At 45.5% G+C, this 51,894-nt stretch overlaps 1 protein-coding gene across 1 annotated transcript; it reads right to left on the bottom strand.

Moving 5' to 3' along the window:
- Window positions 1-35,696: 35,696 nt before the first annotated feature.
- On the bottom strand, window positions 35,697-51,560 carry ZFP64 (ZFP64 zinc finger protein). Its single transcript, XM_032127157.1, has 6 exons — window positions 51,449-51,560; window positions 50,486-50,725; window positions 48,441-48,602; window positions 47,726-47,788; window positions 46,944-47,195; window positions 35,697-44,194 (listed from the first exon to the last, which is right to left on the bottom strand). The coding sequence occupies exons 1-6, from the start codon at window positions 51,498-51,500 to the stop codon at window positions 42,897-42,899; spliced, it is 2,067 nt and encodes a 688-aa protein (XP_031983048.1). The 5' UTR covers window positions 51,501-51,560; the 3' UTR covers window positions 35,697-42,896.
- Between the last annotated feature and the right edge of the window lie 334 nt (window positions 51,561-51,894).

Raw genomic sequence — 51,894 nt, 5'->3', positions numbered from 1 at the left:
GGAGCTAAGATAACACACACAAAGGACACCAAAATCTGCTGCTGTCCAGGGAAAAGAGCAAAACCAGAGGCCTTTGAGGTGGCCGAGCAGGAAAACAAAGTCAGGTGAAGAGCTGAACAAAACTCGCATCCGTCATTGTAACCCTGACATCCTGGGTTTAGAAATTCCTTTCCCAAAACCATTTCATTCCCTTCAGCTGCCAAAAAAAAAAAAAAAAAAAAAAAGAAATTCTGACAGGGTAACTGTGCTTCCTTAGTCCCCAGTAGCTGGTGAATGAAGGAGATGCTGCTTTGCTGGCCAGGTGGAATTGCTGCCACAATTTGTGGGAAACTTTGCTGTACATGAGTCACTTTAAAGCACATGAGGAATTTAAGGAGCCTTAGGTCAGCTGAACCATCTCAGAGGATGGCACACTTCCTTCAATCCCTGATGAACAGTAATTCACATCACTTCATAAAATCTGAGGGCAACCAAACCCTTTAATGAGCTGATTTCAACACTCAGGTTTTTCCCTGCTCTCATATTAATAGGGACCTTGAAGTCTGCAATGCCTGTGATAAGATATTTGGTTACATTGATGTAATGTACTTTTTCTTATCAATATGCAAACAGGACCCTAATCTATTTATCTCCTTCACATTTTATTTGGAGGATGGGGGCAAAAAGGGTTGTTTGAAGGTTGCTTTCAAACTTTGGTATCTAATGAAACCAAGCTGACTTCTAAACCAAATAATAATAATATTTATGTGCAGACATGATTGTTTTATCTCTCAGTAGCATTTTCCAGGTTTTATCAAACAGCTTTTGGAACAGCTGCAGAGGGTGTTTGTGCAGGTCACCCACTGCCAGCACCCTTGGCAAAATAAGGGATAATAACATAAGGATGTCCCTTGGGACACCTAATGTATGAGGGTAAGTACAGGAGAGTCTTCAGTTTTCCGTGGGGAGAAGTCACTGTGGAAGATGCTGGGAGCCAGTGACATCTGGACAGCTGCAATCAATTCATTTCAAGCCAACAACAGTGGTTTGGATTGCAGGGAACATTGATCTGGGTGATAACAGCTCCTCAGTGCCATCCACCCCTCCCTTTCTGTGGGGTTCTCAGTTGTCCTGTGTGTGACTGGAAATCCTTGGCACAGGAAGAGCTTCACAAACACCAAGCCTTGAGGATGAGAAGGGAGTTAGGAGCAGAAAAAGATAAACTGATTTTTCTTTTCCCACCCATTTTCTTTCAATTTTTTTTTTTTTTTTGCTATTCCTTATCCTCACTTAGCAGCCCAGACATTTTTGATCTGAAGATCATTGCCAAGTCCCACATCTCGTGCAAGTAGAAGCACAACACAAAATCTTGCACTTGCAGTAGGGAGATCAACCCCCCGCCCTCCTATTTTCCTGATTTCTTTCAAGGCAGGTCCTATTCTAGTTTTATTTGCATGATCAAATCTTTCTCTTGCTCAGGGAAAAAACAAACAAGACAAACCAACCAAAAGCCACAAGAGGTAAAGGGACTGAGACATCTTTCAAGGCGGTGTCCAGCAGGGAAGCCCCAGAGGCTGCCATGGTTCTAAGGACCATCTGCAATACCCCTGAACTCCTTGCTCCCAGGCACTCACAGTTATCCCTTTCCTCTTTAGGATCTTCTTTTCCAAATAATAGCAAATTGAGGGTGTGTATTTTCTCTCTGCTTATCAGAGGATCATTTGAAGTTGAGCCATCTAATCCGAAAGATTTTTTAGCTAAATAAAACTCCTGCACTTTATTGACTTGGACTGTGGCACGTCACCGTCACCACAGGCTGAGCTGGGACCCGCGGGCAGCCGCCCTGCCCTTGGGGGTGCAGCATTTACTTCCTGGGGTGCAACCCTCCTGGGAGGTACCAAATCCGATGGATTCTGTATTTGCACTGCAGAATTTTTGCTGCCTCTCTCTGTTGGGAGATTCCCTGCATGACTCTCAGCACAGCAGAGTGCAGGCCATGCTTGTGTTTCATCATTCCAACAGCCCAAATACTTACTTGAAAATCATCTGCAAGGACCCACGCAGTGTTTGGCCTGGGCAAAGAACTGCCACCAATCATAACTTTGTACCTTATCCCTCTATTTCACAGAATCATGGAATCTTTGGGGTTGGAAAACCCTCCAAGATCAGGGAGTCCAATCTGTGCCTGATGCCCACCTTGTCCTCAGCCCAGAGCACTGAGTGTCACCTCCAGCCCTTCCTGGGACACCTCCAGGGATGGGCACTCCAAACCTCCCTGGGCAGCCCCTGCCAAAGCCTGAGCATGCTTTCCATGAAAGGAGAAATTCCTCCTGATGTCCAGCCTATTTCCTTTTGTATAATAGTGACAAAACTCTCCCTTCACTTGCAGTCTGTTCTCATAATAAACCACAACAAATAATTGCAATATGATATTCAGGGATCACAGAATGGCCTCTTTGAGAGTTAAACCTTTGGCTGCTTTGTTACTAGAAAGCAAATATTTGCATTGCTCCATCATAGAGAATATGAAATATGTAATTCACTGCACAACTTTTGACCAAAAAATCCTGATTCTGTGCCTTGTTTCACACCGTGCAGTCCCCAGGCCACTAGAAGCCCAAGCCTCCTTGGATAGACAGACTTGTGGTCTTGCACAAATACAGATGTGAACGTTTCTGCCTTGCCATCAAGAAATTATTTTGGAGCATAATGCTGCAGAGTGTTTACAGTAGAAACACTAACACAACATGGACACATTTCCATACAGTGTATGGGAAACACCTGGCCCCGAAACTGCCGGGCAAAAACTGCTGTCAACTTTCTGTTTGTCAAAAGGGTATATTTATCCTCTGACTTTTTGTCATGACCTCTGCATTCTGAAATGAATTAAAGGTTTATGTGCAGGAATGCAGAGAGCAGGAAATCAGGAAATAGCCTGGGAAATGGCTTTCCTGCCCCGTTTCACTGCTTTACGTACTGTAACGTCATCGAGAGCAAGGTTCTGTCACTTCGTGCTAGCTCCTTGCTCTGCGGTGTCACAGCACCTCGTCCCCTCTCCTGGAGTATCACATGCACCAGTTAAAGGCCGTGGTGCTGATTTAATTCCAGTACAAGGCAGTAAGAGAATGCTCAGATTTTAAGGGTGGCTTCTGTCTGTGGCTGGCTGGAAAACTGGCCATGTTTGAGCCACTGAGACACAGTGAGCACTCACTGTGAACCAGCTGCCCAGCATCTGAGAAAGTTAAAGCAGAAGGATCAAGTCAAGCCAGGAAGCAGAGAAGTCATCCAGCTCCGTCATTGTCATGAACTGATTTCTCTGAGGAACGTTCAGTGTGAAAGTAAAGTTTGTAAACTGAAAGTGCAAGAAAAAAATTGTATTTTGTAACCAATTTTTTATCAGACTTCTCTGCTTTTAAGCACTACACAGCAAAGAACCAGGTGGGCAAAGTGCATGACCTATGTGGTGCTTAACAGACTTATTGAAATGCATTGAAATACCCTGGTGTGGGGAATTGCTCATTCTGTCTCTCAATGGTAGCAACAATAAATTGCCTGAATTATTTTCAAGTTGCAGCACTGAACTAAAGGACATACAATTTTAAAAAGGCAGAAAAAATAAAAAAGAAATCAAAGAGGTTTTACAGTAGCTGGATACTTTCCATGCAAACTTACTAATAATATTTTCTGAAAGTGTTTGGTGGCTGCTGCTTAGTAGAAAATGGAACCTCCAAATATCTTAAACTTTAAATCTCTTTCACTCAAGTGCTTAAATATGAGTGTCCTAATACCTTAGATTAGCTTCACTTTGGCTTGGCAGCCTTTGGAATTAAGCAACATCTGTGGACCTCAGTGGGAACAGGGAGAGCTCTCAAAGCAGCAGAACTCACTCTGAGACTTAATTCTTATTGTCTTTCCTGCTGAATTTGACAGGAATTGTCATATGCAGGACAGAAAAAAAGGTCTTTTTCTCAGCTTTCTTAACAATACTCCTCCAAAGACAAAAGGGCCAAATACTACAGAAAAGATGATCACAAAATGCCCATTAAAATTGTGCTCAGCTGAACTTTTCCTTTGATAACACTGCTGCAAACAAATTCCAAATCTACCCACATCATTCAACTCCCTCCTCCCCAAAATAAGTCTTGCTATTTGTTCCCATATCTGGATGGAAAAAAAAAAAAGTCAATTTTTAATATCTTGGTTTCTATTTGTTTGTTTCAAACAAATCAGCCAACATGACAAAACCACAGAGGTTTTCATTTGGCTGTTTAAAGAGAGCATTTTGAAGTAGCTAGGTGTTTACAGGAAGCTCCAAAACAGGGATGTATATTTTTATGCAGTAATTAGCGATTGTTTAATATACCAACTGGGAAGGCAAAGAACAGCATAAACACATAATTGTTACCAGGCAGGGAGAAGTAGAGCATTAGGAGATAGCATAAATAGTCAAACGTGACCTCAAAAGGTCAAAAGAGAACTAAACAATTTTGTCACAGCACTTGCTTATTTAAGTCAATGCAACTCCAATTTCCTCTCTGCTGCCCTGCCTGGTATTTTATACTGTCCAGTATTATTCTTATTTGCCAGGGACACACAGGATCAGTTGTCCTGAGTACATTTGCAAGTTGTGTGTGACTGTTTAGAAGAAAAATCCCGAGCATTTTGCGAGTCAAAGATGAATATTTTAAACACAGTGCCACGCAAAGCGCTGAGCTGAAAATGTCCATGTTATATTAATTTCTAGCAATGATTTACTGAGGTCAATGACAATAAAAATGCAAGTCAGCTACGGAGGCATTTTGTAACCTCGTTGATTTTTTTTAACCCACTTCATCCCACCAAGTACAAGATTACCCTGGCACTGACTAGCAATAAAATTTAACATTTAATCTCTGAAACAAACGATTTTCACTGAATTCATTCATGTTTTGCCCGCCCCCCCCCCCCCCGCCCCACTCCCTCCTGAGAAAGAATCCCCTTTCTATTGCAATGCAAGGGTAGGATTTCACTGTGGGGGAGTAGCCCCTATGTATGAACCACATGGAAGACAGGATTATTTGGTTACACTTCAAAACATGCTCATTTTTAGACCCTGTTCTTCATAACAAATAAGGCATTTTATCCTCATATTCTTTCTCCTTTTTTTTTTCTTTTTCTTTTTTTTTTTTTTTAAGTTTCCTTGGTGTGATTATAAAAATCACTTAAATCCTGAAGGGGAACTATGCCTCAGTGACAAAACAAATTTGCCACAAATCATTTTACAAAAGAACAGCAGGACTTTAGACCAAACTCGGGAACTGTTCCTATTCATCATTCATTTGTTTTGGAAACTCCACCCTCCTCCTGCCATGTTCAATATCTAATTGGCATTCTGACACTTCAGATAACTAAACATCTGCTGCATGGATGCTTCTTAGAAGTCTTTTGTTCTGTAAGTTGGAGTTCAAGGGATACAACTCACCGATACACTACATTCGTGCCATTGTTAGGGCAACTACTCTTCCTGAATGGAGAGAAAACAGTGAAATAAAAGCATTTTGCACAAATACTTCCCCCCCTCCTCCTCCTGATCAGCTTCCTAAGAGGTTGGTGTATTAAAATTCAGATGTCAGAGTTCTGCTGCTTCTTGGCTATTTCCGCACTTTAGGAAGTCGGGGTCTTTGCAACCCTCCTGTTAAGAGCTGTTGACAAAAGGTTAATTTCTGTTGCAGTGACAAGGAGGTTTCATCACCAAACAGAGCTGGACACAGACTTCATTTGCTTTTTTTTTTTAATATAGTAGTTAAACGAATGTAAATGAACAAGGTGGGTATCCACCACCCAGTGGTGCTGAGAGACCTTGGGAGCTCCTATTTTGAAAGCAGTTTGGAACACTTAGATCAAAAGATGTTGTAGAACCGTGAAGCAATATTTGGTGGATCAAGAAATAAATCAGAGGTGAAATTTTGTGAGCAGGATTTGCATGTTTCTGCTTCTAGATGCTCCTTAGCCTAAAGGCTTAATTAGCTGATGCACCCAGCCAATATTGTCAATGTCTTATCTGTATTGTAATAGCTTCCAGAATTCGCAGAGCAGCCTCTGTGTGCTGGACCCTGAGGAAAAAGCCACCACACTCATGTCCTCATGGAAGGACAAGACAGGCAGAGCTGAGACAGGAGGAAGGCACAAGCTGGTGCCTAAGCTGTGATGCGTCTTGGTAAAACCAAGAAAAACCCCACAGCAACGGGCTCCTCCTCCTGCTTCACCATTAAATGTTTCACAAAGTGGTTCCTACTTAATTGTAGCTGGTTCTGACTCATCCATCAGACATTCCCCTATTCATAACCACAGAAAGGACATTCCCTTCCCAAGCACGGCCTTTATTGCTAGAAACAGGTTTTTAAATGCCTAAAGGAACTGGGCAAAATAATCCCCCAAGGCCCAGAGAGGTGCAGCCATCAGGCAGCGGATGGGCTGCAAAGGCTCTTCTGCCAGGCTGAGCAGCTGCCCAGCTGTGCAGCACTCCCCTCCCTGCCCAGATTTGCAAGACTTGCTCGATGTGTTTTTTTTTCTTTTTTTTTCTTCTGGAAATCTAACACTCTCTGAAATCAAGTTGCTGTAAACTCTGTGAGGCAGGTTACAGAGGAGGGCACTGATGAATGCCCCTAAAAAGCCATTGTGCCCACGCTGCTGCATGAAAAAGACTGCTGAATACACTGCATAGGAAACATCTCACGTCATTGTCCTTCTGCACACACAATCACTCAAATGATGCATGTAAATAAGAGATTTTATAGGCACATTCACTTTGCAAATCCTTCCCATCTATTCCAAAAGAGCCACGTTGTAAACATTAACAGGCTGACGGTAAGCCTGAATTTAGCAGAAAGGCTTCCAGTAACACATGAGTGGGACTGAATCAGACAGACTTCTGTATTCCAGATACCTCACTGCCTGCCAGCCTCAGACCTTGGCCCTGGCAAGCATTCAGTGTGTTCAAAATCTCTTCTGTAACATCTAAATACACTGGCCAAGTAGCAGAGGAAGGGGACAAAATTGTGCTATTCGTCCAGACAGAGAAAGGGATTGAAGAAAAAAAATACCATAGCTATTTATTCAAATGAATGTCTCTGCAGGAGCTGACACAGAATGGTTAGTTCACAAAAATCTATTTGATATTTCCCTGTGCTATTTTTGAGGAAGGACTGGGTAATTATAAAGAGCCAGATGAGACAAGTGAAAGTGGAATAGCTACTTCTACCCTGCAGATAACTATGGCCAAAAGTGATCTTGCCCCTTGTCAAAGGCTGATTTAATTCACTGTGGGTGAGCCCAGACTGGCAGGATGGAATTTGCATACGGCTTTGGGAAACCTGGATTTAATTCCTTGTTTCCCTAAGCAAAATCTCTCTTGATCTTGGCCAAGCATCTTAGCAACTGGATTTTCAATACATATCATTTGGTGCTGCTGAATGCAAAAAATACTTGTAACAGAGCATGAAACGGCAAATACATCCCATTTCCCTTCATTTTCTCAGGGGATCTCCTAGTACACGACCAGGATAATTAAATTCCCCAAGTAATTGTACTGGAACCATCTAGCTGGAAGAGCTCTACCCTGGGTCTGCCTGGAGCTCTGTGTGTGCCATGACTGCAGTGCTCTGCTCTCAGGCTGGTGAGACCAGGCCTGTCCCAGGAAGACCACGATGCAGTGCTTCCAAATCAGTGTGATGGCTCCCACAAGTGTATTTTCTGAATTGCTGGCCCAAAGCATCACTTGAACCACTTTTCCTTTTGCTCCATTTCCCCTCTCACGCCTGCCCTCACATCCCCTCACCGGATCACTTTCTGGACGTGGCTGTTGGGGCCTTCTGTCAGTCTGTCCAACCCACTTTCCCTTTTCTCCCCCCTGCCTTTTTCTCCTTGTAAAGAAGAGAGATGAACATCTATGTCAATGAATCCCTGACCTACATAGGCTGACCCTGAGGAGTCAGAGATAATACATGAGAGTAAATGAGGTCAAAAATGGAGAAAAGCCCCCACACGGTGAACTTCCCGCCGAGGTTTTGCTGCACCAGGACTTCCCGAGAACCCCTCGGTGCCTGGTGAAGCTCTGGCCTCTCCGTGGCCTTTCAGCTTCTTTGGGCAAATTTTTTGGCAAGTTTTATAGCCAGAAAGGGTCACCCCAGGGAAGATAATGGGAGATTTCCCCGTGCTCTCCCTCCTGCACCCTTGGCAGGGCCAACACGCTTGAGCGGATGTGACAAACTCGGTTCTGCTGAGGACAATGCTCGGGATGGCCCCGGAGCCTTGTCCCAGGAGCTTGGGGAGGAGTCCCCACTGTCCTGCCTGGGAAACTCAGCTGCACCCCTGGGACCACCTCACCAACCTCGAGGTGCTCGTGCCCAGCCAGGAAAAGCCTGATCCTGGGTAAATATGGATCTGGAGATAACCACACAGTGCCAATCCGTGTGCTTACACTGCTCGTACCTGGCAACGAGGTCAGTATGGAAACGTCCTAGAGCATGTCATCTGGATCACACAGCCTGCTGCTTTTCCATGGACAAAACGAAGGAAAAAAAGGGAAAAAATCCTTTCACAAAAGAGGTCTGAGCAGTCTTACCTGTGGCTGGCAAAGCAAGTGTCAGAATCATATATATTCATCCCCAGCATGAAACAGGCTCCTCTGCTGCTGCTAACACAACATCCAGGTGTTAGGCCTCAACCCCACTTCAACTATTGTTTATTGCCATTGCATGGATTAATCCCTGCTGTCAGTCCAGCCTGCGAGATGCTCTCAGAAAGAAAGGTCTGCATAGCATCACGAGTGTCAGATCCTGCTTTGATACACTTTATCTTCCCTTATCCCTTCAAACTCACCATGACTACTCTGCCTGACATGCTAAAAATGCTTTAGAATTGGTGCATATAGGCTAAACTCTGGTTTCAGGGGAAGAAAACCTGCCCACCCCCACTTTTCTTTTTTTCCCCCCTTTTTTTGTCAGAAATCATTGTTGATCTGATAAGAAGTTTGTGGAGTATCCAGTTACAAACTGAGAATCCCCAGAGTCGGTGATTCATTAGTAGTTATCCTTGTGTTACAGGAAGTAAACAGCTTTTAGATGTGCATTTTGCATCTAATTATGTCACAGTCCACTGGCCTTCTCAAAGGTGTGTTGTTTTTCAGAGTAATACATTAAAGATAACAGATTTTACAACAACAGCTGGGAAAAAAAAAATAGATAAGTCATGGAAACTTTGTGAAAGAAGTGGGAGATCTTTGCTGCACCGAGGAAACAACTGGGTGTCGTTTGGAAGGATGTGAAACTTTATCCAGCAAAAAGGGGCCTGTCACAGCAACTCTATTTTTGTGCTCATATTTGCCTTCCAGAAAGATCCTGAATCCATTTGCTTTTGTACTTCATCATTAAATGTTTAATTGTAGTGGCTTTGCTCTGTTCTCAGATTTACCAAAGCAAACTATTCTGGATTTACATCACAGCACGAGAGGACAGAGCTGAGCTGAGGAAGTTTTATTTTGCTCTGGGGGTCAGACCTGAATTGCTGTGTATCCAACACTTGACTTTTTAATGTGAATTATCTCCTGTTTTACCTGAGTTTTTAGGGGCTCAGACAGCAACAGGTTGGATGCCAATGCACTGCTCTCACCACTCCCAGGCTTTTCCCATTGGCCATTCCCCAGCCCAGCTGGCCATGACTGTCCCTCACCCCCTCTAACACCAGTGTGGCACTGAGATCAGCACAGAGTGGGGCTGATGCCATAGATTGTCACCAGCAACAGGCAGGGAAGAGTCTGGGCACATTGAACGTGGATCATGAAATCCCAGACCCAGAAGGAGCCAGAGGGGGAAGTCAAGGAGAACAGGCCACGGGATGGGAGAGATGCTGCTGCAGGCACAGCCTGCCCTGACCTGGCACCACTGGCAGTTCCAGGATCTTCACTTATTTTCAGAGATGCTAAAAAGAGGAGGACAGCCCAGTTTGGACGCAAACAACGACATTCCTTTGAATGCTGCCCAGGATGTATTTAAGTAGGGGATGACTGATCCCATTAGTCTGCTAAATCCCAGACTCAGGGGTGCAGGGAGCAGCATTCTTAAAAAGCAAGCAGTTTTATTTAGTTTTGCTTTTAACAAGAAATTAATTGAATACTCTAAATTTCATTAAGTTAAATCATAATCTGATAGGCAATAAAATTCGGAGGCTTCATTAAAGCACTTTTCCTCTCTCATAGCTCCTAAAATTCTGTCACCCACGTGCCAGGAAATTGTTTAGCGATTTTAAAGCACTCATGGATCCCTTTTCAATTTGGGAGACTTCTGGCTGCCATTTTGCCCTGTTTTGGTTTGTTGGTTTTGCCCTGCCCAGAGCAGTGTTGTCAGACTGCCTGCCTGCTCTTCCCAACCAATTCCAACCATCTCTCCAAGAGCACCAGGATGAAATATCCCCCTCCTCTTGCTCAGCTTCTGTGGAGCTCTTTGTTCTCCTGCCCAGCACAGCCCTGCCCACTTCAGCTCTTCCCACCTTGGGCAGCAGCTCTCCATACCAGAGTGCCCCAGTTCCTCCCATCTCAGAAGGGAAATTGAGATTTCCTTCCTGATCCTGGCGGGGCACTGCCACGATCTTCCTACTGGGTGTGAAATAGTCCAGATCTGCTGATGAGAAAGGCTACAGAAGGCCATGTTCCTCCACCTCTGCAGCTGCAGGTATTGCACACAAGAATTTGAGAATACCTGCATTTTATTTTCACTTGTTAAAAGTAGCATTTCAATAACACAAACTCAAGTAATCTGCTTGAACTCCCAACTAAACCAGTGGTTATGTTTCTAGGAAACTACCAAATGAATGCATTCGAGAGCACATTTAAACAGAAATGCAAAAGTCCTGCTGGCAATGACAAAACAAAGTTTGAGCTTAGAATGGAAACCGGATGGGTTATAAATAACTGATGGCAAAACCTCAATTGATTCAGTTCCACAGTCAATCTATTATATTCTTCCAGTGGAATTTGTTTTGCTTGAAAAGGATTATGTGAAATCATAACCTTCATTAACTTTGAGTGATTCATTTTTTGTAACCAGATGTTTAGTTACAGCTGATAAAGCATGAAAACCTGCATTCCTCACAGCTTGCTCTTCATGGGTGTGTTGGGTAATGATGACAAATATTAAGGTACAACATCGCTCTTCTTAGCTGACATGGCAGTGACTGATCTGCTTATCAGATTCAGCTGGGGACTGGAATGCCAAAAGAAGGGCAAATATGAATGTATCTGATAGGAGCCTAATGGTCCTGAGAGTATTTATAGCTCAGAACAGGCTGGAAAAAAATGAAATGCAAACAAATTTAAAGAGAAGCCAGACGGCCATTCTGTGGGGTAAAGAAGAAACCTCCCTGGGCAGCCCCTTCCAATGCCTCACAAAGCACGTGCCAGAGCACGGGGATCAGAATTTCTCTGAATAGCAACTTCTCAGTCTCTAACAAATGCGAAATGTAACTCAATCTTTAAGAAATCAATGGAAATGTAGAAAGAAACTTCAAGGCTTTTCTTAACTGAACTTTTTCTAAACAGATTAATCATTTCCAGAAATAGAAAATGTCAGTCGGATCATCTCGTTTGACACAAGGTCAGCTTTCTGCAAGTGAGGCCAGTGGCACGTCAGATGTGCAGATAAAAGCAGGGCTCTGCATTATGTGAGCCCAAGGTGCAGCTACCTGGGAAGGGGTTTCATTTCCCTTCATCTCATTCATTCCACAGCTCTGCCCAGCCCTCTAGGACCAAACTGAGAGGCCCAATTTTATCGCTGCTCTTTTTAATGTGCCTGTTTAAATGAGTAGTGCCAAATTTTTAGGCAAACAAGCAGCAGTCTCAGACTGAGCACACAGCAGGCTGACAAATGGATCTACCTGGAACAACTGAAGAAGTTCCTTGTTTGTTTGCTCCCACCTCTCAGCCAGTTATCACCAAGGCAGAGTCAGAATGACACAGGGGCAGGCAGGAAACTGCACCAGCCAGACCTGCAAGGATCTGTCAGTCAACACTCCTTGTCCTGACGAACTGCAGCTCTGACAGCCCCGGCCTGTGCTCGTTCAGGGATATTTGTTAATGCCACAGGGGTGCAATGGTTTGGGAGTACAGCAGCACCCCACCACAGCACCACTAACTCCAGCTGGGCTAAGAATCGGTGCAAAAGAGACTGATTTTAGTGCTTTTTAATTAGCTAATGACGTATGGATAAGCTACACATGAAATGTGGAGCATTTCTATCAGGACCACTGGTTGCCCACTCCCCAAATACTCAGGTACACCTCATCCCTGTGCCTTTAGGCTCTGGGCACTACAGGCAATTGTATGGAACACAGCTCAGAAATAAGGACATGTAAATAAACATTACTGTTCTTCATTAGAAATGGAAAGTGGGTTTTGAAGTAAAACCCCACAGCCTCTACATACTTAAAAATGAAACTTCAAATAACCTGCATTCTGCTGCTGAAGATTGATGCCTTGCTGTTAATTGTGCCATCAGAACATAGAGGAATTTAAGGCTGTATTTTCTGAAATCTTGGCTGTGAAGAGTGAAGAACACAGAACCAGAGGCCTGAGTGAGTGGCTTTGTATGTTAAATTCTTGCAGCAAGTGCCTTATGAATGGTCACCCTCCCCTTCCCACCTCTCAGAAAATCCTAATGTCTCCCTCCTGATCCAAGCTGTCCGACCACCTGAGCTCGTCCTTTGAGGGAGGAGGAACACTGATTAGGAATAGCATTTATTGCACTTCAGGAAGATGCTCAGATGTGCCCCAGCAAGGTGGATGAGAGTAGGCTCATAGTGACATTAGGTAAAACCTGGACCATTAATAAGTTAATGTATGGTAATGATGAGACACTGCAGAGGCCAAAAGACACACGTGCAAGGAAGAGCTGAGGCCATGCTGTGTGTTAATAGAGACTGACTGGTGTGAAAACAGTGACTTGAGCCAGAGCCTGGCTGCAAATCACAGCTGCAGCACTCAGTGACAGGCTGGCAGGCAGCAGGATTAGCAGCAGCATGTCCAGCTTTATGTGCAGCCCAGAGCCAGGCCTGGATCCCCACAATTAAAGGCTTGTCCTGACTGAAGATACCGGCTGTGTTCTGTGGAGTTCAGGTACTGCATCACCCTGCCCAAAGCCTCTGAAGCCAGCAGAGAGCACGAGCTACCCCAGGATTTGCCGAAAGTGACAGTGCAGGCAGCCATGCCTGAAAAATAACGGGAATTGTCAACAGTTAATAAAACTGCTTTAAGAGGCGGATTGATCTCTTTTCAAAGGCAATCTTGCACCTGTGAAAACTTGTCCCTAGCAGTGTGTGTCACTGAATTGTACAAGTGGCATTGCAGTGGGATCAGCTGTTTGCACCTACGAAATGGAAACCCAGCTGACTCGAGGGCAGGTGAGCCCAGACCTCCTGTTTCCTGTAGTTTCTTATGATTTGCAGTTCAGAATAGGACATTAAAAAGTAAAGTTTGTTGCCGTGGTAAGTTCTCTGCTTAGTAAAAATAATGCAAATATTTGCTAGAGCAGAGCCCCATTAACCTCTTCAGTACAGTGCCCTAACCCCTAGTTAGGAAAATTATACACCTTCCTGTGCTCTCCTTACAAGTCCATTTTAAACTCTCGTTATTCCACCAAAAGTGAAACAGTTTCAAGAGGAAAGACTGAGCACTTGCTGCTGGTTAAGATGTGGTTTCAGCCAGGCTGGAAGAGGTGAGGGTTCTCCTAGACCTGGGGGGTGCTCCAGCTCGGAGCCAGAGGAGAGGCCCAGCCCTGCCTCTGACACCAGTGCTGACAATCCCATGGGATGTGGCCTGTCTGAGTCTGGATGCAGGAACACTCAGCTAAGAGACAGCCAGGGATGAGACCCTCATATTCTCCATCTCCTCCTTCTTTGTGGGACAAGGACTGGGTGGCTTTTGCACAAGAAGTGATACTTGGGGACAACAATTGCTGAAGCTGCTTTAGATGGCACCGGCCTCTCCTGTCCTTTCAAAAACCTTCACAGAGGAAACACGAGGCACTCAAACCCTCTCAGTGCAGGGGACTTTTAATGAACCCAAGGACTAACTAAGAGACTTAATTTCTTTTTTCCTGCTTTCTTTTCTCCTCCCCCTGCCCAAGCTGGGGTGCATTTCTTATGCAATGCTGATATGAATGACAGCCTGCAGAAGGCAGAGCAGAGGATTTCCACAACACTCGGGCTGGTATTGTGCTGCACCTTATTATCATTCCCTAACCCTGCACATATGGTCATCTTCCATTCTTCTAACTGGTTCCAGGGCCCTGGAATTCAGCATGACCCCTGAGGGCTATTCTAATGCAATCAGTAGGAATACTATATCCAGGGCCAGTCCAAAAATCAAAGGCCTGGCCAAAGCCCAGGATAAATTACAGCTGTTATAAAGAAATCACCTTTTCACCTTGGCCCTCATATTCTTTCAGTTTACAGTCATAACTCAGCAAGGCCAGCAACATTTGTCATTAATAAACCTGGTTGGATAAACAAGACTGATGGATTAACAAGTCACATGTAAAGAAATCTGAGAAAGTGAAAAGCTTTAGACAGGAGGTGAGGATAAGCTGATTTCTTTTTTCTCCCAGGTATGAGAAAAAGTGACACATTTTTACATCTCTTTTTCTGTTCATTATGTTCTCCTGCAACATGTGCTGACATGACTGACAGCTCAAAGTACAGTAGGGCTGAACAGCTACTGAAGAGAAGACACAGCCCTGGCCTATGGGATTTGGGGTTTCAGGACCCATGGATGACCACATGATCTACCAGCCTGATGTTACCAGACACCTTGGTTTCACTAAAGGAGGGACTTCTTCCCCATATTTATCTTTTTTCTACTTGGACACCACTGTTTTCCTTCAAACAAAACCCTTTTGTGATTTTAAGTGAGAGGAATGGATATCTGACTCAAAAAGATATGTAGCCAGTTAAGTCCCTCATTTCCAAGTGAATTAAAGAAACACTTTGCATAAAAGTAATGTCATTAAGGATGTTAAACTGAGTTGTTCCCAAATGTGCAGCTCTCCCACTTGGACAATGCATGATTTTCCATTAATGAAACAAATGCTCCATGGAGAAAATGGCATGCCAGAATGGGAAGGGTTAAAAAAGAACTCTTGGAGACCTGTGAGAAAGAGGAAGAGCAGATTATATTCCCTAGCTCTCTTGGGAATGCCTGGGAGGGTATGATTTTTTTCTTTATTAATCTCTCTGTGATTTATAGGACCTTGACTGGGAAGTATATTAAATTTAAAAAAAACCAAATAAATTATCTGAACTGTACAGTAACAACAAATGTCCACTAATAATCTCAGATCAAAAATCCTCCCCAGTGCTACTCTGAGAGCACACAGGCAGCAAGGGACAAGACAGTTCAGTGGGCTCTAAGAAAGTGATGTCCAGGTGTTCAGAGATGTTTGCATTGAAATTCAAACTGACTGAGAAGTCTGTAATCTCTCTATTTTTGTTTCTGCCACAATTTGGTCTAATTAGTTCTAATTTGCCACTCGGGGTAGTGGTCCCCAGGCAGGGAAGGGAGGCTGGGCTGGAGGGAGCTGTGAATGAATATGCAAACAGCCTGTTTAGAGGCTCCAAACAATATCCGGGGGAAAAATAATTTATTAGGTTCTGCATGGGTGTTTTTTTAAACTATTTGGCCTTAAACTGTCTTCATGTGGCCATCAGCTGTTTACTCTGCAAACATCCCCACCCAGCCAGCACAATGCGGCAGCTGCACCGCACCTTTTGTGTTTTCAATTTAAAGCCTTTGGGTTGATAGTTCACATTAACATGGAGAGAAATATACAGCTTGTGAGTTTGAAAAGCAGTTTTTACTCATAAAAACCTTTGATAGTTTAGCCATCTGGTCAGAGTGAAAGAAGCTCATAAAAGAGGCCCAAATAGGGTCAAAGGTCTCTTGCTACGTGGGTCAAGGGGGCCGAGGAGGGTTTGCTGTAGTGGACTTTACTAAAAACTTGTCAGTGAGGATCTTTGACAAATTATGGCACATTCCATGGCTTTTTGGGAAAGTATTTGATTACAGTGTGCAGGAATGTTGTTGATATTTGCAAGCTTTAAGGAAAAAAGGCATTTAAATCAGAAGTTGTAAAGGGCCTTTCGGAGCCATGGCGTGCGTGAACACGTGCAGGGAGGATTTTTATTTCACTCTGCTTTAATTTTTTTCTTTTTCTTTTTTTTTTCTTTTCCAGTATAAATGATTCAGGGGAAAACAAAACAAAAACCTCTCTACTGCAGAAAGCACAAAGGCTCTGACCTTTGATTCAGGTCATTTATTCTTTTAAATGGTCACAAATTATAAACCATCCAATTACTTTTTTTTTTTTTCCTTCCAACATTTGGTAAGTGACAAAGCAATAAACAAAATGAGGGGAAAGAAAGTTAAACATCTCCCTTATTTTTCTGGTTTGTTCTTATCAGCCTAAGTTAATTACACTGCTTCTATTTAGAAGAGGTTGTTATGAAAAATAACAGGATTTGAGCAGACTGAAAGCAATTTTCTTGTAAAGGTTCAGAAGAAAGCAGAGGAAATAACATTTTTATGAGGTGTTTCATGGCACAGCATTATAATAAGTCATAGTACAGTAGTCATGGCTTAAGGGACAAGGCTATATCACTAAAACCCACAAAAATTGTTGTTTTGGAAGTTTTGGCTTGTTCTTTCATCCTGAGGGAGGGGGAAAAGCAGCAGAGAAATGAGTCAGTTAAGACTGTGTACTTAAAATATACAATACTAACATTCCTTAGTAGAAATCCACCTATTTCAGCTTAATCCAACTCCCAACTGTGCACACGCCATGGACTGTGGCCTCAGAAAATTGAATGCATATTCATTTCACTTGGAGCAAAACCTGCATGGCATTTTCTGAGGAGTAACCTCAGTCAGGGGGGAAAAAATTAGGACTATTGCAACTTACTAAAACTTGCCTGGCTGGGCTGGCAGTTTGAAAAGCATTTTGCAAGTTCGTGATTGAAAGGTATTTTGTTGTTTTTAAGGTGGCCGGGGCAGTTTACAGCTCCTGTGAGCGTGGAGGGGCTCAGCGTTGCAAAAGCTGTTTTTTCTGTGCGTGCACACAAAGCAGGACTGTGCTGCTCCCCGCACCACCCTCCTTGGGACAGCTGAAATTAGACTCTGACCTGAAAGCAGTGAGACATCAGAGCTGCCAGTGCAAAACAAAAATGCAGGATTACAGCAAGGCAAATAAAGATATGCATCAGTCAGTTGTCACCTGACTGTTTTTTAACAAACATAAATCAGCTTTAATAAGTTGGATTAGCCGTTTTCTTTTAAAGGAACCTGATTTCTGTACCTACTGCTGACCCTGAAATGTCTCTGTGTCATACAAACACACCAATTTATCTGACTTCTGCATTTCCATGTATCTCCTACCTCCTGGCTGGAATTTATTTTACATGGAGATTCTCAGGGGATGTAAATCAGTAAAGCCCCATTGATTTCAGCAGACCCTGGCTGCTGGGGGCAGGCTGATGTATCCACAGAGGTTCTGGCCCAGGGTGTTTATACTGCCTCTAAATAAATAAATAAGGAGCATTAAGAGGTCATTATGTTTGGAGTGCAGCTCTGCTCCCAAGCAGGTTACAGTGGGACAGTTAAACAGAAACCTGGCCTTGCTAACCACGGCTTAACAAACTTTTTGATAAATACGCTTGTCCAATACTCATAATGATCACTGGGGAGGGCACTGGCTTTCTGAAAGTAAGAAAGGAATAAAAAAAGGTGGGAGGGCAAAGCCCCAAACTGCTGAGGGTGTGGAATAGTCCTGGCCTGAAGCACAGGGCCAAAATAATCCTCGCACAGCAGAGAGCAGTTGGGCTCTCAGGACAGCGTTTGATTGACAAGCACACCGATGCCTCATCCTGCTCCAGGAAAGAAAAACCTTGTCTTGGAGACCTGCTGGAAGCCACAGACTGGAGAGGACATTGCCTGTCCTCATGCTGGTGGGTGTTTGCTGAACTTGTGTATCGAGTTGCAGTGGGAAGAAATTACCTTTCCTAAACCTAGAGAAGGTAACCAGTAAATGCTGCTCTTATTCATCTCTCTAATCCCTAAATCCTACTAAACTATTTGCCTCAGTAATATCCCACTGCAGTAAATTCCACGGGTTAATCATACACCAAACACAAGATTATTTGCTTGTATCCATTTTTGCTGATTTATGGAAGGACTTTTTAGACTCGTCTGCTGTTTAGCTTTAATCATCAGACTTGTGGGGATGGGTGGTGGTCCAAGGCCTCATGGCCAAACCTCCAGGCACGACTGGCTGAGGCACAAGCACCAGGACCAGGCAGATGTGCTGTAATTTCTCCTGAGGACAAAAGTTGGTTTCTGTCACTGAAATTCCTTAGAGATCCATTCAGTTAATGTGGGACATCAGTTGCCCTTTGATGACAGAGTCCATGGAGCCTATATGTGCCAGCAGCTGCTCTTTAATTATAACATTACCCCAGGACCTGTGGGGACAAGCAGTTGCAGAGCATATGTGGGTCAGTAGCTGATGAAGCTGAAATTTATCATTGGAATGATGCCCAAGTGCTTTGCAAAGTAGGAGAATGATTAAGTATGAAGGTAGCACTAAGCAACGTTTAAAGATTAAGCTCAGATGATAGGTATTTAAACTCAGATAATGATGTGAAAGCAATGGACAGTACTCCTGGTAAGATGTTAAAGGTTAGAAATACAAGGTTTTACAATAGAGAGGCACCTCTTGGCTCAGGAAAGGCTCTCTGCAGTCAGCAGGAGACCAAATCAACTCTCAGTCACACTGGCTTAATTCACAAAGTTTCTCCCAGTCCTTCCTGTGTGAGGGAAGTTGAACTGAGCACGTTTCACTTGTTCTCACCTTCAGTTCGTTCTGTTTAATTAACATATGCAGATTATACCATTTTATAGCATCTTGTAGCACAGACACAGGAATGAAACAAGCACTGTATGGATATGGAGATAAATCTCTGCCTCTCTGCAGTCAGGAAATTGAAATTGTCCAACAAGAGTGAGGGAAGACCTCTGGTCCCAGGACACATCATGGAATTGGGTTTCACATCACCAGCTCCCAGACCCAAAGCTGCCCTGACAGAGCTCAAACTCTTTCCTTTTGGAGAGCCAGAAGTCCTCAGGTCTGTGCTGGCTGAATTTCACCTGGGGCAATGCTTTTCCCAGTCATACCCTGCCCTGAGCATACACTTCAATTCTCTTTTTGAGGCTATCTTTCCCTACAAGAAAAAAAACTAAAAAAAAAACCACCCCAAAACTTAAATCAACAGACTGAGAGGTGAAACCAGGCTGCAAGGTGGGATTACTGTATTTCAGTCACCTCTGGGCAGCCTCATTTTTACATGACAGCTCCGGTTAAGAGACTTCTCTGATAAATACAACAGGAAACACACAACAAGAAGTGAGTAAGGTTTGAGTCATCCACTTGAAATATTTCCTCCTAAGAACAGTTTGATACCAACAATATTCCTGGATATCTGCACTGCAGAATAGCTGTTATTTTTAGGTAACTGTCTGACACAAGCAGTCCCATGACCAATGATTTTATTTTTTTTTAACAAACTCTTAACTCATCTGTTGCTCGGTTACCAATGGCTTTGTACTTCACCTGCTGGTTAACATTGGACACCTCCTTAAAAGTCCTTCATATCAATAAAATTGCACAGACTGCAACATGAGAATGGTGACTGTGAGCTGCTATTACCACCCAATTTACACTTCTTGGTTTGTTCTGTTGCCTTTTGAATCAGGATTGTAGATTATCACCTCTCCAGCACAATAAACAAAACATGGGTGTTTCGATGAACTTATCAATCTCCATGAATTGTATCAGCAATGTGGTGAAATCATCTATTCTGCCATCTCTGGAATATTGCTTGGCTTCAGGTTTGGCTCTCTCAATCGGATTTGTAGATACTTATTCTTGCACTCGTGACCTCCTGATTGGATTATTGGAATTCTTTGCTGACAGCTCTTCCTGATAAGGCCTGCACAAGATTCAATTAATCCAAATGCAGTAGTGAAGAAATTCTGTTAAACAACTGTTCTCCTCTTGTGGTGTGTATAACCCTTGAGTAGCTGTGTTGAGCAGCTGCAGAGGAGCCCAAACTGCATCAGGAGGAGGAAACATCTCACTCTGCTCATGCCCAGCCCTTTCATCAACCTCCTTCCTGGCCTCACAGCAACATATGCCTGTTTTGGGTGCTCTTAATCTCTTTATCTACTGATCTTCCATTACTATGCCCTAAGTATTGAAATATTTTCATCCTCAGTATCACTCTGTGATTAAGGTGAAAAGATCCCCCTCCCTATTTTGCAGTGTGGCACTCAGCTCTGGAGTCTATAGAGTTGAGTTTCCACAGCAGGAGACCCTGAGGACCATGCCAATTTTCCACCCCTCTCTGTGGGCAGCTGAGATCACTGTGGCCTTCCCACTGGTCCTGTCTTTGGGTGAGGGAAGGAGGAGAAATCCTCCAGAAAAAAGTCTACAGGCTCTTCCAGATCTATACAGAATCATGGAATCATTGAGGCTGGAAAAACTTCCCAGACCATCAAGTCAATGCCCACCTTGTCCCCAGCCCAGAGCACTGAGTGCCACCTCCAGCCCTTCCTTGGACACCGCCAGGGATGGGCACTCCAAACCTCCCTGGGCAGCCCCTGCCAAGGCCTGAGCACCCTTTCCAGGAAGGGTTTAAATTAATTTTTAAATTAAAATAACAATGTAAGACTCCACTGAATATTTTTGAGATTTTCTCAGTAATACATGAAAAACTCCTGCCACTACCACAGGACAGGGAGAACCTGGCCCTGATGTAAAGCAGCCTGGAGTGCAACAACCCTGCAGCAGAATGCTGGATGCACCCTCCCACAAGATCAAAACTTGCAGCATAAGCTTTGCCAAGGTAAAAATCCCTTCCAGATTGGAGGGCAGCATTTATTTGAGCTTCACCTTTAAATGAGAGAGAAGAGTCTGGGTGACACCTGGCTTTGCACAGAATGTGACTGATTTCCCTGGGATAGCACCTGAAGCTTAATGCTTTCATGGAGCTCTCCCAAACCAAGCTGAGAGTTCTTTTTTATTTTCTTTTTCATCCTGAAAAGATCTTCCATTGTTATTTTTAACACAGCTTGTTATAACAGCAACAGGGATGACACTTTTATATCACAATTTCAACCTTTTAAAGTATCTGGCTTCACTGACGGACACCAGAAAGCCAGAAAAATAATTTCTGTTCTTTTTGCACAGAACATTGATAATATTTATTGGTCAAAACATTAACTGGTTAAAAAGATATGACTTTCAACTGACATAAACCAGGTTTAGACCTCCTTGGTTGTGATTTCAGGACACACAGAGGGGTGCAGAACCTGGAAAGCCAAAGAAACTGCTGCTTCCATTTGTAAGACAAAGAGGAGAAGCTGGAGGTTTATCCACACCATGGGCAGCCACACATCCTGCTCACACACAACCTGTGCAAGTGTTTTTAAAATTCCAGAGCCCGTAGTGTGTGTGGGAGGGATGAGGGGACCCTCATGAATCTTCCCAGTATATCCTGGGGCTTATCAAATATTTATCAAAACTTAGCAGCTGTTTTATCAAGGGTTTATGATAGATGGAATTTAGATAACTTCTGAAAATTAGGAGGGGCTAATGAAGTTCATGTGAGGAATTTTTGGTGCTGCTCAGGAGCATTGTCTGGCACAGAGTTCAAGGGTGCTGGCCTAGTGATATTTAGAGAAGCCAATATTTCACTGCAAATTTCAGCTGGGTGTATCTTCCACCACAGAAAAGCAAACTTGTGTCAGCCGAGGGTAATGGAACCCAGAGCACAGAGCCACAGATTCAACACTGGGGTGGAAGGGACCTCTGCAGATGACCCAGGCCAAGCCCCTGCCCAGGCAGGTGGCACAGGGATGTGCCAGGTGGGTTTGTTTCCAGAGATGGATGCACCAACAGCCACTAAAGCACTCATATCATGGCCTCTTTTTCTCCAAGTAAGATGTTCCCAGCCAGTGGATTATAAATGCCATGCTTCATTACATTTTAAACAATAAAAATGAATGACCCATCTCAGCGAGTGTCATATTTCTGGAAGGGAGGATAACTTGTGTGGTTAGGAACATGTCCTAAATCTATCTGCTCCATTAACCTTTGGAAGCTGGAGCAGCTCTAAGGTTTAGAAGCAATTAATATCTCACAGGCAACAACATTCTTGAATGGATGACCCAGGATTTCAGTTACACCTGAGCAGAAAGTAATACCTCAGCAAGCTCTCACAAAGAAAAAAAAAACTCATTTGAAAGTGCAGTGAGAGGTCATAAAAATCGTGGATTACTTTAGTTAGTCATTTGTAACAGGTAAATGCATGAGTATAACTTCCTGGAGTGGGGGGAAAGGTCTGTATGATTTTTCCAGGGTTATGAATACATAAATAACAATGGTCACTTAAGAAGGACAGAAGCTTTGGGATTAACCTTTCTACACATTTCTAAGTAACCTGTTGACCCAGCAAAGGATTTTTTTCTTGTTTGCTCTCCACATCAATCATATCTATAGGAGATGTAAACATTTCACCATCTAGCTCAAAATGAAAACCAGAAAATAATCACTCGACCTTTACAATTAGTTGTTTACACTCAAGCTGCCTGTGGGTCAATGCATTACTACGAGAGCTCTTGGGCAAGAAATGAGCACATTTAGCTCTGGCACGGATTTCTCCCAGTTCAGGCCCCAGTCCATTCCCCCCAGCACATTTACAGTGCAGTCCCCACTGCTCCAGGGACAGCAAAGCCCCTCACCACCACAGCTTCTCCATCAGGATGGCTTTAGATGTTGGTCTCTCAAGGTGGGTGTGTTCCCCAGAGGGGACGCCCCCTCCAAGGGCATCTCCACCTTCCCAGCCTGGGGGCTGGACACTGCCAGCCTGGGCCCTTGGGTCATCAGTAACACCAGTAAAACCCCAGAAATGGAACATTAGGTATGTTCTACTGGGCTTTGCCAGTGGATATTTTTCTTTAAACTCCCCAACAAATCAGTTTGCCTGGGGAGAGGAGAGGCCCAGACTCAGGCTCTGTTCTTGCCTCCAGTGTCCAGAGCTTACACACAACTTACAGGGCTTTCCCATGCAAGCTTTCCAACAAAAATAACATGATGTGTCCAAAGTAGTAAAACTGGATCACTAACCCAGCAGGCCATGAAGACAACACCAACTTCTGCTGGCACTGGGACAGGCCTTTGTTGAGTACCAGCTATTGAGTAAGAACTAATTAAACTGTCTCAGTTTAGACACTGCCTCACCCGGGAGAGTTTTGCTCAGGGTTCATTTGTAAACACAGCTATTATTTATAAATTGTGAGTCAGATAGAGGGACACAAAAAGCCCTGCACTGCTGCTTTATAGGAGCCTTCATCTAGTAAATAACCAGTGAACAAGGTTTGTTGATCTGAAAAGAAAATCGACTCCAGACCAATGGCTCCATCCTAATCACAGAAAGTACATTAATCTCTTAATAACATCTCAGGCTTCCTTTGGAGTAATTCTGCCTTTTTCCACAGGCTTTTTGCATGCAAGGGATTCCTTCTGGGTTCAGCTTGTTCTGGTTTTGGGCCTTTACAAGGTAGGCATCAAATCCAAATGCTCAACCAGCTTCCTTCCCCCGTTAAACCACACTGTGAACATTATCAGGACACTGGTCCAGGCTGGAAAGAAAAACCAGCTGCCATTACAACTGCACTGTAATGGCATCACAGAAACGCAGCTTCTGCTTTACACTCAGGTTTATCAAAGAGTGGGCACAGCATCTGGCATGCAAAAAAAGCATCAAACACCAAATTGTACCTTTAATTTGTGCAGGCATTGTCCATGAATACATGAGGAAATAAATTCATCAAAACCTAATGACCCAATCAGCAGCGCCACCACTGCTGCCTGCAGTAAATGCACATCCAAATTCAAAGTAATCTCAATGGAGACTCCAGAAAGATAAATTCACAGTTTGCAAGTGCCTGATTTTGCAGTGCAAGGGCATTTGCAATGTTTAACCGATTCAGTTTTGATTAAAATGCTCAAATACCACCTACAAGTATCAGTTTGGCACCCGTGGCACAGCACAGCTGACCCTGAGCACCACTCAAGACTTCTGTTTCTATTTGGAGAAGAGAAACAAATAGACATAAACAGATATAAATAAGATTACTTGTTTCTCTGTAAAGGTTGGCTGAGCACCGGCATCAGAGATACTCTCACATTTCATCCTTTCAAGCCCAAGAGCTTTATTTAAAGCAGCCTCTGAGCTCTTTGCAATATTTAGTGGCTTTTAGCCACATTCTAGAAAAGCAAAAGGAACCACAGCCTCTGCTTGGGGGAGGAGGCTGAGGCTCAGCATGGGCTGAACAAGGTGCCCAAGGTTAAACAAGAAGTCTTGCATCCAAGATTTCTGCTTCATGACTTACCAATGTGAATAAAGATCGGCAAATCTTGAGACAACTTAATTTCTGCTGTTCCCCATCCCCACCAACACCACTGAGCCGAGGCAAACTCAGACCCCTCCCTCCCCTCATATCTGACAGCCAAGGAAATGGTGCAGAGAAACTTAAATTACATCTTGAAGACAGGAAAAATGTGGCAGGGAATGTCTTGCTGCTTCCTTTCCTGAAGGAACCCATGTCCTCCCACTCTTCATAAGGTGACATTATTTGTCTAATAAAGAACTTTCAGGCCTTCCCCCAACACACACCTTTTTCATATCCCTCCAGCCAGAGGAAAATGCAAGAAATAGCAACACAGAAAATCAGCAGAGCCTTTAGGTTAACAGGAATTCCCAGGCATTTGGGATTTACACTCAACTCCAAGCGGAAATGATTTCCATCAAGTCCCAAACAAATGCTTTATCACGGACACATTTCAAGGAGAGCAGCGAGATGGAGCACACAGACTAATGAGCTAAAACTCATCCCAGAGAGGTGAAACACCTCAGCTCCTTGCTTTGAGTCCAAGACTGGATTCCTGGTTAATACAGCAGATGCTTTTATTAATGCCCAGAGAGCAGCTGAAGTGGGGCAATAATTGGCAGGGACTGACCTTGGGCTAATTTGAACAAACTGTCTCCAAAGGAAACTTGTGCTTTCATGGAGCACCTCTCTCTATTCACATTCCTCTATGCCAGGCACAGTTGTTTTTTGTGGGGGAAAAACTATACTCTGAAAGGATTTGAGGTTTTGAGGTTATTGTTTATTTCTAAAAACAAATTTTTGGGTTTTAGGGTTCCCCCTCCCCAATGCACACATTGCCAAAAGTTCCCACAAGTTAAATGACAGAATTGTCTTCAAATGGCCACGGCACCAAAGCTCACTGCTAATGAGTTGCAGATCTGCATCATAATTGAACATCCAGATTTCCACTTACAAAAGAAGGATGTGGTCAACAAGAACAAATAACATTAGAGAGCCAAAAAATAATAATTAAGAAGAAATTTGCCGAGTGGAGAGTACAGTAACTGACATAAATATCGGCCTAATTGCTGAAGACACGACTCGTGAAAAGACCAATCAATATGGGCAATGCTTCATTCTTTGTCTGACTGCAGCAATGATACGTGGCAATCCCAGCTTTAATTGAACAATCCCCGGGAAATATTTGTGCAGCTTTTCCATGCTCCTCTCCCCTTTTAAAAGGCAAGGGACTCGGGGAGGATTTTTTCGTCCTCGCCAACAATAACGCAGGGACACGCAAACAAAGGGGACAAGGAGAAAAATGACACAAATGAAAGAAGCGAAGCTGGCCGTGATGCCCGTGTTTCATGTTAACAGGCTCACTGTCCCGCTGCGTGCTCCATAATACTCTATCACAAGCACTGTCAGGGGCCCATGCTGGGTGGCTAATTAAAACAATTACAAAGACAAAGAAGGTATCAATAGCATTCCAAGCAGCAAACAAAGAGATAAAGTAGTGAAGATTTAAATCATCAATGGTTGATCTCTCCGGGATAGTTTTGATGTGGGGACCAGGTCCCCAACTCTCTCTCTCTCCCCTCTCAAATCAGGGAGCTGGTTCATTTTAGGTTATTTCATCACAAAAGGTGTGGGAAAGACCTCTAAAATAGTTTCAAAAAACTGTGGTGGAGTAAGGGTTTGCTGTTTGGAAATCTCTGTCTCATAAACTTGGGATAGTTTTCTGTTGGGATTTACAAGATGATTTGTTTAAAGCTCACTAAAGAGATTACAGCTTTTATCCATCACCCCCATCTCTTCTCTACCAGCAATTACAGGCATAAAATAGAAATACTTCAGTTTTAATTCCAGGTTTTCACAGGCAGGGAGGATAAACACATATCATGGAGGGAATCAATAGGAGGAGAATAGACAGCTGCATAAATTAGGCAAGTCTCTCAGATTCTGTTAAAGATTTCCCCCAAAGTTTTGATAAAGACAGTTCCACAGAGCAGTCTATATATAGAAAAATGGTAAGCAAGCCTCAAGTGTTTGCAAGCCAGGCTGGGGTAATACTTTAGGCAAACACGCTTACCTTGAGTGAGGAGTGTAAACAGTGACAGTTGTTTTTCTCATACACCAAATTAAAGGCAGCTTCTCCAAAAGAGCTGCTCCATTTCATACCATCTATATGCCCCAGCATAAAATGTTACTTTACAGAAACGCACTTTTCAACAAAAAGCTCTTTGGAAGCCTTTGTTACACTGATTTAGTTATCTCCAGGCCAGTTTACCCAAGGCTTACCCCAAACTACAGAGCAACTATGGGCAAAAAGTTATGTGAGTTTACAGGGGGTTTTCATTTGCTAAATTAATCAGAGTAAAGCAAAGAGCAGGGCTGGGTGTGGCAGCTCTGTAAATGCATTCTGACTTCCACTCAGCTGTTCTTTTAATCAGCAGGATAAAGAGCAAAAAACTCCAATTAGCCAACGAGAAACCTGGAGGGGCAATGGCAGCTTTTTCTGATTGTTTCCTCTGATGGCAGAAAAGTGATTGGGGATGCAATAGCTAGGGAGAGATCAGCAGCTGAAATAAATCAGTAAATAAACTGTTAACATGGAAAACTACAGACATGGATTTTTTTTCAGAACTGTCCCTTCAAAATTGTCTTTAATAAACTTGGAATTAAAAGCTGCATTAAAGTGTCTACATAAATGTGCACTTTCCCTCCAAACCATCCCTGCAGCTGTTATTAGGAAAACACAAATACTCTACCCGTGTTTGAGAAATTAAGGACTAAGGATGGCAAAAGGGGAGCTCTGTTTTTAATGGATTCTAACAGCTCTCTAGACAGCCTGAGAAAAACGTGATTCTTTGTGAAAGAAGACTGTAAATCTGATTTTCCCTGCAGGTTCCATTTGAGTACATATGTGCAATTCTTCACTGATGCTGATGGATCCCCATAGCAGGGAAGAGGGGACAGAATGGAGGTTTATAGCTTATTAAACATATTTTTACATGGGAAAGATTATTGGGTTCATAGCTTCAGATTGCCAAAATGTAATGGAAGCAAAACCCCTCTGAATTAAACTCTCACAATTTGTCTTGAGAGAACTGAATGACAGGAAAGGTCTATTTGATTTTTAACACGTCCTAAACTTAGTCTGGCATTGTGAAGAGGTTTCAAGAAATGATTGCTGTTATGTTCTTTCATAGTAAAGCTCCATGAAACCTCTGATTTCTGCTGGGAGATTTCATGCTAATTTTGCAGTAACTTCTACATGAGAAGGATGTGAATAACCTGAGGATTTCATAAATTAAAGCCTCCCAAACATCAGAAGGATTAGGCTGACACTGAACATTTAACTGCTCTGCCAAACAGAAAGTACATATTACTCCTAGCACAGAAACATAAGCAAACGATGAAGTCGTTTAAAACCTCAAAAGTTTTCTCCCTGCACTGAGCCTAATTTGTTATCTGAATCCAACCCCCTTGCACAGCTCCAAGCCAACCTCCTTCCAGATGTGCACCAGGATCATTGCCCAAGGCTGGTCCCTGGGTGAGGTCTGACAGCAGCAGATGATTTCAGTCATTTCTGCCGGTTCTGTGCCTCGGGGTACCCCAGAAGGGAGAGCTGACAATGCCCTTCCTCAGTTCTGTGAGTGTCAAGGTGCCTCAGAGTCTCAGATCCCAAATTTAAAACTCTCTTGGGAGTTCTGGGTCTGCCTTCATGAGCACCTGTAAGGCGCTTTCAGCACCTCTCCCACACCACCCTGCTGCCTCCTGACACGGATCTGTTCATTCCATGGTTGATACCAGGAGCAAGAGGCAGATCAGGTTTAGGAGGAAACATCAGGTCACTGAATCAAAATATTCCCTTACACATTGCCCTGTGTTTTCTGTCTCTTTGCAAGTTTTACAAAGCCTCCATTGGCCATTTCAGCTGTAACAAGGGAACTGTGAATTCGTTTTCTCAGCTATAAGTTGCAGTTATCAGCAAAATTACACCACACAGCTTCTGAAGATGCTCCAGCCACTCCATTTTCTGCAAAAACCCAAAACCTGTCCCTGATTTTCATTAACCAGTGCAATTGCTTTTAACACATCAGGGAGAAAGACAAGGACTTTAAGCCCTGTTTGTATAATAATGGCAACACTGTGGTTACTACTGGGGCTAACTCTTAAGACATCCCATCCTTTGTCTCTGGCCACCAGCAGCAGCTTCATAATCCCTGCCCCACAATGGTGCTCTGTAACACTCGCCTTGGCCGCTGCCTAAATTCTTGCCAAGCTTTTCATCATCTCCACAGAGGAGACATTGAATTCATACAGCTACAACTGGCACCTGATGCTTCTGAACCCTCCCTGGTGGAGCACGGAGGTTCTTTTTGTACTAAAGATCCAGGGAGGGCTGTTGAATGTGTGTGAGTCCCAGCAATAACCTGGCACAGGAGGGCACAGCCACGGCTTTGGGCAGCAATCCTTCCCAGACAGGGGCAGCCCTCTTGCCCACACCAAGACATTTGGGATGCTGCTGGGATTTCCACCACGGGTGAACCCAGGTGCGTGCTGCCGCATCCACAAGGCATTCAGGGTGTCCTAAAGTTGTCTTCAGTGCTTCCTCCTGGATTGATTTGGTGTTCCAAGCCCAGCACAGCCTTTTTCACCCATCCTGTCATGGGCTGCTGAGTTTGCTCCTTGCAAACACCAAGGCTTGCACCTCTCAGAGCTTCAAACCTCATGCCAGAGCATCACAGTAACAGCCGTAGGGAGGAGGGTTGAATCTGTCTGAACACCCAAAATTCCTTTTTCCTACAGTTCCAGAACTCTGTGTGTAGTGCTGATACAGTGACACTTTTCTCACTGTGTAACTGTTGTTCCTCAGAGCAAGAAGAGTTTAGACAGGTCTTGAATCATTTCAAAACTCAGAGCATCCCCCAGCAGAATTTCTGGCAGAAACGAAATTAAAGTCACTCAATAGTAGAGGAACTAAAGCTGCAGTATTTTGACAATTCTAACAGACATAAGACTAAAAATTCCCTAAGAAATAATTCCTTCTGCTTATAATAATAGCTTCAGTTAGAGACCTTTTCTATTTAATCAACCTGCTTAAAATTCTTGCCTCCAGCAGGAAAGAATCTCAATCACAGGGAGACAAACATTCATTAAGCCTTGTACAATAAACCTGCTCTGCAGGTGAAGTGCTATTAATACCATTTTACAGAAAGAGGAAATGGAAGAATAGTGAGATGGGAGTTACTTGCTCGGGGTCACAAAAAGGTTCATGAAACCATGGTCGAGTAGTAAACCTTGAATCAGAGACCTCTCCTCTACCCCAGAGCCAGCACACCCTCCCTTACAGGCCTTCCACCCTGCCTGCTGTTTGCCATCCATTACTTTTTTTATTTTAAAGCCATAAATTTTATAAGCTCTGGATACATTGGTTGCTTGAAGACCTAAACATTTAACACCACCGCTTTAAAGTTTCACTCCACAACACAAAAGCAATTCTTTTTATCCTCACTTATATTCCTAATTAATGAGCACTGTTAAAGGGTGTCCAGTTCCCCCTCACTGGTCAGAGTCTCTCTCCCAGTAAAGAGCTCTGGGGACTCTGACAGACAGCAGCTTTTCCTGCCAAGAGCAGTGTGATGTGAATCCTCAGCAGGTGGAAAGGGACACACCTGAGCTGTGGGATGATGGCTCTGTCCACGGCACTTCCACCACCTCAGCTGCTGGCTGGTGACTCCTGGTTGTCCTGGTGGGAATGTGCAGTGCAGGAACAACAGATGGCTCTTGCACTAGTTAAAATTATTTTACTGCTAAGGGAGTAAAGTGCAGACCAGAGCCCAATTAAGCAGAATTCTAAGGAAAAAAAGGGTAGAATTCTAAGGAAAAAAAGTTTCTGTGAGAGAGGATGGAGGAGCTGGTAGAATAGCAAGAAAAAGTATCCCAGACCAACAAATGTGATGGATTTTGTCACAGATTTGTACCTCAGAAAAGCAAGCTTTAATGTGAATTTATAAATTGATTTTATTCCTATGAATAAGATATAGATATGGAGTTGTTCCTGCTGTGTTATTCTGGCTGGGCAGGAAACAGGGCAAGGAGAGCTCAAACTGCAACATCTGACAAAATATTTTCAAGATCGTAATTTTATTTCTAGAAATATTTTATATTTTTATGGATTTAAAATATTCAAATATAGACTTGCATTTCTACATCTAACAACTGTAAATGTGGGCAAAGGGGATGAAAAGTAGAAGATGTTTCCCAGTTTAACCTTTTTTTGGTGCCAGATGCTCAGGGGACATGCAGCATCTCTGAATGCCCTGGAGTAGAAATTCCACGTTCAGCTGGAGTGCCCAAGGACTTGCTCAAGCAAAGAGAGTTCTGGCACCAATCCCAGCTCTGTGGATGCTACATGGCAGCATGATGGATGCTACAGATTTAATTTAAAGATCACTGGAGGTTGTCAGTAGTTGTTCTTATTTTGGCAAAGTTCAGGGTGGCACCAACAAGGTCTGAAAGAGCTGAGAGTGAAAGAACTGGCAGTGCCAGGCCTTGCACAGGTCACCATCCATCCATGCCCTGGCTTTGCACAGTCCTGTCCCACTGCAAATGGAAAATGAAACCTGAATTAACACTGTTTACACAGGTTCACTCGTGGATTTTGCCACAGACACGGCACTGCTCAGCCCTGCAGTCAGTTCCAGCAGCCTGGTGGATGAGAAAGGTTGTCGCAGACTTTTACTGACTCCTCAGGGTTTATTCCCACCCAGAAACCTTCCTGCAGCATTGCCAGGAGCTGCAAGGACCTGCCCTGGAGCACGGGTAACCCAACCCTCCCTCAAAACACTTTCCTCCGTCCAGCTGCATCCATCCCTGCACGTTCAGTGCTGATCTCTCACTACAGACATTAAAACCCATCACAGCCCCGAAGAAATGTGTTCCAGCAAGGATTCAGCTCGGGAAAAGCAGGAGAGAACAAGGAAACTCTGGGAACGAGCTGAGCCCACAGAGAGGTTCAGCAGCTCAGCACAAGGTGTCGGGAGAGCGCGGAGCGGTGAAACCTGGAAAAACAACAGGGTTGGAAAAAAGAGGAATGAGACCCGCTGAGATACTCGGTAACCCTCCGAGGGAAGGTGCTCAGCCCTCCCAGGGGCTGCTGGATGCAGCACAAGCACCGGGAGCAGACCCAGCCCCCAGCACAGGCAGCTCTCCCTCCTCTCCGGGCATTCCCAGCGCTGGAGTTCAGCTGCGCCTGCAGAAGGAAATGGAAACGAAAGGGACTTTCAGCTGAGTTAATTAATGCCTGTAAGAGCAGCCAATTGACATCAGCACCTTGTCTGTCACTCCCTGTAGGAGGGGGAGATGTGTTAAAAATAACAGCCTATTTCCGCTGCTCCAGCCCTGCCGCACACCGGCGGGAGCAGCCGCGGCCAAGGCGGGCAGTGACATCTTAAGGCTGCTCACAGAACTGGCTGCGGAGTTTAAGGGATGGATTTCGTGGGACACAACGGAAGGATCAGCAGGTTGCTGTTCCTCATCAGAGAGCTCAGTCAGAAACACCTGGGCGCTGCTAGGGATCGTGCCGGTGACCCAGAGCCTGGGGCAAAATAAGCAGCTTACAATGGAAGGTCAACTTATTTTAAAATAACAATAATAAAAATAGAAAACCCCCTACTATTAACAGCCTTTCCACTTGAAAACTGAAACCCAGTGCCTCTAAACTAAGCAGTGAGTGCAAGAAGGGAGTGTCTGAGACATCTCTTGTCCTTCCAGGGGGTGTTTGCAAAGCCCAGCTCCAGGCGGCTGAGTTTAACTCCGCTGTGTACCAATGCAGAGGGAGAAACTTCCAAAGGGTGACTCAAAGCTGACACTGCTCTGACTCAGCCCTGGAGAAAGCTGCTTCCCTGTGCTGATAGAGAGCAGGCAGGATGGGAGCAGCCTCATTAGGGGGGGGCCAGCCTTTGTGATGGTCCTCATCACTCTGGACTGCAAGGTTATAAAAGGAGTTTTAAAACAAAAATGTTTTCAAAAGATTATTTCTTTTACCTTCTCTTTGTACGCCACTGAAAGAGCAGTAGGTGCTCTACAAATAGAACAAGGCCATTTTTATCACCCTAAAGTGATAATCCTGCAAGTTTCCCATCCATATGAGGACTCGCTGGTATCAGCCAGGGCTAATATTTGGCAGGAGGTTCCACCCCAGGGCCGGGAGGTTCACCCAGGTAGCTCCAAACATTGCTGCTCCTGCTTGCTGCTCTCTCGTGGAGGCTCTGAAGGCTTGGCCCCATCAGCCCGGCTTGCAGCACAGCACAAGAGATTTGACCACACAAAATAATGTCATTTTCTTTAGGAAGATGGGCCAGAGCAGCAGCAGGGCAGCCAACTGCTGCACGAACTGACTGCAGATACCACACAGTGCCCCTGCCCAGGAGGGCACCAAAGCAGGGAACAGCAGCTTCTTACACAGGCACCTGCTCAGTGCCTGTCACAGTCAGGAAGAAGGACCTGGGACCAGAGATGCACCTGAGGAGATGATTTTGGGGGTGGTGGAGCTGGAGTACCTAGAGAGGAGGAGGAAGGGAAATGTTCTCCACCTGCAGCCTGTTGGCCAAAGCAGCTCACCCAGGACGAGGAACAGCTGGGTGATCCTCTGGGCTTGGCCTTCAGCTGAGGATGGTCTGAAAAGAAACCAAAGCACTGAGTACTCAGCAATTATCAACAAAAACTCACTGATCTCACTCCTGTGGGAATCAGATTGCGAGGAAGAGGGGGGTTCTTCAAAAGTCCCTGTTTATCTATAATGCATAACACAGCTACACCTCAGCAAAACAAGGAGGCAGAGCCTTTGGAGAATTCCAGCATTAAATTACTTCCTCCAGTCTCAGCACACCGTAATTTATGTAGGATACAGCTGAGAGGATTCAAAGAGGGAGCTGTCCTGGGGGATGTTTCATTTCCCAGCCTGTGAGTTCACACGCAGGCAGAACAAGCTGCTGAAAAGCAGAGGTTGCCCTCCCTGAACAAAACAGGCTCCACACCTGCTGCCTGAGGACAGCTTTGCTCCTGTCCAGTGCAGGGAAGCTTTAGTCCCTGTTTTATATCCGCTCCTGGCTGGAAACCAGCCTTTGAAAAGCCTGACTGCTCTGTGGAAGCAATTTGGATACAGCTTGCTTTCTATGCTGCTTATTTAGGGAGTTTAGGTGAGCTGGGATGTCTGAGTGGCTCCATCCTGGCTGTGGTCTCACACAAAAAAATGTATGGTACTTTTGAGAAGGTCACCAGTGGAAAACACAAGGTTTAACACCTTTTAGTGAGATACACCTTCACCTCCTGTGGCAGAGGTGTTCTGGGAGTAGGAGTTCATCAGCTCTACCAGCACTGACGTGAGGGCACGGATTAAACCGCTGAGCAGCCGTTCTGTGTAAATAGCAATTAACTTGTTCTTAATCTTTACTCGAGGTTTAATTCATTATTTGATTGATAAACTCCTGCAAGGACCTCCTGCACTGTGGCAGCCTCAGCTTCTCCACGGGCATGAGGAAAGGGCTCTGTGAGAGGTGTGCAAGTGCAGCCTGCACTGGCTTTTGATGAAGTTCCTTATTTAAACCACTGAGATGGTTGCTCTTATCAATTTACCAGCCAAACACATCCCCCCTGTCTGATCCCTCTGAGCCATGGCCAGATTTTGTCAATCAAGCCTGTTGGGACCTCTGGCACACAAATGACAAATCACAGTGCTACCAGAACTATTGACACACATTTTTAATACATAACTACTGTTGTTATATATAATCAGAGCTGATAGAGTTCAGCAGAAAAGAGTATTTTAAAGTGCCAATAAAACCACTTAGCTTTTACAACACACTGCGTTTACTCCGTTCCCCCCTTCCTCCAAAAAAGCTTTTCTTTTGAACTGAGCAATTTATATATTGGGTCAGTGTTATAAAGTAGGTATTTATAGCAGATTTCAATGGACTGGGAGCTGGAATAAAGGCAGCTGGCTTTTAAATGCAGCACGAAGGCATCTTTGCATTGATAAGATTAGCAGCTGTTTGTACATCGGAGATGATGCGCTCGCCCAGGGGCCTCACGTCCTCCTTCTGTAACTGTAACCAAATTTATTTGCTTTTCTAGCAAATCACTTCTGCTTCCATTTTTCTTACATTCATTCGGTGTAAACTGAGAAACTCGTTTAACAACCAGGAGCTGAACTGAAGAATTTGGCTGATAACACCACGATGCCTTTTTAATTTAATCCTTTTCTCTCCAAAGCCCACAATAAATGCATCACCAGGCCAGTGATAAAAGCAGCTCTGAGCTGTGTAACCACTGTAAGATGATCACATAAGCACAGTTGGCCATCACTTGGGCTTTGTTATGCCTCAGTTGGGTTTATCTTGGAAATCAGTTTGGTATTGATGGCATAACTCATCAGCAGGATGCTAAACAGCCCCATACCCCAAACTGCTTTGATTGCCACAGTGATACCGTCCTCCTGCAGAAAAACAGCTCAAAGCAGGACACAGAAAATTAATCAACGCCCAGATTTTTATCTAGCATAAATACAGTATATTCTATTCAACATTTAAATTATATATGACACTTAAATGTTCACAAATGTAAAAGTTTTTGGGAAGTCCTCTTCAAGGAAATTCTGTTTTGTAACTTTTTCCCACTAATAGCAATGCAGAAGGAAAGGGAGGAATGTTCTTAATTTTATGGTCCAGTCTCTGTGTCAAAATATGAGCTAAAATAATTATAGTGTTCGGGATTTAAAGAAATTAACATCTTTATAACATGGAGAGGCACAAAATGGAAAACCTTTGATGAAGTGGATTTTCTGCATGAATTAATACTGATTTAATGGGGAACATGTCTGTTTATTTATTTTTCTTACTACTTGCTGTTAGCTATAGTAAACAGAAAAATTGTGTGTGGCCCAGTTTTTCTCCAAATACCAAGTATTTCCATTTACCAAATGCACAAACTGAACTCACACAACGCAACAGAGACAGGGCAAAGATTAGAAATTTGCACATGCAAATAGACCAGTTCTGCATGAATGGGCCAAAGGCTTCTGGAATAAATCTGTGAAAGCTCAACCCAGAGCAGGAAACTGCCAAAAGGTGAAAGAACAAGTAAAGTTTTTTCTTCTGTTCGTTTCTGGTTTCTGGACCAGTCATATCGCAAAGCAGATTTTAAGGAGGGATCTGACCTGAAGTCAATGGAAAGATCACTACAAAGTTCAGTGGCCACATAGATAATTTATTCAGAGCTTAATAGAGACTTGTATTTCTGCCCATGGATTTTATGGATCCTCTCTTTTCATAGCCACTGGATTGATAGCTGGATTTATATTAAAAACTTTTCTACACGGGGAGGAAAAGAGGATTCATTCCAATTTGAGTGCTTTGCTGCCACTGCTCTGTAGCAGCTGGGGCTCAGGCACTGCAAAGAACCAGCTGGGGTTTCATCCCTGTGTCCACCTGGAGGGGTTTCCCTCAAAATCCTGCACCCTGCCTGTGCCAGGGATGCCCCTCCTCTGCTGCCCGTCCTGCCCGCCCCATCAGGCTCCAAACCATCCCAAAGCCTGAGCTCTGCCATGGCACAAACCTTCTCCACAGGGCTGATGGGGTCTCTGGACCTGCAGATTCTTTGGCTTTGTGCATCCTGAATAAATAAAAAATGGGGGAGGATGTGTCAGGTTTTGTTAAGCATGTTCCATGAATTTTGATTAATTTGGTATTGGAAGGAGGATATGATTTCACTGGGGGGGTATCATTGTTAATTCATGGTGCTGTCCTGAAGGACAAATAAAAGGCAGGTGCGTTTTTGCCTGGGTTTGATCCCATTTTACCATGATCAGTGTGCTGGCCAGCACTCCTAAGAGAGTTTGGGATTTGGTGCAGAGGATTTACAGAGTGGTAGAAGTTTAAAAAAAAAAAAGAAGAAAAAAGAAAAAATATAGGGTTAGATGCCCTTTACTCCATTGCACAGGAATATTGTGCCACTGGAGAGGAATTCAAACTTAATTTAAACAAGAGCATTCTCTTCTTCTCTCTACCTTATGTAGATGATTCCAGGAATCCATAGGAAAATGAGAGTCGAGGACAAGGGGTGTTTTCCCAGAGTGCCAGTCCCTCCTGGGACAAACACCTTCTGTACTCTCATCCCATCCCCAGGTATCCCTAAAACCACCTCCCTCTTTTCCTTAGACAGACATTCCTTCCTTGATCTCCCGTTTCTCAATGGGTTCTACACTGAACATTCTGTCCCTTCCTTTGGAAGTCTGGAAAATTCTGGACTTGTTTGGCTCTGAGGACTACGCAGTGAGAATGAGCAGTGAGTGTCTGTGTGCTGTTTTCACGGCAACAAAGATGAAAAATGAGAAAAAAGGCAGCTCCTCGCAGCTGTTGAGATGTCTGGGAGCCGAGGAATTCCTTGTCCACCTTTTCTCCCAGGGAGGATGGAGTAAGAATCGTATCAGTCACTCTGGGGATTCTTAGGAGCTGTCAAATCCAGACTGCAGTCAGGCAGGGCCAGCTCAGCTCCTGCCAGGCACCCCCTGACCCAGGGGAGCTGGGACACCTCTCCCATGACCAGGACACCAGGACTGAGCCACCCACACGTGTCCTCACCTTCCTCGGCCAGAGAACTTCCCTACTGTGGCTTCACCCAAAGTCTGGCTTTGCCCAGGCGGCCCCAGAGCTCTGAGCTTCCCTCCTGACCCCAAAGGCAGCACAAACAGGAGCCACTGACACCGGACTGAACTTTTAGGGCTGACAGGCCACTCAGCAACTTATTAATGCTGCATCTTCTCAGGGAACTTTCCACTCACCATCCCCTCCGAAGAGCTTTGTCAAACTGCAACCATTTCCATTTCACTACAATTGCTCCTGGAGGAGCTGGTGAAAGTTATACCAGCTGAACATTTATTTTACTGGTCTTACCTCCCTTTTCTCTGATCATCAGTCTGTCAAGGCTATCGAGATTTACATTTAAATGTAAAACTGGACTGTCCACCAAATAGCCTTTGAAGCTATTAGCTGTGAAAGATAATCAATTGGGAATGGGCCCCTGCAGAGCACTTTTCAAGCAGAGTCATCACCAAAAAGCAATTTTGCTGGCAGGCTTTTTTTTTTTAAAGGAAAAAAATCATGAACATCCCCAGCCAATTAAAGTTCTATCAATGGCTGATCTCCACGATTTTACAACAAAAGCAAAATTTAACATTGTTAAGGCAAAGTGATTCACAGGATGAATTCTGAACTTTTTAGGAGGGCCTAAGCAGCAAGGATTGGCAAGGTTTTAATAATCCCCCAGCAATTGTGTGTACTTTGAGAACCAGAATGATCCAGAGATGAGGAAAAGTGCTATTTAAGGTAATAGGTCTTACATCAGTCTTGTAAAAATTTAAACCCAAGGCACATTTTTATCACCTCTTCAGCTTTACAACTCTAACGTGGCATCTTACGCTGCTGTTTTGCTAAAACCGTGTCACCATTTGTCCCTTCCCTTTATTAGAATAAAAAAGCATGTTTCACAAAGAACTTTAATCTATTAATTATGACTGCTATGCATTATGCAGCTGAGCTTTATGCATTCCTGTTCTTTGAAATTTTCCTCTGGGCCATCAGGAGATGTGACTATCTCCAGGATCTATCTGGGTATTTGCATCACGCTCATCACCGAGGTATCCAAGTTATTCCCATCCTCACAATATTCTTCTGAGGGCAGTCACCTTCTCCAGGTGGGGAACTCAGCAGCACAACTCCAGTGCAAATACATATTACTGATAGAATAATTAATTATAGCCAACAGCAGTAAGTGCAGACACACTTTGGCAGGAGGAAGCCCTGATCTGTGCTAGGAAAAGGTGTGGGGTGGGTCTTTTCTTTAACAGTCTGACATTTAAAAGGTGCAAACACAACCAGCAGGCAGAGGGAGGTGAGGGCCCAGGGCTTGGTGAGCTCCCAGTCTGTGCTGGAAAGCAAGATGATAGAAAATTGTCTGACAGCTCAGAGCAAGAGTGACCAGGGCCAGCCTTTATTTCAGATGCTGCCAATACAGACAGCACAAAGATTTATCAGCTTTCCTTCATTCTGAAAGACATCAAAAATCAAGCTGAAAACGTTGGAGGTTTCTCCGAGCCGTTTTTAGGTGTCTCACATCAGGTTTGATAAACTGAAAGGCACTGATAACAGGTTGTTTCATCCAGCAGCACAGAAGGCAGAAATGCATCCTTGTGTCTTTAAAATAAAACCAAACCAAAACACAACAACCAAATTAAAACACCTCAAACCACTCTCCAGGTCCTCAGTTAATTATTTCCCAGATCATGTTCAACTTTTACCTACAAAATGCAGCCACTCTCTCACCACCTCAGAGCTTTCGCTTTCAGAATAAAGGTAAGTTTACACAAGGTCTGAATCGAGGAACTTAAACTGTCAAAGCTGAATCTGCAATAAATCATAATTCCTGGTTTTAGAGAGGCAAACACAGCTCCTGCAGCTTGTGGAATTAATTAGCTGATAATACCACAGGGTACAGAATCCAGTGGCATTGCAGCAGCACACCCTGAACGTCAGTGTGTTACTCCCGTGGACACAGCTTGTAAAAAATCCACCTCTGCCTTGCCATGGACTTTCTTCCTTCCCTACAACATTGTGAAGCCTCTAAAGACAGCCATGTAACCAAATACTGGATGTTTTAGGAGTCCTTCTCTATGTCCAGCAACTGGAATAAAGACAAAGGCAGAACTGGATACCTGAGAGAGAGAAAAGAAAGCTTTTCCTGCCAGACTTTTAATTCACAGTGATACCTGAGACATTATTTCCTCAGGTCACTATAGAAACCTTTATCACCTCATGAAAGGTCATTGGGTAAGTGACAGGGGACATCAGTTCCTCTTAACAATATTGGTTTCTCTTCTTAAAATTTAAATAACAAGGCTAAAGATTTTCCAACTGGAGATGTAAAAGGCCATTAGAGTATCCAGTCAATATTCCTGAAATTATAGGATAGAGGTCTTGCCATTGAGAACACAGAAAGTATTTCTGCAGTCACCAGAGCATCACAGTACAAAAAAGATGACTGACTATATTTTGACTTCAAACACAAATAAATCAAGAATCAGAAATACAGAATAAAATAAAGGCATCTACATTTAAAAAAAGCGCCCTTCCCCAGTTCTTTGTATTGTAGAGAAAAAATGTCTTGGCATGCCTCTGACATTTTAAAGCCCACAACAGAAGGTACTTTCCAGTGCAGTCAGATGACAGCACCAATAAATAGCTCATTCCCAAAAGGACTGGGACTTATTTTGATTACAATTTTTCAACTGCAAGCCCCACATGTGTTCAATATAAGTTTGGTTTTCCCTCAGTTCCCAAAGGAGCAAGCTTTGGGCCAAGTCCTGCTGGTTTTAGGTCTCATCTGAGGTGAGGACTTGATCCCATCCCCTCATCCAGGAGTGCTTCCTGGGACATATCCAGGAACTTCCCGTGTGCATGGGACAAACTGAGGCTGGTTTTGAGCAGGAATCTCCCATTTTGATGCCAATAACAGCTAAAATATTCATCAAAACCACATAAAAAATACAGCAGCACTGATAAGGTTTAATTCAGTGCTGCTCAGACCCCAGTGGGGACACTGAGCTGGGGCTCAGTCAGAACCAGCTTCTCCAAAACACAATTAAAGGTGTCCAAGACACGTTTTTTCTTCAGATTGTTTCCCTGTTGTGTATTTCTGCCTCACAAAAGCACAGGAGGAAAGCACATTTGAGCAGGTCTGGTGGAGGATCAGCTCACGTGGAACTGGGTCTGGCTTTACAAAGCAGGGTCAGGGAGGAGCAGCAACAAACCCCAAAGGGCTGGGAAGGCCCAGGAGCTGGGTTGGTTTATTGGGAATGCACAGAGGTTTTGCACCTCTGCTTGCCGAGCGTAACCTCAGATCTCTGATCAGGCAGAGGTTCATCCCCAGAGAGGAGGGAGGGTGTGACACACCATAAACTCCCACCTGGGACCCCACAGGCAAACTGGGAAAAGGCCTGTGCCGGGAGCAGAGCCTGCCAGGGATGGGCTGGGGTGGAATGTCCAGATTTACACTTCCCTTTGGGAGCCAGGGCTGGGCTGGGGTGGAATATCCAAATTTATTTACACTTCCCTCTGGGAGCCAGGGCTGTGCAGTGTGAGCAGCACCCACGGTGGGACCACTGAGCTCTGCTCCTGCGCCCAGCACTTACCAGGGGAGCCTGGGGATCTCCAGGCAGCAGCAACAAAAAGCCATCCCAGTATTTTGTCCTGGAAAGAGACAACTTGCTCCAGAGCTCTGAGGCCATGGCAGAACTCTGGGGCAGAGGGATAGGATTTATTTACCATGTGCTCAAAAGCAGGAGAACTCTACAAGAGACACTTGTTCTGAATTACCCGGCTCCCTCCTGCGACGGTTCTGTGATAAACGACGAATGTATTAAGTGAACATCAGAGATGAAAACAATCTGCCCCTGCCAGCTCCAAAACACAGACCGTTACTGTCACACACAGAAATAAAGCCAGAATATTGGAAGAGAAAATTGAAAATAAATTGCCCCCGTGTCAGCCTCGGTTATCAGCTGGGTTTTGTTCTCAGGGTGGAGGAAAGAAGTCTCTAGATTGTTCACATGATGCAATCAGCCAAACAACGTTAAGAAGCAGCACTTTGTCTATTCATTCACACAATTTTGTTATCTTTCCTGTTCATCTCTGAGGCCCACACAGGACCAGAACCAAGGTGAGTTTTTACAATATGACAAATCTACCGGTTTCCTACTTTAGAGGCTTCACGAGGCTTTTTGAGAAGCTGCAGTGCAGATAACAGAGCTGTGCACGCTGTGTGACACTGGACTGAAGGTGACTCCTGGCCGTGGGGCTGCAGCCCCTGGCCAAGGGCAAGCACAGACAAACTGCAGTTCCAACCAGCAGCTTTGGCAAAATCCCTCGGTTTTTATCATTCTTGCAGTGCCTGACAATTCTGCAGCTGAGAACTACGAACAGGGCAAATTAATTTACAGGGAGTAAAAGAGTAACAATTTAACATGAATTGTGAGATTAAGCTTTGGCCACAGATCTGCTTCTTGTAGAAAACGTTGGACATTTCTTTTTATGTGCAGCTTTTTATCTGAATTGACAGCGAGATTTTTACAGCTGAGCTTCTGGTAACATCTTCTAAAAGTGAATTTAAAATGCTTTTACAAGGAAGTGTTAAACAGGAAACATCATCCAGGAGCCAGAGCAACTCCAAAGTTTCCCTGGGCCTCTGGCACCACCTATGGATGACACGGAACACTGGGAGCTGAGGAAACCCTGCCTGCAGAGCTCACCCACGCCACCGAGTATGGGACAATTCACTGCTTTTAGTTTGTGGTACCTTTGCACAGGCAATTGCAGAGTTCAAAATACAGCCTGGAATTCTTTCATTAGAGAAAGGTCCATTGTATAGTAATAAATTACCATCTCCTTGTGATCCAACCTGAATTTCTGCTGGAGCGACAGACCTCGGATTAGAACATCTTTTAAATTTTAAATTAAAGTCACTCTTTTCCTTTTTCCCCTTGAACATAGAAAGAAGACCCAAACTGTAATGCACTTTTACCACCCACGCAACTCCCAACAGGCAGCATCAAAATAAAAACAAAAGGTAAGTAGTGTTTGTAAAAAATATATTTCCAGTTGTTTTGCTCTATAATTCACAGGCAACCTCTGACAGACAACACCGTGCCAGAGATAATTGGTGTTGCTGCTAACGAAGTTAGTTACTATTGAGAGAGGGACAACATTCTTTTGCTTTCTAAAAACAATCCCCTGGTCTCTGCTTAAGCATTTCAAGTGCCAGGTGCTACCAACTTCTACAGATACTGAGGAACAGCGCCTCAAACTTCCCCTGGGCTGGAGCAGACCCAGCAGTGGGGGTTCCTTAGAGCTCACCCAGGAGCAGTGAATGCACACCGAGCACAGAACTGAGAGACGCTTCACTGAAATAAACTCCAGAATGGCTCAGATTACTGTCTTTTTGTGTGTGCATCAAACAACAAGGCTGCTGTGAAGGTAATTCAGCACAAGGCGAGGATTTCTCCTTTCAGGCAGCACAGTACAAGAGCCATACTCTGAGGATGTCACTGCTTGGGGACACTGGCAACAGCTGCTTTGATTTTCCAAGGAGCAGGGCCTCTGATTTCAGCAGAGGCACAGAAATACAGACACATCCTCCTTTTCACACACAAGATGCTTCAGTGTACAGACAAATAAAACGTGGAAGGTATTTGGCTCTGGAGGACAAATCCTGCCTTCAGTTGTGTCCTGTGCATTGCTGCCACGCTCAGCACTGCCCTGGGAGAGAACTGTGTCCAGAACAGCCCCCGTGCCTAATCGGGGATGGAGTCTGCGGGACACAGCAGGGCCGTGTGAGCCCCGCTCTGGATGATGGAATAGGTCTGCTTGGGGCCTTCTGTGTGGGAAGAGGACGAGAAGATGGGAGGAGGGGGGGCAGCCGTGGACACGGTGATGCTCTGCCCCCCGTCACTGACCACGGTCACCTCCGTGGCTCCCTCCTGGATGAGGGCGTTGAGCCCCTCCAGGTCGGAGCAGCTGATGCCGGAGCTGGCGATGAAGGCCTGGCTGGCGGGGGGCTCGTGGCCGGGGGCGGCCCCGGGGATCAGGGCCTGGTGCAGGGCGCTGCCCTCGCCCTGCTCGTGGGCTGTGAGCAGCACGGCCGGCTGTGCCACCGGCCCCGCGTCCCCCGTGGCCACCGCCGGCGGGGCCGGGGCCAGCACGCTCACCTGGCCCAGCAGCTGCAGGCGGCCGCTGCCCAGCACCTCCTCCTGCCCCGGGCCCAGCAGCGAGGGGGGCACCACGTTCACTGAGGCGGCCTGGACAATGCTGTTGGCTTGAGGCACCTGGTGGCCCACGATGATCTTGACCCTGCCCTCGTTGTACGGGGACACCTGAGCGGCCTGGAGCGGCACCTGGAGGTGACTGACGGTGATGGGGGCACTGGGCTGCCAGCTGGGATCCATCTGCAGCTGCAGCACAGCCAGCTCGTTGCTCTTGGAGCCATTGTACAGACTGTGCTGCTTCTTGTGGCTCCGGAGAGAATCCTCCCGGACGAAGGAGGCATCACACAGGTCACACTTAAAGGCTTTCTTGGCATCCAGCTTGGCAACTTGCCTGGAGCCGCCCTGCTTCGGCCTCTCTCCTTCCTTCTTGTCCACCGAGTGCTTCTTGCCCTTGACCTTGTCGCCGTGGGCTTTGCGCACGTGGGTGGTGAGGTTGCTGCGCTGCTTGGTGTCGAAGCTGCAGAACTCGCACTTGAAGGGCCGGTCCTTGCAGTGGATGCGCTCGTGCACCTTCAGGGCCGCCTTGCTGGAGCACGAGTAGCTGCACTCGGAGCACTTCACCGGCTGCTCGGGCTGGTGCGTGCGGATGTGGTGCCGCAGGCTGGTCTTGTTCCCGCACTGGAACTCGCACTCGGGGCACTTGAGGGTGTTCTCCATGCTGTGCTTGATGCGCATGTGGGATTTCAGGTTGCCCTTCATGGCGCAGCGCACCTCGCAGAACTCGCACTTGTAGGGCTTCTCCCCCGAGTGCACCCGCAGGTGCCGCTTCAGGTCCGAGTTGATCTTGAACTTAGCGGGGCACATCTGGCACTGGAAAGGGGCGTCTCCTGCCAACAGAACGCACAGGTTACACAGCAGACACCGGGACCCACTGCTGGGATGAACCACGTACAGCTGCCTTGTTCCGAACTCCCAACGCATTCTCAAGATCAAGAGAAATTTCCTGACACAGGATTATCACCTGCTCTGACACACTTGCATCTAAACCATTATTTTGCATTTTTTTTATTGCAGGCTGGTGTCACAATATCCATGACCATGTTAAGGTGGAGCTGTGCTAATCCCTAATCAATTCCAGCGAGCTTTTTCTGAAGCCATTAAAAAAAAAATCCAAAGCAAATTTAGAAACCTAACTAAATAACTATTCCCCTCTTTTTTATTTTAATCAAAATATGTAGTCCTATAAAATACCTGAGCATGAAGTCTTTATGTAGGCATTATTTTGAACAAGCGGAAGAATTGTGTTACTAGGTTCTAAGACACTCTTGGTGAGAGGAAGAAAAAGAAAAGTGTGTTTAGTTCAACAAGCATTTATCCTCTTTAAAAATCAAACTGCAAATAGCTGATTTATTTTAGAAGTTAATATTTTATAGAGTTGGTGAGAGCTGTATAATTTTGCATAATCTGCTTATCCAGCTACATATGTCATAGGTTTAGCTGCATATTTTTCAAATCAAGTTGTGGCCTACTGTGCTAATCCATGTATCTGTTTAATAATTGAGATACATGGTGTACTATCTATATTAAACAGACTTTATTAATGAAGATGCACTGTTTGTTCATCTAGTTTATTTTACAGCCTCAGCTGCACACTCAGCTACTGAATTTTTATCTGCTTTGCTGATGAAGGCACAGTTCATATTTCAATGACTTAATTTTCATCTACAGGGTAGCACAGTACATGACAAAGAATACAGCAAACCATGCTGGTTCTGTTTGTTTAAAGAGTGGTCTGCTCTGTATTTCTTTACATTTCTGCCCATCCCTAACTGACACTGCCACGATATAGATAAAAACTTGTGTCTGACCCTGGGATTATTAATTCTAAGAGTAGTTTCACTCAAATTAACAGGAAGCTGATGTTTAGTGACTCGTTCAACAAGTAATTCTGTGTAGATGATCCCACTCTGAGCAATGGGGATTACACTCACCCTCTAGAGGATTACTAATTTAATTCCAGTAAGCAATATATTCTACATCCCAATCTTAATTTTCTCCTAAAATTGGTTGTGTGCATGACAGGTTTGCAACCTAACAAGGATGAAGTGCTTACTTTCAAAATTATTGTCCTTCCTTTCAGCAAATTGAAAAGTCCTTTTACAAAAAAAAGATTAATTTCGGAGAAATAGAAGAAACAACAAAACTAAAGACTGAGTTTTAGCACAATTCAATTGCTTAAGATGCAACAAACTGATATGCCAAAAAGAAAGGTTAGCCTAAAATCCCTTCCCAACTATTGGAATACTGAATGGCACAGAAATCTAATTCTGGAAATACCAGAGAGCCATGAGCATTCCCAGGTGCTCACTCAGGAAAGAAGGGCACAAAAATGCTCTGATGTGCCACATTCTGCAGCCAGAGTGTTCGTAACAGGTCAGTTCTGACAGCCCCCAGTGCTCTGCCTGACCATCACATCCATACAGCAACAGAAAGAGGGGGACTTGCAGAGTGACCTGCCAGTCCTGCCTGTCCCATCACAGCACATCTGTGAAATGTAAAAGATTCTTTTTTACTAGAAGCAGACTGGCTTGAGCCTCCCCTCCTTCCCAGTGCACAAGGGATTTATTTCTTTTCTCTACTCCAAATAAATCCCATCTTGCACACAAACAAACTGCTGTTGTTTATACTCGAATCCAGAATCAGAGGTAGAAGAGGTTCAAAGCTAATCTAGTAATCGCTGATCCAGAACCACCTGGCAGCTAAAATTCACAGAACTAATCAAATGTATAAAAGATAACACAGAAACCAATCCAGCGCCCTGGATTAGGTGAAAAACAGCATATAGAGACAACTGCACAGAGTGAACAGTACAGCAGTATCTTTACAGCAACTCTCTTCTACAAACAATCTCTAGGAGAGAAATCTGATTTAAATGAAACTTAGGCAAATAATGCAAATAGAAAATGGTAAAAAGTTTATAAGCCTAGAGGCTTTCTACCCATAAAACAAAAATTCTATGGGCAGAATATAGTTCTGGCTGCTCATCCTACCCTATTAATGTCCCTCAGTCTGCACAGGGAAGGTACCACAAAAAAGGGTCAGAAAAACATGTAACTTAAATTGCTAATTCCTTGCTACTTTACTGATGCGAGGAAGATTAAATTAGGCAGCTAACATTTGCACTGATGTAACTACTACAACTATAAAGTAATTTCAGTGTTTCTAACAAAGTGGACCAGATTTGAGAGACTTAGATAAGAACCTCGATGCTCTTAATCAATCAATCAATTAGATCACAGAATCACAGAATATTCTAAATTGAGAGGGGATCACTGAGTCCAGCTCTGAAGTGAATGGGCCATGCAAGGATTGAACAGACAACCTGGGAGTTATCAGCACCACTTCAGTCCTGCTCACTGAGAACATCTCAGCGTTCCAAAACCCGTTTAGAAGAAAGCCTACCAGGAGTCAGACCTGATTGCTTCCAGGTATTTTTAGTGGAGCTGTATTGCCCTAACGATCCCATAATTCACAGGCGGTGAATTCAAACTGTCCCTTCTGGGCACGTGTACATGACCTAAAATCATCTCTGTGACCGTCCAGCCTTTGGAGCCGTGGCTGTGAGTCCAAGCCCACCTGTGTGTGAGCGGAGGTGCACGGTGAGCTGGCTGGAGTTGCGGCTGGCGTAGGGGCAGATCTGGCACTTGAAGGGGCGCTCGTTGGAGTGGATGCGCTGGTGCTTGTTGAGGCTGCTGCTGTCGGCCGCCGCGTACTCGCAGTGCTTGCACTTGTAGGGCTTCACGCCCGTGTGCAGGCGCATGTGCATCTTCAGCTTGTCCTTGCGGCTGAAGCACTTGCTGCACACCTCGCACTTGTGGGGCTTGTCTCCTGCAACAGCAGCACTCACACACTCAGGGTTTGGCATGGTGGGGATGTGGTGATAAAGCAAACAGATAAAGCACAGACCAAACGCTGCCTAGGAAAGGGACTCGTTTGTAGGAGCTGGACACGAGGCTGCGGGCATATCTGCAACAAACAGCAGCAGAGCCTTTGGAGCCTTCTCCCTTTGCAACTCCAGAACTGGGAAGTGAAATCATGGAATTGCTGTCCCATGAAGAGCAAAGCAGGTGTGTGCACTCCCACCACACTGCACCCTGATAAACACATCACATCGGTGTGCACTCAGAAATTTAGCTGTGCCTCAAATCAACCTCCAGTGTTCAAGTGTCTGTGCCTGGTGCTGCCCAGAGCAGGGCATGTCCCCAGGAGACAACTCCTCAGGCACAGGCCAGGACAATACTAGAAGGTACAGACATGTGTACATCCTATATTCAGAGACATTACTTCATAGGAAAACAGCTTTTGTGAAAAAGGTGAAAGGAGGAAGCCAACCCAAAAGGAAATACAGGAATATAAACCTGTGTGCGTTCGCCGATGACGTTCCAAATCCTTCATACCATAGGAAGTCTTGAACTGGCAACCTGAAAACAGGAAGATCATTAAATTCCAGGAAAATCTAGCAAAATAAAAAAAATATATTGCCATATTCTGGAAATTATGTTTATTTTCAACAGTGTTTTCTTTAAAATTGAGTGTTAACAACAAAATTAATTCCTCATCTTGTTTACTCACACTTAAAACAACGACCAGTGAACTTGAGTTTCTAATGCTTCCCCTTGGAGGCAACTCACTCCTACCCTTTTCTGTAAGATTTGGAACAAGTCCTCTGGAATCTCAGCCTAGCATCTGAGATGTTCTTTACAGTACTGAGAGGATGCTGGAGGAACTAATTAATTCCACATAAGACTTTGAGTTAGTGCAACTGCGAGCTCAGGCAACAGCTCCCCATGCAGGAATGCTGTTCAAGTGAAAGTGCTGCAGTTCTGGAGTGCAGAAATGAATCCTCAGCATCTGAAATGTGCCTTTCACTCAGTGCTCTGGGCTGGGGACAAGGTGGGGATTGGGCACAGGTTGGACCTGATGGTCCGGGAGGGCTTTTCCAACCCAAAAGATTCCCGGATTCTGTGAAATCTGCACCAGAACTGCTGCAGGTATCAAATCTCCTGTGTGTGTCACTACAGGAAAGCTCTCCATGTTAAAAGGAAAAGGCAGAAGGAACAACCCCCATCTCACCTGGGTAGAGACAGCTGAGTTTCTTCAGTGGCAGTGAGGAGGAGGATTTCTTGGACTTTGCTTTTGGTGGTGTAGAGATGACAGCAGCAGCTGGAGGCTCTGTGCTCTCGCTGGGCAGGTAGGTCTGGTAGCCATGCTCAAAAACAAACTCTGGGGCAGAAACTAAACACACAAAAAACTTCATGTGAGAGCATTAACTTCTCTAATCAGAAAAAAAATCTAATTATTGTCTAGTTTCATGAATTCTCTATTCTGTTTTTTTTTCCTAGCAACATTCCTGTTCCTGGGTTCCTATTTACCTGGAGGAGAAGGAAAGGAAAAAGGTTTTTTTCTTCCAAATACCAAATAAAGATATATTTGTTTTCCAACTCTGGCTGTGTTATAGCCCAAATGAGAAAAAAATATCATTATTTATATGGCAAATGTTGTCAAAAGGCAGCACACAAATTATTTTTGTAATTGTTAAAAAAGCTCAGCCTCTTTCAACTCTACTGTTTTTAGCTGTTACTCACAAGAATAACAGGTGAAAATATCACAGCCAAAGTAGCAGCTTTTAAATCAATTAAACAACGCTATACCCCAAAAGGGCAAATGGATAGAACTGTCCTCATTCTAAAGATGAGTAAATATGAAGCAGAAAAATGACTCACCCAAAACCCACACTGAGTTGAGGGATTATAATACAAAAATTCCTGGAAGTGAGCCCTGAATTCAGTTTGTTTCAGTGCTCTTCCAGATCCTCTGCCTTAATCTGTCTATCCAAATTAGAGTCAAATAATTTGGGGTTTAGTAAGGTCCCACACCAAAATAAAACAAAACTATATATAGAAAGGCAAACCTTCATACACGGAACAAAATCCTAATTTTATTTAAATGTCTCCAGGATCGGGACCTCACTCGAGGCTTCACATAGGCAGAAATTTTGAGTAATATTTTTCCTGCCAATTAGTTGTGGGAGTAGTGTTAGGGAATGCAGTGTTCTCACATAAAAAGGTCTGGATGGGTGCCTGACAGCAATTCTGTGTCTGTTTTCCATCAAGAGCACTCTTAAAAAAAAAAAAAAAAAGCATAGTAATTTCAGTATTTCTCATAAGTATCAACAATTTTAATTAATTTGCACAAGCTGGTTACACAGCACAATAAACTTGAGCAATTCTTTGAGTGAACTTGTATCTCAATTAGCAAATTAAGCCACCATTATTATAACAAACCCAGAAGAAGGCAGCAAAGCACTATTTCATTTCCTTGGTTACACGGCAACTGATGTGAAAACTCTTATTGTAGCTGGGTGATGGGGACACAGGGGCAGAGGGCTGGGTGGTGCTGGCACCTGGCAGGTGACACGGTGGTACCTGTGATGGGTACCTGTGATGGGCTGGGTACCTGTGATGGGTACCTGTGATGGGTACCTGCGATGGGCCAGGTACCTGTGATGGGCTGGGTACCTGTGATGGGCACCTGTGATGGGTACCTGTGATGGGCCGGGTACCTGTGATGGGTACCTGTGATGGGCTGGGTACCTGTGATGGGTACCTGTGATGGGCTGGGTACCTGTGATGGGCACCTGTGATGGGTACCTGCGATGGGCTGGGTACCTGTGATGGGTACCTGTGATGGGTACCTGTGATGGGCTGGGTGCCTGTGATGGGCACCTGTGATGGGTACCTGTGATGGGTACCTGTGATGGGCCGGGTACCTGTGATGGGTACCTGTGATGGGTACCTGTGATGGGCACCTGTGATGGGCTGGGTACCTGTGATGGGCTGGGTACCTGTGATGGGCACCTGTGATGGGTACCTGTGATGGGTACCTGTGATGGGCCGGGCACCTGTGATGGGTACCTGTGATGGGTACCTGTGATGGGCTGGGTGCCTGTGATGGGCTGGGTGCCTGTGATGGGTACCTGTGATGGGTACCTGTGATGGGTACCTGCGATGGGCCGGGTACCTGTGATGGGCTGGGTACCTGTGATGGGCACCTGCGATGGGCTGGGTGCCTGTGATGGGCTGGGTACCTGTGATGGGCACCTGCGATGGGCCGGGTACCTGTGATGGTTTGTGTCTCGGAGGCGATGGTCCTGCTCGTGCTCTGAGGCTGTGTGCTTGGCACGGTCTCCTCGGACACGAACTGCACGGTGCTGGTGGAGCCGGCCGTGGCACTGGTGAGCTGGCAGCCGCTCTGCTTGTGCCCCACGAAGGCGTCCAGGTTGTTGAACTGCTGCTTGCAGATGCCGCAGATGTGGATGTCGGGCGTCAGCTCCACCAGCACCGTGGTGCTGCCGGGGACTGCGGGGACACGGCGCGGTCAGCTCGGCCCGGGGGATGGCGATGGGTGGCACAGGGACATCCTGCCGCCCAAGCGCCCTGAGCTGCGGGGGCACTGCGGGACCCCCGGGCGGCGGGGACGCATCTCCAGAGGGCTCGGGGTCCCGCGGGGGCACTCGCCCAGTGGCTGCGGCATCGCTGCACGGAGCCCTCCGGGGACACACGGACACCACCCAGTGCCCGTGGAGCGTGGACAATCCCCCGGGATCCGTGGACCACTGCCCAGTGCCCATGCAGCATTCACCACCCGGGATGGACCACCGGCCGGGACCCACGGAGCACCGCCCGGTGACCTCAGAGCACCGCCCGGTGACCACGGAGCACCGCCCGGTGACCCCGGACCACCGGCCGGGACGCACGGAGCACCGCCCGGTGACCTCGGACCACCGCCCGGTGACCACGGAGCACCGCCCAGGACCCACGGAGCACCACCCGGTGACCCCGGACCCCCGTCCAGTGACCCCGGACCCCCGCCCGGGCCCCCGCGCCCCTTCCCGGCCCCCGCCCGCCCGGCGCCCGCGGCGCTCACGCAGATTCCCGGGTTCCCCCCCGCCCCCCAGCCAGGTTCCCGGGCTCCGCTCCCGCCCGTTTCATGCGCTACTCAGGTTTCGGGGCCTGGGCAGGCCCCGGCTGCCCCGCGCTGGCGCGGCGCGGGCCCCGGAGCGCGCATGGCGCAGCACTTACACTGCACGGGGCCGGGGAAGGCGGGCGCCGCCCCCGCCCCGCCGCGGTTCATGGCGGCCCCGAGCCCGCCGGGACCCGGCACCCCGGACCCGGTCCCCGCTGCCGCCGGGCGCGGGCGGATGTGCGGGAGCCGAGCATGCTCAGTGGCGGCGGCGAGGCTGCGGCGGTGGCGGCCCTCAGCGGCCCCGGGCAGGCACGGCCCAGAGGCAGCGGAGCGGCGGGGTTAAACCCCGGGCCGTGCCGGGCCCCCCAGCCTTCACCGCCGGGCCCTGCCCGTGCCGGGAGGGGCCGGAGCCGCCGTGCCCGTGCCCGTTCCCGCCGAGGCGGCCGCGGGCCGGGGCGCACCCGGCTCCCTCAGAGCCCTCAGTCTCAGGCTAGTGCTTTAACTTGTCCGGCAAGGCTTCAGGGACTTGGGGCTGACACTGGCTGACACTTTCGGTAGGGGA

The sequence above is a fragment of the Corvus moneduloides genome, chromosome 17, assembly GCF_009650955.1.
Source record: "Corvus moneduloides isolate bCorMon1 chromosome 17, bCorMon1.pri, whole genome shotgun sequence".
NCBI lineage: Eukaryota > Metazoa > Chordata > Aves > Passeriformes > Corvidae > Corvus > Corvus moneduloides.
The sequence above is the reverse complement of the archived record's forward strand: the minus strand, read 5'-3'. Positions and strand labels throughout refer to the sequence as shown.

What these genes read in the sequence shown, in the direction of transcription:
- ZFP64 (XM_032127157.1), bottom strand. Translation starts at nt 51,500, where the DNA reads ATGAACCGCGGCGGGGCGGGGGCGGCGCCCGCCTTCCCCGGCCCCGTG. An exon ending in CTTCCCCGGCCCCGTGCAGT is followed by an intron (nt 50,726 to 51,448) that starts GTAAGTGCTGCG and finishes GTGTCCCCGCAG; the next exon opens with TCCCCGGCAGCACCACGGTG. An exon ending in TCATCGGCGAACGCACACAG is followed by an intron (nt 47,196 to 47,725) that starts GTTTATATTCCT and finishes CTGCTGTTGCAG; the next exon opens with GAGACAAGCCCCACAAGTGC.